The sequence below is a fragment of the Mus musculus genome, chromosome 10 (genome assembly GCF_000001635.26).
Source record: "Mus musculus strain C57BL/6J chromosome 10, GRCm38.p6 C57BL/6J".
Lineage (NCBI taxonomy): Eukaryota > Metazoa > Chordata > Mammalia > Rodentia > Muridae > Mus > Mus musculus.
This window is the reverse complement of record NC_000076.6, coordinates 51,784,364-51,856,452: the sequence shown is the minus strand read 5'-3', so window position 1 is coordinate 51,856,452 and position 72,089 is coordinate 51,784,364.

Sequence of the window (72,089 nt, the reverse complement as noted above, 5' to 3'; positions counted from 1 at the left end):
TGAGAATTCAGTGAAGTTTCTGGAGTTCAATGTGGAACTCTAAAACCATAGTCCTCAGGTCTTTAATGCTCATAGTAGTCCACACCTCACTCCCAGAAGCTTATCAAAGTTATCATTTAAGTACTAATGTTGGTACCATCAGCTGTGGTTTCAGGTTAGCTGACCTTGCTTGCTTTTCTCTATTCAGTAGTTAGTCTACATTCAGGGACAGTGATTTTCCTTGTGACCCCATCTTTCTTATAATTACAAGCAAAATAACTGGCATTTGTTTTCCTTTAGCTTTTTTAGTTAGTTTTCATTGTTGTAAAGTAGAGAGAGAGAGAGAGAGAGAGAGAGAGAGAGAGAGAGAGAACCTCAAGTTCTTTATTATGTCAAAGCCTGATTATAATTGATCCTTTAATCTTTCAAGGTGACATTTATTAGCATGGATGAGAATACAAGTTAGAAAAGAGCACAGGGTGTCAACTCCATCTCCACACATGCTTGGTTTGTGTCTCAGGGTTTTACTGTGAACAGACACCACTGAATTGCTGAGAAAGAAGATTGAGTTCATCTTCACAGAACTATTGCTGTACAGGGCCACTTCCCCCACACCCTAATAACCTTTCTCTTCCTCTACCTCTGCTGGGTGGTGGTCCAGAGAAGAGGTTGAACCCTTATTAAAAGTGGTTGCAAAAAGTGTTTGCCTACATACTATGACCTAGGCAACTCTTATAAGGTCAGCATTTAATTGGGCTGTCTTACATGTTCAGAGGTTCAGTCTATTATCCTCAAGGTGAGAGCATGCCAGCATGCAGGCAGACAAGAGCCTTGAGGAGCTGAAAGTTCTACCTTTTGTTCTGAAGGCAGCTAAGAGAAGACTGGCTTCCTGGCAGCTAGGATGAGGGTATTGAGGCCCATTTCCACAGTGATACACCGACTCCAACAAGGCCACACCTCTTAATAGTGCCACTCCTTGGGTGAAACATATTCAAAGCATCACAGTTTGCAACTTCTTTCTTAGGGCTGCCACACATGTCTTTTTCTGAGCATTTTCTGAGGGTTTGCTGAATGTTCAATCTGTGAGTTCTAGACAATATGGGGACACACAGTAATACTTTACCTCAAGTAAAAAATCCAAGTAGTAGAAAACTCCAAATGACAACATATTCTATAAACTGCTCTGTCTCTTGTTTTTTTTAATTAACACATTAAAAGGAAAATAATTATTTGATTCACATTCTGTTAAAAGTTTTCTGATATTCTATCACAGCTCTGTGTTAAGCATATTTAGCTTTTGTAAATATTTGCTATTCCAAAACATACTTCAGTGACTAGTCCTGTCCTTTTTATCTTTGTGTGATACAGGAGTTTATATGAAGTGTACTCTGAAGTGCAGAGGTTCTGGGTAATATAATGCAGTTTTGTATATGAATTACACACACACACACACACACACACACACACACACACACACACACAAATCTGAATCTGATAGAAGAAGAGAAAGTGAGGAACAGTCTTGAACCTATTAGCACAGTAAAAGTCTTTCTGAATAGTATATTGATATCAAAAGCAGTAAGATCAAAAATTAATAAATGGGACCACATGATATTGAGCATTTTTTTTTTTTGCAGAGGAAACCATAATTTAGACAAAGTTGCATGCTACAGAATGAGAAATGATCTCTCTCAACCAATCCAATAGGGTATTATTACTCTAAAATAGATAAAGACCACCACCACCAAAAGCCCTGGATATCAGGAAAACAAATAACCCAATCAAAAATGGGGTACAGCATGGAACATGTTCTTCTAGCTGGGATTCCTTGCCTGTCCTCAGTGAGAAAAGAACCGTCTAGCCTCCCAGAGATCTGAAGTGTCAGGGTGGGGAAATACCCAAGGGGTCTCACCTGCTCAGAGGAGAAGGAAATGGGCAGAAGGGAAAGGGTTGTGGGAGGGGTGACAGGGAGAGGGGCAGTGGGCAGGATGTAAAGTGAGTAAGTAGAAAAAAATTAAATATATGAAAAATTGGGGTACAGAACTAAAAATTGAGTTCTCAAATAATGAAACACAAATGGCTGAGGAACACAGAAATATTGAAAGAAAAGTTCAACATTCTCAGTTGTTGGTATAATCTTTTTGCACACTGTTTATCTCTGTCTTTCCTCTCCTGCCTAAAGCATTCTCTGGTGGGCTTTAATAAAAATCCGACTGCCTATAGCTAGGTAGGAAAAGGAAGGCAAAACTTCTAGGCAGAGACAGGATCTCTGGGGAAGAATCAGGTGAGAGGCATTCGCCAGTCAGACCAGGAGGAAATCAGATGTATTGGGATTGAATTAGAGGTAATAGGTCACATGGCAAGAATGGATTAATATAAATAGGTTACTAAGTTGTATGAGCAAATTGGGAACCGACCTAAGCTATAAGGCCTAACTAAGTATTAATTAATAATAAAAGATCCCTGTGTCATTATTGGGAGATGGCCAGTCAAGACAGTCTAGTGATACTTAGTCATCAGGGAAATGTACTACAAGACTACTTAAGATTTCATCTTACCTCTGTCAGAATAGCTAAGATCAACAAAACAAATGACAGCTCATGCTGGTGAGGATGTGAGAAAGGGGAACACTTAGCACAAACATATACAGCCACTATGGAAATCAGTGTGGAAGTTCCTCAGAAAGCAGACTAGATCTGCTTAAGGTCCAGCTATAGGCAGGTGACAGGGGAGGGCAGGACTGAAGTCCTGATGGCCAGCAGAAAGGGTGGGAACAGGTAGGAGGTGGGGGGGACTCTCTAGAACGTACCTGAGACCTGGGAGGTGAGAGACTTAAATGAAATGCCCTACAGTGTGGAGAGGGAACTTGTAGAGTCCACCTCCAGTAAAAGGATAGGGAGTTAAGTGGAGGAGTGGGGTTGCCATCCCACAGTCAAAAAACTCTGACCCAGAACTGTTCCTGTCTGAAATAACTCAAGGAACAAAAATGGAGAAGAGCCTGAGGAAAAGGAGCTCCAGTGACAGGCCCAAAGTGGGATCTAGCTCAGGGGGAGGCCCCAAGGTCTGTCAGTATTATTGATGCTATGGTGTGCTTACAAACAAAGCAGTTGAAAGAGTCAAATGCAGATATTTACAACCAACCAGTGGACAGAAGCTGGTTACCCATGTGGTTGAATTAGGCAAAAGCTGGAAGAAGCTGAGGAGGAGGGTGACCCTATAGGAAGACCAGCAGTCTCAACTAACATGGACCTCCAGGATCTCTCAGACACTGAGCCACCAACTAGGCAGCATATACCAGCTGATATGAGGCCCCCTACACATATATAGTAGATGACTTCCAGGTCTGGGCATAGCCAGAGAAGATACACCTAAACCCTGGAGAGTCTAGAGGCCCCAGGGAGTGGGAAGGCCTGATGGGGTGGAAGTGGGGTGGAGACATCCTCTTGGGACCAGGGGATGGGGAGAAGGAGAAGGAGGTGGGGGTGTGGAGTGTGGAACAGTTGGAAGTGGACCAGGAGGGGAATAAAGAGTGGACTAAAGAATTGAAAAAAATTCCAGCTATACTATTCTTGGTTTCAAGCCCAAAGGTCTCTACATGGTACTATAGAGACACTTGCTCACCAATGTTCATTGCTGTTTAATCCATAATAGCCAGAAATTAGTGATGCTGGGAGCCTGCCTGGCCTGTATGGGATGTAGTGTCAGATGTTGCTTTAAAGACAGAAGTTGGAAAGAACCCAGATGCCCCTCAACAGAGGAATGGATACAGAAAATGTGGTACATTTACACAATGGAGTACTACTCAGCTATTAAAAACAATGAATTTATGAAATTCTTGGACAAATGGATATATCTGGAGGATAGCATCCTTAGTGAGGTAACCCAATCACAAAAGAAGTCGTTAGATATTCACTCACTGATAAGTGGATATTAGCCCAGAAACTTAGAACACCCAAGATACAATTTGCAAAACACAAGAAAATCAAGAAGAGAGAAGACCAACATGTGGATACTTCATTCCTCCTTATAATGGGGAACAAAATACCCATGGAAGGAGTTACAGAGACGAAGTTTGGAGCTAAGACGAAAGGATGGACTATCCAGAGACTACCCCACCTGGGGATCCATCCCATAATCAGCCACCAAACCCAGACACTATTGCATATGCCAGCAAGATTTTGCTGAAGGGACTCTGATATAGCTGTCTTGTATGAGTTTGTGCCAGTGCCTGGCAAATACAGAAGTGGATGCTCACAGTCATTTATAGGATGGAACACAGGGGCCCCAATGGAGAAGCTAGAGAAAGCACCCAAGGAAGTGAATGGGTCTGCAACCCTATATGTGGAACAACAATATGAACTAACCAGTACTCCCAGAGCTCGTGAATCTAGCTTCATATGTAGCAGAAGATGGCCTAGTCGGCCATCATTGGGAAAAGAGGCCCCTTGGTCTTGCAAACTCTATATGCCCCAGTATAGGGGAACGCCAGGGCCAAGAAGTGGGAGTGGGTGGGTAGGGGAGCAGGGTGTGGGGAGGGTATAGGGAACTTTCAGGATAGCATTAGAAATGTAAATAAAGAAAATATCTAATAAAAAATGAAAAATTAAAGTTAAAAATTAAAAAAAAAAAAGACTGATGGTCTCCAGATGTAGGTTTAAAGATTGATGGTCTCTGGCCTTCTAGCTCTCTAACTATACTGAATGCCTGCTGATAATGTCTAAAAGATTCTAAAAACTTTCTTGCCTATTTTATGATTTAAAAACACTGGCTTCTTTTCTCTCTAACTCTGTGCTTTATTAAGTATTATAACTCTCTATGATTTACTCTACTCTTTATAGTTAAATAAGCACTAGGAAAACGTACTGTTTGCTTCATTGAGTGCTACAGACTAAATTCTTTATTTCCTGTGCTTTAATAAGCACTAATGTCTGGCAATTAGCACATACTCTTTAGCATCAGGGAACTAAGTGAAAGAATTTATTGCTAGTACTCCTTTTTCTGGCCAGGCTGTCAGAAGCCCTTTCCTGGCCTGGCTGATTATCTCTTTGTAAACCAGCGAGGAAGGAAAGGAAATACATGATGCTGTATTCAGGTCAATTTGCACAGACACATGTACATTCAATCCTTCATACACCCACACTCTGGTCGGACCCAACCGTCTGTCACAATCAACCCCACAAGTATTCATACATGCTTACACATATACACAAGTACTTGATACAGAAACATATAGACAAACAAACATACACATTGGGATAGATGGGTAGATGGATGGATGGATGGATGGATGGATGGATGGATGGATGGATGGATGGATGAGTCAATAGATGGATGCAGGGGGCAAAGCCCCTCAAGCCAAACCATTCCACAAACCACTTTATTTCCCTTTTCTGGTCTTTTTATACCTTCTTAGACAAAAGTTCTTTAGAAAATTATCTCAGATAAAAGTGTTGCATAAAACTGGAGTTAGAGAAGGATGTTGATATTAAGTTCAAAGTGGTGTTTCATTATAATATACTCATTAAAAGTTCAAAGCAACAGTTTTTATATGGCCTTGCCTGATATAGCACACACCTGCGACTTTATCCTGGGACCTATTTTTCCTTGAACACAAAATTTTCCCAAGTCTATTTCTCTTTTAGTGTGGTTATGATAGCTCATTGTATTTCTTATTATGTGGCTTTTACTTACTTTTCTGAGGAGTGGACACATTCTATTCTTGATTCTAACTTTGTTACAACTTTCTAGCAACTAAGACCATCTCTAAAAACTTTCTTCCTAAAGTTATTTGGAGCAAATCAGGAATTCTATATAATTATTATCTATTTGTCTATATAGCATCACTACAAGATAGTACAACTTTATAGGTCTTCAGAGATCTTCTCAAAAGGATGGGTTAATACCTAGTGATTGTTATATACATTTAATAATAACAAGAAAATCGTACTAATAGCAAGAATCTTTCTTAAAACGGATTTCTCTTTGGCCTTGCCTACCAGAGCTGAACTAATCTCAAGAAGATCACTTGCTAGTTATTAGCTTCTCCTATGATGGCTCCTGACAAATTAGAAATGTCCTACTTGTCCAATAACAGATGAGTGCATAAGGAAAACATAATATGTCTATAAAACAGAATATTATTCAGCTTTTGAAAACATGAAATAATAAAACTTGCAGGTAAATGGATAATTCTTGAAAAAAATCATTCTGAGTGAGGTAATCTCGATGCTAAAAGACAAATGTATATATTCTCTGATATATGGATGATAGCTTTTAAGACTGTAATAGGCATGTTACAATGTATATAATTATCAAGGTTTGGTATAAACCAAGGACTATAGGGAATGGAACTATCTCCCAAGGAAGGTGAAATAAAATAGATATTATGGAGAAGTGGGTGGATGGGGAGAATGGAGCAGGAGAACATCACTGGAGAAGAGAGACATAAAGGCAGGAATATGGGGAAGGGTAACTAATATTAAGACCATTTGAGGGATCATATGGAAACCTACTGTAGAAATTTCTTAAAGTATATACAGATATGAAAGACATCTAAATGAAGTCATCAAATAACTGGGGAGAAAATGCCCCCACTGGACATCTCTATTCCCCAAATGAGGCTTTCAGTACTTGTAAGGCTTTACATCTAATCAAGTTGTTGACCAAAGGGTTCCATGGAAACCTCCAAGCATCTCAGGATAATTACAAGACCAGTGGTTGATCTCCCCAAAAACTGATGGCAAGGCCCTATTGCTGATAATAACACTTTTATATATCTCATTGAGCAGACCAAAGTCAAACCAATGCCAAACTAGAGCCTCTCACTCTCCCCCCCCCCGCCCCAACATTTTCTAGGGTTTATAGAACAAGAAGGTATTATGCATGCTCTCAGGGGCTAAAGGTAACTACCAACTCAGCTAGAAACCATACAATCAGTAATGGTGACCTGCATACATAAGCCAGTACAATTGTGACACAAATGCGGAAGTAACCCACCACTATCTGAGTGATTTCAGGCTTTTTCCACAAGCTGGAACCCATGTCTGACACTGCTTTTGTGGCCAAGAACCTGAGACTAGGTAGGCCATGAGACTAGGGGAAAGTCAAATAGTAATGATCTGCTAAGGGAAGATAAGTGAGTTCTAATGACATTCTAATTTACCCATAGATCAATGTCTCATCCATCATCAGAGAAGCTTCCTTTTTTAGTAAATGGGTAATGATAAAGAGACCCACAAGTGGACAATATATAACCATGAGACTTCAGGGCATTCAGTCCTAAATGGCATATTTTCATCAAATCCCTCCTCACAGAGCTCAGAAAATTATGTAGAAAGGGAGGCAGAAAGATTTTAACAGCCAGAGTAAATGAATGACTCCAAGGAAATAGTATCTCCCAGACTCAACAGATAGACACATATATGAATTCACAAAGGTGGTGGCAGCATACACAGGGCCTGTACAAATGCAATCCAGGCAGCGTCCAAGCACTGAGATGAAGAAGCAGAAAGGAACTCCTTTCCCTAACAAAGATGCTATCTTCCATTAACAACCACTAACAAATGAGAAATTTGTTTTGAGTGTATAAATCACATTATAGGTAGGCCCCATGACCAAGAGAATATTGTCAACACAAATCAATGATATTGTTGTAGATTATTTTGGTCTCATATTGCTTTGTTTGAGTATTTAAAAACATATTACTGGTTATTTGCTTGAATATTATAGTTTCTGAGTTTATGCTTTTATGGGATTTGTTTTGTGTGTGTCTGAATTTGTATGCATATTTCTTACAGTTTTTAGTTTTTTATTCTGTTTTAACTTTTATTATTTGTCTCTGTTCTCTAAAGAGTTAGAGAAAGAAATCACGGACTAAGGTGAGTGAAGAGGTGGGGGTGTATTTGGGAGGAGATAGGAAAGGGAAAATGGTGATTGGAACATACTGTACAAATTCTCCAAAAATAATTATTATCTAGACTATATGAAGAACACATTAAATGTGTAGCTGGACATGGTTGCACACATCTATAATTCCAGCACTCAGGAAGCTCAGGGCCAGAAAAATTGTAAGTTTAGGTTTAGCTTTAGCTAAGTAGTGGGAACATATCTCAAGATTATACTTGATAGATAATTTTTTATTAAACCCAGCATTATGGAAGATAAAAACATACAGAGGAGGGAATGGAGAGAGAGAGAGAGAGAGAGAGAGAGAGAGAGAGAGAGAGAGGAGTAGTTTTGATCAAGTAAAATGTTTATTATTTTAGATAAGAATAAAAGGAAATTTAAGATCATTGTATACTAATCACTACTGGAAAATATATGTATTGCTTTTGATATATTTCTCTCTCTTTCTCTCTCTCTCTCTATATATATATATGTACATATCTACCTATATCTATATTTATATCTATATATAAATATATGAGAATTGGTTTGCTGTCAATTGGAGGAGCAAGAACACTATCTTTTTTTTTTTAAATAGAAACTGCTGCAGAGAGTGGATTTGGAGGCACCTGTTAAAAATTAAAGTCCTGTGTTCTTCCCCTAGGTCCACTGCTCTTCCATTTTCCTTCAGAAAAAAAGAGCAGGCTTTAAGGCTTGCCAACCCATCTGTTCTGAAGTCCACAGCTCCTACCTAGTACTCATCTCTTGTCTCAGCAGCACAGCAGCTATCCCATCAAACACTTGGGTTTACACTTGCTTGGAGCTTTATGGTTTTTTTACTGATTTTTGTCCATTGTGCTTTGTCTTCACCTTGCCCATTCCTTTGCCAATAATCATTTTGTTAATGTCTCATCACACAACTTGAAAATGCCATTTATTCCTTCCCTGTCTGAAAACCAAGTGGCTTATTAGCCAAGATCAAGTGCAGTAAAATAGCAAGTGATCATCTACTACTTGATGACCCACAGGTTCAAATTCCAACTTGTACATTCATACATACACACACATGCACAAAACCCCACATACATATGCATGTGCACACACATGGACATACACATCCAAACACATGCACAAAGCCCCACATACACACGCATGTGCACACATATGGATACACACATGCACATACACACATTCACAAAAACCCACATACATATGCACACAAACACACACAGGCACATGTGTGCACACACATGCACATACACACATGTACAAAATCCTACAAACACACACATACACACATGTGTATATGCATATATACACACTCACAAGCGCGCACACACACACATACACACACAAAACATTGGCCATGCATATCTGGAAAAGACATGGATTATTTTCAGTGTGGAAATGAAGCATCAAGTCTCACTCAATTCCTTCAGCTAAGAAGAGTTTCCCAAACTTTCTTTTATCTGCCCAGCCTACAGGATTTGAATTCCCCAAGTGCTTTGAACTGAAAAGAAACATCTGCAAGGCTAAACCCAAAGGTCTGCCTTCAGTGGGCAGGCTCTTCCCAAGGTAGAGTAGGGGTCACTCTCACAGCTGATGCTGACACAGATGCTGCCAGAGGCTTATTTTTGATTTAAAAAAAAATGCATACTAGTGGCTAAACTCTAAAACTGCAATTTAAAAACTCTCAAGGCATAGCTACCATTATATAATAAACACATGTAGGTAATCTTCAAAAACGAGTAATATTTAACAGTGAAAATTGTGTAATTTCTCTAGAACCTTCTAGAAAATTCTTTTCTTTCTTAACTTGAAGTTGTAAGTATAAACACCCAATCTTCTCATGAGGCTCATCTGCAAAAGCAAGATGTTTTAATGTTTTAAAGAACAGTCCGTATATTCACTAAATATAGACTCAGGGGCTTTGCCATTTGTAATATCCATATGTGATAAATGTGGCAAACCATAAATAGAAAAAATTAGTATCAATGACACACACAATAACTTCTTGATGTCAAGGTTGTCCTAAGTTTCATGGTAACACCATGGCAAGCTTTACACGCTTTGTCAAACCATGTGTCCTTGTAATTCATTAACTATTTCAGCAATGCTACGTAGTTAAAGTAGGAAATTCATTAACTACTTCAGCAATGCTACGTAGTTAAAGCAGGAACCATGTAAAGACAACACATGTAAAGCAGTAAGAAAAACAACTGGAAGCCTTTCCCAGTAAATAAATCTCTGCTAAAACACAGTATTAGTAGTTTTCTAAATCTGAGAAAAAGTCAGCGATTTCTCTTCCTGGCAGATCCCGATGTGGAAGAGAAATGCAAACCCACTTGTCCCACTTGCTTTGAGTGATTCTCCTATTTAGAAAGCTGGTACTTAGTGGGGCCTCTCCCTTTCATACTGCTGCTCGGTTTAATAGCCTGCATCCTTTATAGCTTGAAAACAACATTCAAAAGAAAAGGCTGCTTTGAACTTCATGTTTTCTCAAATGGAAAAAAAAATTTTTTTAAAGAAAGCAAATGTTACCGGGTTTGAGTTTTGTTGCATGGCGCAACAGGACACTTACAAACAGAAACAGGATTATCACAGCCAGTCACTTACAGCTAACATTTTACTTTTTTGTGTGACAATGATCAGTAAAGTTGGTTTTGTAACAAATAAAAGTCACTAATGTGATCTTACTGATTTTATTTCTCGTGTTTTATGCCAGAGCTAAAATGCTCATTATACACATGTACTACTTGCTATTCTTCACTTGAATCCTCCCTCTTCCCCCATGGTTTTCCTAATCCCCATGGCCCTCATTACCTACCCAGACCACTGTAACCATTTTCATTATTAAAATTTATGTGAAAAAAAGTCTCTTAATCCCACATTAAGGCATATCATGCAATACTTTCTTTTTGAATCTGGGTTATTTTACTGACCATAATGTCTTCTGGCAGATTCCTCTTTCAAAACACCAACTATTATTCCCCTGTCTTTGTGTATGTTGTGTTTTCTTGTGCATTTGTCCATTAACACTTAAGTTGCTTTCATATGTGGACAATTGTGAATAATGCTGCAATAGACATGGGAATGCAGTATTTTTTACCAGTGTTCAGTTCATTGCCTTTGGGTAAATATCCAGGTTAGTGTTTGGTAGAGTGTGTTGTAGTTCTATGTGTGTGTGTATGTATGTATGTATGTATGTATGTATGTATGTATTTTTATTTTAATATATTGTACTGGAGAAAACGGATTTTAACTCTCCCAGCAGATATAAACGCCAATTCAGTTGTTAACCTTTATGCTAGTGGATAGATTTTTCATTCATTCATTCACTCATTCACTCACTCATTCATTCACTTTAGAAAATATAACAAAATAAAATATAAGATAAAACAAAAAACGAACACATTCACATTAAAGTTGGCCAAGACAAACCAACAGAAGCAAAAGAACTGACCATAAGACACCAAAATAGAATTCTAATAGTTAGCACTCTCAGGAATCCCATAAAAACATTAAACTGGAAGCTATTATACATGCACAGAGGACCTGGTGCAGATCTGTGCAGTCCCTGTGCACACTGCTACAGTCTCGGTGAGTTTGTATGAGATCAGCTCATGTCACTCCCTTGATGCCCACCATCTCATCTGGCTTTTACACTCTATTCGTTTCCTCTTCCTCAGAGTTCCCTGATCTCTTAGGGGAGAAATTTGATGGAGACATCCCTTTTAGGGCAGAGTTTTCTAAGGTCTCTCATTCTCTGTGTAATGTCTGGCTGTACATCTCTCCATTTGTTCCCATCTGCTGCAGGAGAATGCCTCTCTGTTGGTAGCTGAACAAGGCAGAACATCATTAGGAGATTTTGTTGTTGTTTGTTTGTTTGTTTTTACCACTACATATTTTTCTCCAGTAAAGCAACACTGGGACTATCAACCACTCCAGGACAGGTCTCATGTCTGGGAATAGTTGACCATCATATAACTACAATTCACATTTTTGTTTTTGTTTTGGGTGCGTGTGTGTGTGTGTGTGTGTGTGTGTGTGTGTGTGTGTGTGTGTGTGTAACAGAAACAGACAGACAGACACACACACACAGAGGGGGAGGGAAGGAGGAAGGGAGGTAAGGAAAGAGAGAGAGAGAGAGAGAGAGAGAGAGAGAGAGAGAGAGAGAGAAGAGAGAGATTAATTTGTTTTCAGCTTAGTGAATTTTTAAAGTATGATTTTATTTAGTTTCTGTGGTTTTATTTCGTTTCCTTGGTTTTGGAGTAGGTGTTGCACTGGATTTCTGTTTTTGTTTTTGAGAATTTAAAGTTGTATGGGTAGGGAAGGGAAGAGAATCAAGATGGACTTGAGGAAAGGGAAGAATATGGTCAAAGTATATTTGATTTTGAAAATGGTTTTAAATAATGAAAATATAATAATAATAATAATAATTACTTATAGAAATATGGGTAGGGAGCTACTTAGAGGAGCAGAAATGACTCAAAGACAACTGCATCACCAAAGCCAACCCGAAAACTCTGACAGCTCACAAAAGCTTGGAACCTGGAAAACACTGCACAGCCTACAGATTGGAGAGTGTCCCTTCAAGTGACTCAGTCTAAACTGCTTTCAGGCAGCTCATCTGTTTTCTGCTTCTTCCAGGCAAGCCCTTCTGGTCTGAGTCTACTTTGCAAATTTGCTTATCTGAGAATGACACGCAGTAGCTTAGCCTGTAGGAAAGTCTTCATTGCAGCTTGGTTTATTTACTCTTAGAAAGGAGGACCCTAGTGAATTTGGTCAGTTTCAGGGACTTCCTGAAGGTATTTTGAGTCATTTACCTTCCAGCTTAAGGAGTTTATTCGTAGGATGGCATACTTCTATCTTTGGAGGAAACTGCAACACAATCTGGAGATATCTTTTTTCTACATTAACCTGAATAAACATAATTGTTCTTTGACCTGGACCATCAGGTTGTCCTTCAGTGACAAGGTCCTCTGAGACAGCAGGGAGAGGGATCAGGAGATCAGAAGGTAAATGTTGTGGGTCTCCAATCATTCAGATTCAACAGTTGGACTCAAGTTTTGATTTTAGTAAATTAGGGGCTTTATGTCCTGTCTGGGTTCGTGCAAGGGTTGATTTTGCAACAATGTCCAGATAAGAGTTTCATACAAAAGCAGAATTTAGCAGGTATCCCATTTAATCTTGTGACCCATTACCCCATAAGAATTGCTGAGGCAGTTAATTATATTGCAATAATCAGCAATCTTAAAAGAACAGACCAACTGAACCAGGAAGTGGTCCTTCTTGGGCCAGCTGATAGGCTATATTCAAGATAGGAACAACTTCCTCATGGCTTAGACAAGATAAATATAATGTTGGTTTTACAAACCTAGCATACTAAATTTATCCTCCAAACATGATGTTTGCAATCAGAGTAAAGGATATAAAATCACAGAAAAAGAAGAAAGATAAAATCAAAATTTGCTGTTTTCAGCTTTAAAATTATATTTGAGAAAATAAAAAACAAACAAACAAACAAGCAAACAAAAAAACCCTGCTTCATGCCATGGGCTAGGCAAGGACAAATAGTTTTCTGAATCTCCTTTGAAGTTCATCTACTTCGAAACATTCATTTTATTTTAAGCCAAGAGCAGATAGCAAGGGTGTTTGTCTATTTGAGCTGCTTTAACAAAATGCTGTGTAGACAAGGTGGGTTATAGGTATTAGAAATTCATTACCCACAGTTCTCAGAGCAGGGAAATTCAAGATAGAGGTTCTAGTAGGCTTATATGTCCAGAGATTTAGTTTTCCAGTTCACTCTGACTTCCTATAATGAAAAGAGTAATGGGTCGTATTACAGCTTTATCATCTCTCAAGGCTCCACCTTCAAATACTATGATTTTATCGGTTAGATTTCAACATATGATATTTGAAGGGAGATACAAACATTCAAATTGGATCATCAATTTCACACATAGAAACCTCGCGATGCAGCATGGGCCAGCCCAGCCTCAAATACCTCAGATTCCACATACATTTGACTGTTGGTTAATTTTTGATCAGTATGTGTTTAGAAATATTTAACTGTTGTTAATCTTTTTTTTAAAAATGTGCACGTTCAGTTACATGGCACCATATGTTTGTAACCCACAATTTAAGAAGCTGGTAATTAGATTATCAGAAATTTTCATATAGAATATTTTTCAGTGCATTAACATTTGATTTCACTTGAAAACCATTTATTTATAAAAAAATCTTTAAAGTGATTATTAGATAAAAGGAGGCATTTTGGGAAAAGATCACTTGACTTCCTTAAGTGAGTTCTTTGGTGTCCTTGTACCATGTCTTTAGGTATGGCTTGAAGTTTTCCTTGGCCTGACAGTTTTTCTGAAAGATATTGCTATTTGAACAAAATAAAGGCCATCAGTGTTCATAGTGCCCCGGGTGAACAGTGTATCTGCAAAATTCTCTGCGTTTCTCTTATTCATAGAGCTATACAAATTCTTTGAAAGGAGTAAGGAGACAATTGTAATCCTATGCTCATAGAAACTCATATCACACATGGGGAAGCAAGATGAGTATTTACAACAAAGCATTCACAAGGATTCACACAATTCAGAACCAAGGTAAAAGGGTCTTGTGTCAGAAACAGCATTATTAGAAGCCAGATCATTACAGCCGTTGTTTAATTAATTCTTTACTGTGAGGAGAAATACCATTGACACTTCATTATTTTGATACTGAAACCACAATTGGGAGCTTTCAAAACTGTGTCTCTGAAACCACAAATAGATCCCCTCAATTCATTGTGAAGGGGGCTTCTATTCCTCTATTGAAAAGCCCTGTCCACAGGGGATGTCCTTGTAGCTCTCGCCTGATAGAGTTCCACACTTTATTCCTGCAGGTCTATGCTAGTGTGAACTGTGGCTCTCCAGTTTTAGAATTAACAAGCCAAATCTTTATAATAAGATAGGAAGTGCTCTGAAAAGTGGGTTACTGAAAATTGATTGAAATCATTTTATTCAGACAAAAATTTGGCATTTACCACTGGGATAAAAAAGATACATAAACTGTAATTTTATAGAAAACAAGCCCTAAATCAAAGCTCTTGTTGTATTTAAGCTTTCTTCTTAGCCTGACTTTAAGTATTTGATATAGCACATGCTTAGAGGACTCTGAGCTTTTGCTACAATCTTTCCATAAAAGAAGTCTCTTGAAGGTCAAGAAAGTGATTTTAAAAGGATACATTTTCTTTCTTATCGTCTCTTTCTTTGTCACACATGCTTTAAAAGGTTAAATAGTTGGCTTTTCTTCTTTTATGCTTCAGCCTTTAGGTCTATTTTTGGAACTGCCACATAGGAAAACAAATCAAGGGATAAAGTATTGTTTTTTTCTCTGTATTTATATCTTTTTTTTTCACTTTCTGATACTGTTCTTAAGTGAATATTTGTTTAGTAACTGCTAGAAATAAACGATACAAGCAGTCATGGTTATTTTGCACCCCAGAACCTGAGGTAGGCAAGCTCAGCTGTGTGTCTGTGCTACACACCTTGTCTCAATAAACTAATAAATGAATAAACATAAAATATTGTCTTATGAAAGATGTGGACATTGTATTAAATGAAAATAATGAAATAAACATAATTGATATTATGGTAGTTACTTTATTTTGGTAATGTTATTAAATAAATGTAATAAAAGTATACAGATATTGGAATATGATGTTAGTAATTCAAGCCAGAAACATAGTTTAATTTTTATTTCATATTCATTGTCTGAAAACTGGACATAGTAGCCCCATAGTACAATGGTTTTATCAAAAACTGAATTAAGAAAATTAAGTTAATTAGCCTTTTTTTTTTTAAACAGTGGGTGAATGGGGGGACTGGAACAGGAGGCTCAAGTGGAGGGGAGGAGAAAAGATGGAGATTAAAGAGGGAATATGGAGAGACTGCTAAACCTAAGAGTCATTTGAAAGACGGTAAGGAAATCTAGTATAGTTAAAGCTTTCTAAAATATATAGATATCTCAAGGTGTTCTAAATGAAATAGCCAAATAGTGGGAGAAACAGAACTCACTGGAAATTTCTTGTCATAAGAATGAAGCTTTTAGTACGAGGACTGGGTTGCATCCAACTGAGTTATTGTCCAAAGGGACCCCATGGGAATCCCCAAACAATTCAGGTTATTGCCAAGACTATAGGTTGTTCTCACCAAATTGACAGCAAGGCTTCATTGTTAAAGACAACACCTACACAGCTCATGGGAACATGGAGAAGTCGAGCTGCTACCTACACAGAGCCTTCAAACCTACAGGATAATGTTATTGATACTTGAAGGTACTGTGCATGCTACCACAAGAGAAATGTAAACACCAACTTAGTGAGAAACCCTTCAATCTCTAATAGTATCCTGTCTGCAAGATACGCTAGTGCAATGTGGTACAAAGTTTGTGGGAGGAACCAACCAATATCTGGTTGAACTTAAAGCTCACACCACCACCCGGAAGCCATGCCTGACACTGCTTTTGTGACTAACAATCAGAGACTAGATAGCCCAGCGCCTCAGGGAAAAACCAAATATTACTGTTAAGAAAAAGACTTTCAATGGTGGTGTTTACATCTATGCCTCCTGATCTGTTTTCTAGGTTTTCTCTCTCCAGGATTGTCTTCCTTTTTGTTTCTATTTCTATTTTTATGTCCTGGATAGTTTTATTCAATTCCTTCACCTGTTTGTTGTGTTTTCCTGCAATTCTTTAAGAGAATTTTGTGTTTCCTCTTTAACGGCTTCTACCTGTTTACTTGTGTTCTCCTGTATTTCTTTAAGAGATTTATTATGTCCTTCTTAAAGTTGTCTATTATCATCATGAGATGTGACTGTAAGTCAGTCTTGCTTTTCTGGTGTGTTGAGGTATCCAGAGCTCCCTGTGATGGGAAGACTGGGCTCTGATGATGCCAAGTAGCCTTGGTTTCTGCTGCTTATGTTCTTGCCCTTGCCTTTTGCTTTCTGATTATCTGTGGTATTAGCTGGTTTTGCTGTCTCTGATTGTGGCTTGTCCCTCCTGCAAGCCTATGTGTTAGTACTCCTGGGAGACCAGTTCTCTTTGGGAGGAATTTGGGTATGGAGAGCTGTGGCACAGGATCAGCTCCAGGTGCAGATAGAAACTGGAAGGATCCCTGTCTAAACAAATTATTCTCAAGGGTAATTTGCATGCCCAGCAGTTGATGACCAACAGAAAACAAGCTCAAGGACACTTTAGGGGGTTCTTTGTCTCATAATCTCATGTCAGGCTTCTTTCTTTTTCTTTTAAATTGTATCGTATTATTTTAAATTTGTTTCCTTTATTATATATATTTTCTTCTTCTTCTTCTTTTTTTTTTTTTTTACCATACAAGTTTTTTGCACATATATTATTTAGTACTTCATGGGATTCTTGAGTGGGGAAATGGGTGGGTCTCCAATTCTTGCAACTTGTCTTGTTCTCTTTTCCTTCTTTTACTTTAGTTTTTCCTATTCTGTATTAGTTTTTGTTTTTTCTTATTTTATCATGATAGACACATGGAGTAGACACAGATGGGAACGAGCTGGGAGGAATAGAGGAGAGAGAAACCATAACCAGTATATACTAGGTAAGAAGAAAAAAAAACTATTTCTAGTAAAAGGAAAAAAAATCACAAAATTTTATGTTTAAAGCCTGTATCTAAAACAGTGATAGGCAAGAAAGGAAAATCCTTGTGCTGAAAGGATCTTCCTTTCCTCAGTGCCAACTCTTCTTAGGATTTCAGCAAGCAAAACTAATGTCTTTTACAAATCTGACAAATCTAATCGAAGCCCATCTTCAAGGTTCTCTTTGTGTCTGTCTGTGAGTATAGGCTGCTGAATAGTGTCTGGATGCTGAGCATCACATTGTTTTCCAATGAGGAAGAATATTTTAAACAAGATGGACTATTTCAATTTAGAAGGTGGAAAGCCTTTCCCTGTGCATGTCAGTTTCAATCCATACCTTTGGAAATGACAACTCCTTATGTTTGAGAGTGGTGAAGTACAGATGTGCAATGGCCTTATCCTCGTCTTGTCAGCAGCTGTTCTTGACCAACACAACCCCCTGGGAGCTTATGCTTCACCTTGTTTATTGTGCATTCTCTATACGTACAAACGCAAACACTCAGATTAGGGAAATAGCCAGTCACCCCTTTTAGCAAGTCCGTAAGTACCACACAAATTGATCCCCACATGCCTTCAGGTGTGGAGAGAAGACATCACCCTTTGTGTGACTGGGAGGCCAATAATCAGCTTGCAGCTAGAGGGATACCAGCTAGACTTCCTCTTCTGATCAGACAGAGATAAGGGTGAAACCTTACCTGTCAGCCTTTGCCCTTGGTTCTCAGACAAAATGACAACCTTAATGGACTGTGGTCAGCTCAGATAACTTAGAGGTGAAGGTAAGCTTAACAATGGAACTCTTCCCAAACAACCTTAAAGAAAATGCCAAAGTCTGTATTCATTGATGAAAACATATTGGTCATTCGACAGAAAGACAGACACACAAACACACATACACAGAGCGATTGAGCAAGAGAGAGAGAGAGAGAGAGAGAGAGAGAGAGAGAGAGAGAGAGAGAGAGAGAGAGAGAGAGAGAGATTTTTAAACTTAGGTCTGAAGACAGTCCACAGGAGGAAGGATGTGGAGCATGTACTAATGTTTGTAAGAAATGGCTCACTTCATTAGGATATGTCTGCAGCAGTACCTGGAGCTCACAAGTAAGAGAGGAGGTCTTGAAGCTGGTGTCAGATTGCTGAGCGAGTCAAATGGCCATTGCATGGGCTGTACTGAAGAGCATTGTCTCCTCAAAAGTTTTCTTGGTCTAACACTCACAAACCCACATTGGAAATGGAAATCCTTCTGTGCTTTCACAGAGGAGCACATAAAAGGGGCAGAAAAGATGACAGAGCTTTGTGATCCTTTAAAACAAGCTCCTAAGTACTTTTCTCTCTTTGAAAGCTCTGAGCGGTTTCCTTCCAGCACTCGCAGCCAAGCGGCACTCTGTGGTACATTAACTTAGCTCTTGTTGTGCATTTCACCTGCTGCCTGGTTGAGATGCCCACAGTCATGGACACTTCCTTTCCAGCAATCCTGCTTTCCAGCTCAGCAATAGTTTATGTAACAACAGAAGCAAGCACTCAGTGTAGACAGACAATAGACCCATAGGCTGCTTCCTTCTAGGCACTGCTTTTCTATAGCATTTGTGTTTCAAGTAAGTTGGTTTACATCTCTTGCCCTTGAAGTATTGTCAATTAATAGTCTGGACCATTTGTTTTTTTCATGGCACTCATTGGTAGTGTTCAAATTCTGTTTTGGCAAAGCAGTTCCAATAGGATTACACATATTTGTAATCCTCTACTTTGCCATTTGACTGACTCTACATTCTTTAATGGATGAAGACTTCTATGGTATATATATATATATATATATATATATATATATATATATATATATATATACATATATATATATATATATATGTGTGTGTGTGTGTGTGTGTGTGTGTGTGTGTGTGTGTGTGTGTGTATGTGTATATATGTGTATATATGTGTGTGTGTGTGTATGTGTGTGTGTGTGTGTGTGTATGTGTATATATATGATGTGTGTGTGTGTGTGTGTGTGTGTGTTAGCAAGCATATAGTCTGGCTGTCAGGTATGCCCAATAGCATAGTCTTAGTTTCTTAGTGTAGCTTCATCCAGCTCACATTTTACAATTTGCTTGGCAGAGTTAGTTACAATGGCCAAAGTATTTTGATAAAAAGGTTGTGGTAGTTTTGAATGAAGATGTAAAATGCTCAAAGTGGCATCCCTGCCTTCGTTACTCATATAAAGGGCAACCACAGCTGAAGAGTGTTCAGGCCACCAATGTTCCGACCTGTTTCTCTGCAAATGACAATTACTGTTTAGTCAGCGTTTCCAAAACTAGGTCTAGAAAGGGAGGGTAAGTAGTGAAGCTCAGTATCGAGGTTAGCCAGCAGCAGAGTGGAGAGAGTTTATTTTAAAAAGTGATTTAAAAGAGGGTTACTATCTGTAGCATGACCAAGGCAACTTATAGGAGAAAGGGTTTATTACGGCTTATAATTCTAGAGGGTTAGTATCCATAACAGTGAGATCACATGGAAGTAAATGGCAGGCATAGCTGCAGGAATAGAAAACTGAGAGTTCACATCTTGAAACATAAGAACAAAACAGATGGAGTGTGAACTGAGGTGAGTAAAATAATAGGTACGCCACGCCTGATGTAGCGATACACTTCTTCCTAAAAGACCACACCTCCTAAACCTTCTCAAGCTGCACCACCAGCTGGAGATAGAATGTCCAAATGTCTGAGACCGTGGGGAACATTTCTCATTTAGACTACTCTACTGTTCATAGGAACAAGTTCTTTGCTGGGTTTTAATCTTATTTCATTAACAACTTTTATTAATCTTATGTATGGCCAGTTTAATGACAAATCACTCAGGAAGGCTTATTACATTATCAGCACAGCAGTTTTGCTCCCAGATCTACTCCCTCACATTTCACCGTGGTGACTCTACATGACTGTCTGGTAATACTCATCTTGAGCCACCTATACTGACATGAGAATCCTGTGGCCTCCTCTAGAATCATTATCTTGCCTGGCTAACAGTATCTAGGCTGCCCCTGACAAAGGGCTCCCAGTCTTTTGATCCATGCAAATTTTCATGCCTTTAAATCTTTGATTTAATTACTAGGATCCGAATGTAGTTAGTTTTTAGAAAGAAATATAGATTGACTGAATAATCTACTACCTATTGCTGCTTTCCTAGGCCAGCCTAATTGCTAACTATATTGTAAAACTTATTCTTATACTAACAGGTAAGTGTAGCATCAAAGAAACTTTTCTCTACCGCAAATGGAGACCATTACAGAAATCCACAATGGTGTAAACCAATTGAGCTTGTAGCCTAGCCCTGTGGAATGTTTTTACAACACAACTCCTGCACCTAAGACTCAGGGAATATTGTGGAAGGTGGGGAGGAAATATTGTAAGACTCAGAGGATCAGAAGGTTTCTGGGAGATTATGTCTGCTAGACATGACAGGGGAGCTTCACTTACGATACCACAACAATACAGCTGCCTGAATGAGACCTGAACATCAATAGGCCTATGAACATGGAAGAGAGAAATCTTAGGGTGTCCTATCCCTAAATGAAAAAACTACAATCAACCAATGACTACTGAGGGAGAATTATTCTCTTCCTTGAATGAACCTCCAAAATTGATTATCCAATACAATGTGGTCAGCCCTGAAATAATGTACCAAAAAGCAGAACCAAATAAGATTGTATTTATATACTTATGCATGAATATTTGCATATTTATAACAATCATAATCAAAGAAAAGAGGCTGTTAATTTGACAGGGAATTGAGGGGAATATGAGTGGTATTGGAGGGGAGAAGTGGTGTAATTATATTTTAATTAAGATAACATAGGCAAACATTTAAAAGTTTTAACACACATACACAAAGGAAGTATGCCCATGTTGCCTTTGCCATATTTTAAATAGCTTTGAATAAATATTTAGTTTAAACGGGGTTACATACTCCATCATCCAGGGTGCCATTCTGGGGTCCTCACAACATATGGTTAGTCTAAAATAAACTTAGTAAAATTATTTGTTTTCTGATATTCTTTAACTGAGTGCCACAATTATTCCCATTAGTTTCTTTCCCTAAACCCACCTTCTCCTACCCCCCACATCTCTGTTGAGATGCCTTCCTCTCTCCATGAAAACTCCTTCCACTCTCCATGGTCAGAAGTGCAGTTTCACCTTCTGTCTCACGTTCCTGTTCTCGCTGCAGCCACTGGCTGAGCTTACTGGCAACCCAGTGCTGTCCTTCCTCCTGTAATACAAAATCTAGGCTGGATATATGCCCAGGAGAGGTATTGCTGGATCCTCCGGTAGTACTATGTCCAATTTTCTGAGGAACTGCCAGACTGATTTCCAGAGTGGTTGTACAAGCCTGCAATCCCACCAACAATGGAGGAGTGTTCCTCTTTCTCCACATCCACGCCAGCATCTGCTGTCACCTGAATTTTTGATCTTAGCCATTCTGACTGGTGTGAGGTGGAATCTCAGGGTTGTTTTGATTTGCATTTCCCTGATGATTAAGGATGTTGAACATTTTTTCAGGTGCTTCTCTGCCATTCGGTATTCCTCAGGTGAGAATTCTTTGTTCAGTTCTGAGCCCCATTTTTTAATGGGGTTCAGAAGATGCCCCAACTGGTAAGAAGGACACATGCTCCACTATGTTCATAGCAGCCTTATTTATAATAGCCAGAAGCTGGAAAGAACCCAGATGCCCCTCAACAGAGGAATGGATACAGAAAATGTGGTACATCTACACAATGGAGTACTACTCAGCTATTAAAAAGAATGAATTTATGAAATTCCTAGCCAAATGGATGGACCTGGAGGGCATCATCCTGAGTGAGGTAACACATTCACAAAGGAACTCACACAATATGTACTCACTGATAAGTGGATATTAGCCCCAAACCTAGGATTCCCAAGATATAAGATACAATTTGCTAAACACATGAAACTCAAGAAGAATGAAGACTGAAGTGTGGACACTATGCCCCTCCTTAGAATTGGGAACAAAACACCCATGGAAGGAGTTACAGAGACAAAGTTTGGAGCTGAGATGAAAGGATGGACCATGTAGAGACTGTCATATCCAGGGATCCACCCCATAATCACCATCCAAACGCTGACACCATTGCATACACTAGCAAGATTTTATCGAAAGGACCCAGATGTAGCTGTCTCTTGTGAGACTATGCCGAGGCCTAGCAAACACAGAAGTGGATGCTCACAGTCAGCTAATGGATGGATCACAGGGCTCCCAATGGAGGAGCTAGAGAAAGTAGCCAAGGAGCTAAAGGGATCTGCAACCCTATAGGTGGAACAACATTATGAACTAACCAGTACCCCGGAGCCCTTGACTCTAGCTGCATATGTATCAAAAGATGGCCTAGTCGGCCATCACTGGAAAGAGAGGCCCATTGGACACACAAACTTTATATGCCCCAGTACAGGGGAATGCCAGGGCCAAAAAGGGGGAGTGGGTGGGTAGGGGAGTAGGGGTGGGTGGGTATGGGGGACTTTTGGTATAGCATTGGAAATGTAAATGAGCTAAATACCTAATAAAAAAATGGAAAAAAAATCTAGGCTGGCTGTAACTGCAAGCACTGGTTGGTGGGCTGGGTGTGACATTATCTTCCCAGCTTGTATCTTCCTAGTCAAGATGTCCCTGGCTCAGTTGGTTGCTGGGCTAGCTGGCAGCTAGATGATGTCATCTATAAGTAGCACAGGCCAATAAACCTGATGATGTCATCTTCAAGGAGCACAGGCCAATTTTCTTCCTATCATTCTCAGTGTATTGGTAAACTCTCTCTTGTCATAAAAAGGCTTTTCAGGTCCAAGCATAAATTCTTCCTAGTCTCTTTGTCCTAGCTGACTGACACCCCTTCAGTGTTAAGAGTACTAACTCGTTCTTCTCCCACTATGCTTGAGTAGAGACATCTACTTCACGGAATCATGAGTTTCCCGAGGGCAGCCATTTGCACAGTACACACAGACACCCCTGCTGCCTTTGTATCAGATGTCCAATAAACGAACGTTGTCAAATATCTTAAATCGTTTAACTCAAAGTGCTTCAAAAATAACTCTGAAATTCCTTCATCTTTCAAAGTTTCCCAATGAACTTAACTCTCAGGAAAACGAGGTAATCTCATTCTTAGGGTGTGGATTTTCTCTTCAGTAGTAGGTCCATCGCTGCTGGGTTGGAATGCAGCTTACAGATCTGGAATTCCAGGAAGTTCAAAGTAAACAGAGCACAACAATTGAAGCAATTTAAAACAAACAATATTATAGGCATGCTCTCATTCACAACCAAGTCAAGGGCTGGAGGAACACTTAAGGAAGGTGTTGATTTCCTTCCATTCTTTTCATTCTTGGAAGCTTTAAAAGCTGAAACTAAGGCTTGTTCTCACGTGTCCCTTTTAAGCCATTCAGTTAATTTGTTCACATTCAAAGGATACTGAGCACGCACAAAGCAAAAACAACTTATGATTTCCAATATAGCGGTAGGCAGGCAGGCGTACTAATGCCGTAAGTGTAGCTATAGCTGTAGTCTAAGTTCATTTCTGCAGCTACTTGAGTAGAGTGGTTGTAAGAGGAAAGGGATGAAAGCCAGCCACTGAGCAGGGGGCTTTTGTGCCCAAGCAAGATCTCAGCTTCCTCCTGTGCTGCCTCTGTGCAGACAGATCTTCCTACAAGAAAAATAAAACCACTGGCATCTACACAAATTACGGAGTTAGGTCTTTTTGCTGTTGTTTGCTTGATTGTCTTGTTCGAACCGTTTCCCCCGCCTGCCGTTTTCATTTTGTTTTTCTTGGTTTCTGCAGACCTTTTTATGGAACTGTCACAAGATTCTCCTGCCTGACCATTACTGACTATACTCAGGACTAGCTACTTAAGATGCAGCCCTGTCTGCAAGATGATAACTTCTGTCTTTATTCTCTATTGATCATTTGCAATGCTTTCTGGTTCATTATAATCAAACAGGGAGGCTGTTTTAAATCTGTCAAGAGACATTTCTTTTAAAACTCTTGATTTTTTCTGTCCAATAAACTCTTGGTTTTCTCCCATGTAAACTGGTTTGCCAAGGATACTGATTATGACAAGGAGAGATTATGACAAGAAACATTTAGAATACTTCTCTGTAGACCGAAAGGCTCCACAACTGCTGGCTAGTGTTTGTGGATTTAAATTCATATCAAATGTTCCTTTGGCTCATATGTCTATGTGACTACAACATCATAGCAAGGCTTCTCTGAAATAGCACTGACTAGGTTTTGGTTTCTGTCTCATCTGAAAATTTAGAATGCCCTTAAATAAGAATTAGAAAGTGGATTTTTCCAAGGCTTTATCTTTGTAGTTTCAAGATCCTTATGGCTTATAGTAATTATGTTATTGTTGTATTTCTAAAGCAATCATAATGATTCATTTTGAAACTTCCTAGTGCGATATTATAAAATCTTGTGTCAATTTACACCTGTGCTACCACAAAAATGGCTATTCTGCTACCTTGGTTCATCCAAGTCATTATGTCTTTCAAAAAGAATGCTAAGCTTGGCTTCTAAAACTGTTAAGGATGCATTTGTTTGACACCAAGTGTTTTATTTTATTCATAGCAGGTGGACTGTCTTAATCCATGAAATACTGTAGTTTGGAATTTTTGTATCATTAGAGATTAATAATTAATATCAGCACTGTAAGAAGCCTAAGATTTTATGTTTCTACCCTAATTGTACCTCTTTCTACAAACTTTCTGATGGGATCAGCCCTCAGCAGTTACTAAGCACCATCACTACACTAACAGCCTCTTCCTGTTTTGGAGACCATGGATATATTATGAGAGATAACAGGAAAAAAGCAGACAGAGGCTCCACTACGCTTGACCACATTGGTATGGACTGTGGCTCAGGAGACCAGTATTTCTAATGTAACAAGAGCAACATATCCAAGGTGCATCTGTTTACATGCTGTCCAGTTAGGTAGTGAAATGGAAATCTGTGATCCCCTGCATGAGGTTGTTTGATGAATGGGCAAGCTGCCCACCGTGTTTCTCAGTTCTATGATCCCTTAACTATGGGTAGTTAATGGATTTGCCTTTGAAAATATATAGATTATTAATTTTAACTTTCAGTAGCTGCACTTTAGTTTTTTTCCTTTTGTATATTAATGAAATTTTTTTTTTCAGAAATTGGAAGACTCCTATCTAAATGTCATTGAAATTGTAAATGGAACTGTGAATCATTTTTATTTTTTTTGTTTGGTTTTTTTTTTAGTTTTTCGAGACAGGGTTTCTCTGTATAGCCCTGGCTGTCCTGGAACTCACTCTATAGACCAGGCTGGCCTCAAACTCAGAAATTTGCCTGCCTCTGCCTCCCAAGAGCTGGGATTAAAGGTGTGGGCCACCATGCCTGGCGGAACTGTGAATCTTAAGTTTCTCTTTTACTACCTATCAAACAACCTTGAAAAACAGATGAGAAAAAAACCTTGTAAAAATAAGTGTCAAGTCTAGAAAATGATCTACAGTAGCAAGGTATCTCTTTGAGAAGCTCACATTTTTAGTGTGCGTTGTGTGCATTTGTATGTCAGTGAATGTGTGTCTTTAAGAGTGTGTGTGTAAGCATGTGTATATGACTTTGTGTGTGTGTGTGTACATGTGTATATGTCAGTGTATTTGTGTCTGTGTGTATGTATGTATGTGTGTGTATATATATATATATATATATATATATATATATATATGCATGTGTTTGAGCATGTAAGTATGGGTGTGTGCATGTGTGTATGGGTATGTGGGTGTATGCATGTCAGTTCGTGTGTGTGTGTGTGTGTGTGTGTGTGTGAGTATGTGAATATGGATGTGTGCATGTGTGTAAGTGTGCTCACTGAGCAGTCTTTATTGTCACACTTGTTTTCCTGTGTGGAGAGATGTACAGTCATGCATCTACATGTTTTTCAGGAAGCTGCCAAGCACCCCATTCTCTCAGATCCATTACCAAGCACACGGCATCACAAAAAAACCAACAAACCTCATGTTTCTTTTGCAAAACGTGATGGGAGGAGAGGCCCTTGGTCCTGTGAAGGCTCAATGTTCCAGTGTAGGGGATGTCAGAACGGGGAGGTGGAAGTGGGTGGGTGGGAGGGAGAACACCCGCATAGAAGCAGGGGGAGGGGATAGGAGGTTTGTGGAGGGAAAATCAGGAAAGGGGATAACATTGAAATGTACATAAATAAAATATTCAATAAAAAAGTGACTATGATACAAGAATGCATATAGCTGAGAAAGATGAATCCTTTCTCTATTGCAAGTAGGCAAAATTCAGCCAGAAATTTTACTTTTAAAAAAGAAAATTCTAAGGGACAGCATCCATATTTTTCTCCAAACAAAAATTACCAAAATTAAAAAAAAAATCTTTTATTGTGAAACTTTTGCTGTGAGCAAAATCTTAAATGAAGAGAACATGTAAATGCAATTATAATAGAAATATCAAATCTGTGAGCTTCTTGCAGCACAAATATCTATTAACCCCTAATATTACAAAAATTACAAACTATAGAATTTTAGCAGTAAAGATAGTCTGACTGCTATGAGTCAAATTAAACAGTTGGTGCCAAACAAATACATTGTATCCTTAACCTTTTCTAGCAACTGAGATTAGCGTTCTTGTGAAAGACATAATTAATTGGATGAACCAAGTTAGCTGAAATAAACATCTTTGTGATAGTACACATGAAAACTGTCATAAGACCTTATAACACTCTACCAGGGGTTTTCAAAATGAAGCACTGTTCGTGCTTTGGAGATAGGACTTTCAACATGTTCAATACTGACAGCCCCTTTTTATGGAGGCTGACATTAATTGTTAAATGAGGAATATCCAGAGTTTTGGAGAGTGATAGAGCATTGGCTTGACCCTATTAACTGTGAACTCAGAAAGCATTGTTGGGGTGGAGGCTGAAGAAGTCCTAAGAAAAGCTGAGGTTCCCCTTCAGCAGCAGAAAGCAGAACGCATTGGTTCACTTGTGACACCTAAACTGCCCATCCCAGTGTACCAAGAACATGACTGAGGGCAAGTGATATGTGCAGGATGTTATGCTGAAGGTTTGCAAACAGCTCATTATTGAAAGAAAATTATTTACTAAATTACAATTTGGTGATATGTTATACCTGTCTATTTAAAACCTCACATTTTAAGTAAAATGGGTCACACAGTTTGAATATACTAATTGTTTCCAATGAAACAATCAGTAAATGTACACACACAATTTTAAGTATGTAATAAAAGTCAATATATATTCAAAGAGTTGTATGCTGTGATCTTCTCCTCCTCCTCCTCCTCCTCCTCCTCCTCCTCCTCCTCCTCCTCCTCCAGCTCTTCCTCCTCCTTCAAGATGGGTCTTTCTGTGTATTCCTGGCAGTCCTGAAACTCACACTCTAGACATTCTTCTGTCTCTGCCTCTGCCTCCTGAGTGCTGGGATTTAAGGAGTGCACTGCTATCTCCTGGTTAGTATTTCTTTTGATGTTTCACATATTTAGTACAATAAATATGATTCTATTGTCACCATTGAATCATGTGCATTTTAAAGTGCTGCAGTACTAGTCATTGCCATGATGCTCTTTATTTTTATCCTTTTCCAGGCTTGTAAAGCCGTCTGCCTAATGATCATAGACAGCCTTAATCAGAGAAGCCTTTTCTTCACAGTGAATTCAGAGATGCATAGCTTTTGAGGGACTGAGAATAAGTGACATGTGAGTGCTCAAACTGAAAATGAGCATTTATCCCACTCCCTGTAAGGCTCAGGGACCACTTTGGAAAATGGAACAGAAAGATCAGAAGAACCAGAACATGGGGAGAAGAACTCTCCAATGCTGTCATTGCTCTGAGGACAAAACTGCAAATAGAATGATAATTTCCTTCACAGCAGCTTGAGCTGCCTGGGGTAGGCCTACATAAGACTAGGCCCATCAACAGTTAATCATGGATTAGGGATGAGCTCAGGATGCCTTCATTCTCCAAACCCTCAGCATTAGTGCTTCTGATGGAGCCTGGGGGAGGGGCAGCCATTGTTTTCAGTTGTGTGCCCACTGAGGGTCCAGTGTATAGTTCCAAACTCATGCTCACATAGATAAAATAAATGTGAGAAAGGGACCTGAAAGGAGGAGGGGATCACAGTGGTAGAAGATTAGAGAAGGGAGGAGAGTCACAGCAATCAGAATAGTCTGCACATGTGTACCATGCTGTCAAAGAACACGTTCAGTAAGCTATTAAAATGATCAGGGTTGCCAGAGCCTCTGAGCAGAGCACTGACTGTGGGCTGGAGCCTGGGTGTGATTTCCAGTACTGGGAACAACATCAGACATGACACTGTTGCTGCTTTCTGAGATATGAGCAACAGAGTGCTTCAATCTGGAGTTTAGAGCTTGGCATACACTGATCGGTGCCAGATTAGCCTAATAACTTGAAGATAGCATAAGATTAAAGATATTTATAGTTTGATGATGGATTGGAAGGGGACTTTTCTTGAAATAACAGGATATCATCCAGTTCTTGAGCAAATGGTAGCCTCAACTGAATGTAACGGGTGAAAGTGAGAGAGGAATATCATGGTATACACATATAATACACACACACACACACACACACACACACACGTGCACACACACATATACACACAGTGGTAGCTCAATGTGTAACTAAAGGAACCATTATAGTATACAACATATGAATTTAGCAAACACATTTGACAGCTAATAATAAACTCCAGCAGCTCCAAAGAAAGTTCACAATTAGCTACTCCTGAACTGCTTCTGCAGTCACTCACTGCTTTATTTCTAAATATTTTATTTGTGCTGGAAATTTCATCCTAAAAAGATGTCTTTTTTTTGTGTTTTCTGCATTTGTACATAATAACACCAATGGAAGGCATGCTTAATGCTTCACACTTCAAAAAAACCGACCTTTAAGCCACACTTAGGGAAAGTAAGCTAAAAATCTGAGGGGCATTCCAGTTACCAAGGACACTTATAATCATTTCCTTAATTGTCCTTGACAATCTTATCATTAAAGATGTGGGACATTAATTAATGATGGAACATCTATTCCTGGAAAAATAGGCCTTGCAGTCACAATAGAGAGCTTATTCTTCACACATTCTTTGTGAGCACTGTTTCTACAGTGCGGGTCATCCATGTTTCACGCGTTGCCTAGATGGCATGTAAACATTTGGAGCACTCGATTGTATGAGAATTGGATTGAATAAAATCAATGCTGATAATGCCGAAAATATGTTCAAAACCAATGTTCCCTAAAGAAGCTTTTATGCCTAGATTAGTATCAGTGTTTAATTGACAGCCTCTTCACTTGGTTAATTACTTGATCTATTGTGGCAGAGAGAGGGGGAGAAGGACAAAAGCATTTGTGTTATGAATAGCTGCCAATAAGGGAATCAAATAAGAGAAAGCTGAACACCCAGCTACAGAATGCCAGCTTATGTGAGTCTTCCTGTGTATCGTGCTTTTCTTGAATGGCTGTCCTTAGGAAAATGGAAAGGGTTGAAATGGAGCCTTAATTTCAAAATACAAGTTTGAACCTTTGTACTTCTAAGATACTGCAGAGGATAAGCTCTGGGGTAGAACCCTTGCTTTTCTGCAGCTTTTGCTTCAAATACAAAGAAACTGATATAGGAAATAAAAACATATATTGAAGATTTATTCTTTGTGCTTTAAACTTCAGTATAAATTAAACTCTTTATGAAAGTCAACAAATTGCAATACCAAAAAACATATGTACATATTTCTTCTTTATGCTTTTGATTCATAAGACAACATACCAGCTATTTTCTAGCGTTCTAGAAGCGTGAATATTAACATAATCGGTACTCATCCTTTCCATAGCACAAATAATGTCTGAAGATCTTAAATATATAAATGGACCCAGAATGGGAAGTTAATCTTTATTAATCTCTTTTTGTGTCAGACTCACCACTAAGACTTCTAAATGTTGTTCGTAAGGGTCAGTCCAAGTTCCAGTGCCCATCTTTGGGGAACTCACTTGGTTACTTGCTTTATGTGTTGTCTATATGCTAACAAGTCTCACATTTGCATTTCTGTACATGTTTCCTGAGTCACTGTGATGTCTAGTGGCCAGTTTACTCTTAACACGTTAGAACATGATTCTGGTTGCCTTAAGACCCATTTCTCTTACAGCCCTCTCTTATTTTCTCTTTAGCAGACTGTCAGTCCTTCATCTGAAAGATTCCAGAAGCCCTGTGAGTTTATTCAATCTGTCACTGCTGTTGTTACTCATGCTTTTATATTTTTTTGTTTTTTATTGTATATTATTTAAAGTGCCTGATTGGGTCCTCTCTTACATTTCCCTCTCTTAATTTGTGCTCAGTTGCTTTTTGTTTGTTTATTTGTTTTTTGTCTAAGCATATTAGATTAACTCTTTCATTTTCATCTTTTAAAAAATATTCCGCACTGGCATGAAAACACTCATTTTATTTCTATAAATTACTATATCCATAAACAACCTGAGAATAAGAGAAATTATGGCTTAAGTAAGGAGAAAAACTAGATTTGAAACTCAAACACTCAGGTTATTAGGCCTGTTTTTCCTATTAAGCCTCAATATATAGCACATTGAGGACCTTAAGTACTTATTAATTAAATGAAAACATCAAGTTTTCTGTCAGCAAAAGGAGAGGTGGGTTTTGTGCTTCAACGGTAACAACTGGCTTTGTAAAAATAGAATTTAAGTGTAGATGATGTCTTTGCTAGAGAAATCTTTAGTCCAGTCTCCAGCTACATTTGAACTGGAAGCCAAATATCCTGTTTCCTTTGTAGGGAGATCAACAGGAGCCCCAAAGAGTGATCCAAAGAAAGCCAGAAGGGAAGAGTTTGACTTCATCCTAGCAGCCGCAATTCTGTCTGTTACACAAATACCCATTTGAGTGAGCTTATGAGTTTTTAAGAACAAGACCACCAGCAAACCTGTCAAGGAACTGTGATGTTGACTGTTTCACAGTCCAGTCCAGGGTTCAATGACCAAGTGATATTGTTTTTACCTAACTTATATCTCATATTTACTTGTTTAAATTAGATATTTATCTACTTGAAAGAGTGCAAAACTAAGTAGCTAATAGAAGAAGAGAAAAGTCTAGGGGAATAAAAGGATGTAAAACTTTCGTGAGAAGCAAATCATATGCCAATACTATAATTATTTAAAATAATGGCTCAAATAGCATAACTCTATATTAATTGATTGAATCATGATCTTTGCCTACTGTATGAATTTTGAATCCTTGTTCTCAACAGCTACCTACATTCATGCTTGAACACACACTCATACCAATCAAATATATAATATTTAAAATTCAAACTTGAAGTCTAGAATTCTCATCCCTTACCCATTCGTCAACCCTCCCAAATTAGCTCTTTTTTAAAGAACTGAAAATGATTTACTTCAGATACAGCAATGGTTTCCACTTATTAAATCTATCTGGTGTTTCTTGTCTTTTTCTACTTGACATCCTTGTAATATCAGTCCATTTGACTAGTTCTTTTCTCAAAAATCTGTCTTTTGTAATTTCTAGAAAACAACATGCACTTTTGATTTTAGAAGTACTGTATGACTAGGCAGTTTGTTACCTGTCTTTGTTTAAGCTAGCATTAAAATACATGAGTGTGTGTGACTTTCAAAGAGCAGAGAACTGTTTTACAGTTTTGTAGGCAAAGAACTTAAAGGAGTCAAAAGGTTTATTGTCTGGTGTGGGCTCAGTCTCTGACAAGATCCTGCTTCTGAAGACTGCACACAGCTTGGATGAAAGAGAAAGAGAAACTAAGTGGGGACTGAGCTGGAAGCTTCTTCCTCATGGCCAGCTTAGACAGTGCTAGGTAGCATGATTCAGACTTCTAGGGAAATGAAGTAGTCAGTGGATTTACTAGTTTAGAATCCTGCAGGTGGCAATACAAACTTTCCAGGAAAGATATGCCCATTGGTACAATAGTGGTATGATCGTTATGGAGGTAAGCAACTACTCGATGGTGGGTTTTAAAGAATACTGCATAAGAGAAATCCACTTCTAATACCATATATGTGGTTTAAAAAGCTGAAACCAAAACAAATCACCACCAACAACAAAAAACAATTATAAAAAACCAAGACGGTCTTATATCCCAATGATAAACTGATTCTTAAATAAATGGGTATGCATCAAACTGCCTTCTAAATATCTGTTTATAGCTACAGACAAAAAGCTTCCCTCAGTTTTTAAAAAGAAAAGCCTATTTTTCCAGAAGATGAAGGTGGAATTTTGTCAAAGGCCTTTTCTGTGTTTATTGAGATAATCATGCAATTTTTGTCTTTATGACCATTTATGTAAGTTTTTAACATTTGATGACTTATATGTGTAAAACTATCCCTGCATCTCCAAGGCAAATGAAACTTGAATGTAGTGAATGACCTTTATGTAACATACTTGTATTTCATTTACAAGTAGTTAGTTGGGAATTTTTACATTTATGTTAATCAGGGATATTGGCCTGTAGTTTTCTTTCTTGTTGTTTTTGTTGCTGTGTAGTGATATTTGCTTCATAAAAGTTCAGAAGTACTTTTTTGCTTCTATTCTTTAAAAACTGAAGTATTTGGCAAAATTCACATTGCTAAAAGGAACTTCCTACCAAAAGAAATTTATAGAATCAATGCGACTCCAATCAACACCCCCATGATATTCCTCCAGGTATATGAACTCCATCCTAAAATTCATATGGATGTGCAAAACATTCTGAATAGTCAAAGCAATTCTGAGAAAAAAAAATAATTTACTAGTTTAGAAAACTAGTTTACTAGTTTAGAAAAAAAATTTAAGTCGGGCGTGGTGGCGCACACCTTTAATCCTAGCACTTGGGAGGCAGAGGCAGGCGGATTTCTGAGTTCAAAGCCATCCTGGTCTACAAAGTGAGTTCCAGTACAGCCAGGGCTACACAGAGAAACCCTGTCTCGAAAAACAAAACAAAACAAAACAAAAATTACGGAAGGGATTACCATACCAGATTTCAAGCCATAGTATAGTAATCAAATCAGCATTGTATTGTCACAGAAAGAGATATTTGGATAAACAGCAACAATGATGACTCAAGCACGAGTGTATGTGTAAGCACTGAGGCTTATTTACTGGGCCAAGGTCACCTGATGTAGCTACAAGGAATTAAATCAGCCTTGTTGGAAGGGACACGGCAAAACAGGATAGGCTGTGACAATTTTATTGAGAGCAATCATACTTTTTTATACATTTAACAGAAACAGGATATAATGGAAATTGCCAGGATCTATACAGTAGTTATTGCCAGGATACAATGAAGTTTGCAAGTTATACAATGTCTAAGACCAATAGTCCTGTCAAGCTCCCATGTTTTCTTTACTAGTAAGGGAACATACAGAGAAACACAACATTGGCTGGATACTTCAGTGCATCAGTTTCTCAGGAACTGGAAGGCACATTGTGTTCCAGTTGCCATGGGCTCTCACTTGAAAGCCTATAACATATTGCTCTCAAGGCAGCTAGACTAAGCCAACTTTATGGCTCCCTATATGCATGTAATTGCAACTACCTGATATTTGACAAGAATGTTAAAGGCACACAATAGAGGAGATATGGAGCATCAACTAATGGTATTGGAAAAACTGGGGGTACCCATATTGAAGATGAAATTAGATTCATATTTATCACCTTTCACAAAAAATTCTAAATGCATTAAAAAAAAACCTTAATGTAAAGCCTGAAACAGCTTCTTGATAAAAGCGGGTAGTATCCTACAAGACATAGGTGTAGGAAAAGCTTTTCTTAATAGGGCTTTATTTGCCAAAAATTAAGGCCAACAATTATCAGTTAAATCTCATGAAACAAAAATGCTCCTGCACAGCAAATGAAAGAATCAGCTGAGCCAAGAAGAAGTCCACAGAGGGAAAGGATATTTGGCAGCTACATATCTGTTAGAGGATTAATAACCAGAATACAGAAATAGCAAAAAACAAAAAACAAAGAAACAAAAACAAAAAACAGAACAAAACAAAACAACAACAACGACAACAACAACAACAACAACAACAACAAAAAACACAAAGAATGAAAAAAGAGTTGAAAACCGAACACAGAGTTCTCAAAAGAAAAAAAAATAGGGGAATAAAATCGTCACTGGAGGTGGAAGGGGGGAGGTAGAGGGTGGGAGAGGGAGTAAGGAGGGGAACTGGGATGGGAAATCAGGTGAAGGGAGAGCTGGGAAGAGAGAACATAAAAAGGGGTGGGGGTGGTCATCTGTAGGACATGCCAGAGACCTGGGATTGGGAATGCTCTAGGGAGTTTGTGAGGGTGACTCTAGCTGAGACTTCTAGCAGTGGTGGATAAGGAGCCTGAAGTAGCCACTTCCAGTAGCCTGGCAGAACCCCTATTGGAGTATAAGAACACCAATCCACCCACAAAGCTTTCATTCTCAAAGTTGTCTGGCCTGCAAGAAGGCAGGGACAAAGATTGAACAGAAACTGAGGGAATGGCCAACCAATGACGGGTCCAACTTGAGGATCATCCTGTGGGTGATAAACAGTCACTGGCACTGTTAATGGTACTCTGTGATGCTTGGAGACAGAAGCCTAACATAACTGTCCTGTCAGAGGCTCCACCCAGCATCTCACCAAAACAGATGCAAAGACCCACAGCCAAACATTAGACAGAGCTCAAGAAGTCTTGTGGAGGAATTGGGAGAATAAAGACCCAGGGGGGCGGGGGGGGTAGGGACTCCACAAGAAGACCAACGGAATCAACTAACCTGGACCCTTGATGCTCCCAGAGACTGAACCATCAACCAAAGAGCATATAAGGGCTGGATTACCTAGTCCCCTGTACTCCAGCACATATGTATCAGATGCACAGCTTCATGCAGGTCCCCAACAACTGGAGAGAGGGCTGTCCCTGACTCTGTTGTCTGCCTGCAGATCCTGTTCCCCTAACTGGGCTGTCTGCCTGGCTTCAGTGGAAGAGGATGTGCCTAGTCCCGCAGTGACTTAAAGTGCCAGGGTGGGCTGATTCCCAGAAGGGAACTCCCTCTTTTCAGAGGTGAAGGAGAAGGGGCTACGGGGAGGGACCATGTGAGCATGGAGAGATTGGGAGCAGAGGGAGAGATTGCGATCAGGATATATATAAAGTGAATAAATAAGTGAATTAATGGAATCTTCTGAGCCAAACCAGTGGAGGGTGCCAAGGTCCCCAGAGGACTCTCCACACCACAGGCCCCCTAGCATACCCAGGACCTCAGGATCACTGGTGAGTAGAATGCAACATCAGTTCCAAAGGATCCAGGAGAGTCTTGTGCCAGCAGGAACAGGGACAAAGGAACCTCGCCTGACCAGAGGCTGGGATTCCTTCCAGGCAGGGCCAGACCTGCACCATCTTCCCTGCAACCTGGCAGAGGGTGCTAAGATCCCCAGAGGACTCTCCATGCCACAGGCCCCCTAGTACAGCCAGGACCTCGGGATCACAGCCAGGAGGCAGAGCTGAGACCTAGACCCCTTGCTACCTTCCTTGCCAGAAAGGAGTTGGCCTCCAGGGAGGGCCTCTGACCCCAATACTCAGGAAATGGAATGGAGCTCCAGACTTCTGGACACCTTCCCTGCAAGAGAAGAGCTTACCTGCAGAGAGTGCTCTGACCACTGAGACTCAGGAGAGAAATGGACTCCCAGGAATGCTGACAGAGGCTAACAGAATCACAGGAGGAAAAAGCTCCAGCCAGAGACAGCTAGAACATCTAACACCAGAGATTACCAGATGATGAAAGGCAAATGTAAGAATCTTACTAACAGAAATCAAGACCACTGGCATCATCAGAACCCAATATGCCCACCACAGCGAGTCCTGGATACCACAACACACCAGAAAAGCAACACTCCGATTTAAAATAATATCTCATGATGCTGGTAGAGGATTTTAAGAAGGGCATTAATAACTTACTTAAAGAAATACAGGAGAACAGTGCTAAACAGGCAGAAGTCTTTAAACAATTACAGGAAAACACTGCTGAACAGGTAGAAGTCCTTAAAGAGGAAACACAAAAATCTCTTAAAGAATTACAGGGAAACACAACAAAACAGGTAATGGAATTGAACAAAACCATCCAAGATCTAAAAATGGAAGTAGAAACAATAAAGAAAACCAAAAGGGAGCCAACTCTGGAGACAGAAATGCTAGGAAAGAAATCAGGAACCATAGATGCAAGCATCAGCAACAACTCAAAACTCAAAACATCCAGGAAATCCAGGACACAATGAGAAGACTAAACCTACAGATAATAGGAGTAGATGAGAATGAAGGTTTTTCAACTTAAAGAACCAGTAAATATATTCAACAAAATTTCCCTACCCTAAAGAAAAAGATGCCCATGATCATACAAGAAGCCTACAAAACTCCAAATAGACTGAACCAAAAAAGAAATTCCTCCCAACACATAATAATCAGAACAATAAATGCATTAAATAAAGACAGAATATTAAAAGCAGTAAGGGAAAAAGGTCAAGTACCATATAAAGGCAGACCTATTAGTATTACACCAGACTTTTTACCAGAGACTATGAGAGCCAGAAGATCCTGGACAGAGGTTATACAGACCCTAAGAGAACAATGCCAGCCCAGGCTACTATACCCAGCAAAACCCTCAATTAACATAGTTGAAAAACCCAAAGTATTCCATGACAAAACCAAATTCACACAATATCTTTCCACAAACCCAGCCCTTCACAGGATAATAAAGGGAAAACTTCAACACAAGGAGGTAAATTATGCCTTAGAAAAAGCAAGAAAGTAATCCTTCAACAAGCCTAAAAGAAGACAGCCACAAGAATAGAACTCCAAATCTAACAACAAAAATAACAGGAAGCAATAATTACTTTTCCTTAATATCTCTTAATATTAATGGACTTAATTCCCCAATAAAAAGACATAGACTAACAGACTGGCTACGTAAACAGGACCCAACATTTTGCTGCATACAGGAAATCCACCTCAGGGACAAAGAAAGACACTACTTCAGAGAAAAAGGCTAGAAGACAATTTGCCAAGCAAATGGTCCGAAGAAACAAACTGGAGTAGCCAATCTAATATCGAATAAAATCAACTTCCAACCCAAAGTTATCAAAAAATACAAGGAGGAGCAGGCAGTTCATACTCATCAAAGGTAAAATCTTCCAAGATGAACTTTCAATTCTGAATATCTATGCTCCAAATGCAAGGGCAGCCACATTCATTCAAAGGAAACTTTAGTAAAACTCAAAGCACACATTGTACCTCACACAATAATAGTGGGAGACTTCAACACCCCACTCTCATCAATGGACAGATCCTGGAAACAGAAAGTAAACAGAGACACAGTGAAACTAACAGAAGTTATGAGCAAATGGATTTAACAGATATCTATGGAACATTTTATCCTAAAAGAAAAGGATATACCTTCTTCTCAGCACCTTGTGGTACCTTCTCCAAAATTGACCATATAATTGGTCACAAAACAGGCCTCAACAGATACAAAAATATTGAAATTATCCCATGCATCCTATCAGGTCACCATGGAATAAGGCTGATCTTCAATAACAACATAAAGAATAGAAAGCCAATGTTGATGTGAAAGCTGAACAACACTGTACTCAATGATACCTTGGTCAAGGAAGAAATAAAGGAGGAGATTAAAGACTTTTCAGAGTTTAATGAAAATGAAGCCACAACATACCTAAACTTATGGGACAGAATGAAAGCAGTCCTAAGAGGAAAACTCATAGCTCTTAGAACTGCCAAAAAGAAACTAGACAGAGCATATACTAACAGCTTTCCATTACACCTAAAGGCTCTAGAACAAAAGGAAGCAAATTCACCCAAGAGGAGTAGAGTACAGGAAATAATCAAACTCAGGGCTGAAATCAACCAAGTGGAAACAAAAAGAACTATTCAAAGAATCAACCAAACTAGGAGCTGGTTCTTTAAGAAAATCAACAAGATAGATAAACCCTTAGCCAGACTAACCAGAGGGCACAGGGACAGTATCTTAATTAACAAAATCAGAAATGAAAAGGGAGACATAAAAACAGAAAATGAGGTAATCCAAAACATAATCAGATCCTACCACAAAAGGCTATTTATTGAGGCAATAATAAAATTCTTCAAACTAAGAAAGCACACACCCAGCTGATACTCTTCCAGACCTTTAAACAAAATCTATGAACATGTTTCTCAAATTATTCCATAAAATAGGAAGAAGGAACTTTGCAAATTCTTTTTATAAAGCAACTTCTACTTTGTGTCATAACCAGATAAAGATAACCAAGGAAAATGGTCTACTTGTCCATGTCATTACAAAAACAAACACAACATAAAAGGCAAAGACACAACATATGTTTCATCAAGCCTAGAAATGTTGCATAGAAATGTGTTCTAAGAACTATCCAGGAGAACCTCAGGAAATACAATTTAAAAGAAATGTTTTAAACTGACTCAAACAATTCAAGCAATTTGAACAAGGCATGGAAATTTAGGAGGATACCAACACACACTTGAGTAACATCCAGAAAAATTCAAATTTGTGGCTGCCTTTTCTCCAGTATATACATTTTGGGCATCTTTGTTAAAGATTTGTGAGTTTAGTTCTGGTTCTTCCATTTTATTTCATTGGTCTTTGTGTCTGTTTTTGTTATTATGGTTCTATCAACTAATTTAAAATCTGGTGTTGCAATGCCTGAAGCTTTGATAATATGCTTGAGATTGCTGTGGATATTCTGGATTTTTCATATCTACAAATAAATTTCGAGTATTCTTTCTATTTCTTTGGCAAGCACTGTGGCTGCCTGTGGCCACACAAACCGGGTCCCTCCTGAAAGGCAGGTTTAGGCTAAAAAAAAATAGAGGGTGGTGGGATGAGGCCAAGGCAAAATTCTGATTAAAGCCCCATGTTTACTAAAAGTCTGAGCTTATAAAGGAGGAAAGCCCATCTCCTGCTGATCCACTCTTGATGCCTGTTGCCAGCCTGTAATCAATTTGGCAGTAAGGTGTCAATGGCTGGGTTGCCTGCTGTTTCAGGAATTTCTCAGGAAGGCAGGTTCAGCCTCTCAGCAGGTAGCAAAGTCTTGGAAGAGAACAGCACTGGTGACAGAACAATAGAACAATCTAGGTGGGAAGGCTCCCACTCTTTCGCAGTGGCAACAAGGTCTGAATCAGCCAGGTCAAGGCTTGGGGAGGCTACAAAGCATTACTAGAATGTTGGTGATTATTGCATTGTCTCTGTGAAGCACTTCAGTATTATACCTATTTCTACAATATTAGTTGTATTCATTCATGAACACAGATTGCCTTCTTAATTTCTAGTGTCTTTTTCATTTTTTCAGTGTTTTAATATTTTGACTGTAGAGGTCTCTCACTTCTTTGGTTGAGTCCATTTCTGGGTTTGTTGTCATTATTTGTTTCATTTTTGAGACCATTGTGAATGGGATATTTTTTTTAAAAGGAATTTCTTTCTTAAAGACATTTTCCTCAGATGTTTAAAAACATCATAAATATTTACGGAAAAAAATGTGAATGAGGTATCCTATAAATGTATATAAGAAAGTAAAATACATATCAAAAGCACAACAATGTTGGAAAGGAGGAATTAAAATCACACTACCATAAGGGAAAAGACACTAAACTAGAGGAAAAATGAGGCAATGGTTAAAAGCATATAATGTTCTTGTAGAGAACCCAAGTTGAATTCCTAGCATCCATGTTAGACAGATCACAAGCACCCGTCATGAAAGAACATAGTGGGGAAATCCCCATTCAACTCCCGATTCGGCCTGCACCCAAGAATCACAAACAGAACACAACACCTTGATGTAACAACACGAGGTAGTTTAATGGCAGAGCTCTGGGTCGAAACATATCTCACACAGGAGACAGTGGATTCGACCACGAGGCTTGGAAGCTAGGGGTTTTTATAGAAAAGGAGTGGGGCTGGGGGAGGAATTGGTGCGGTTTCATGTGATTGCTCCATTTAAACATCAGCAGCCTGTTAACATTTAACTTAGGTCAGAAGGGTGAGAGATAGGGAGGTGCCGGGCCAGTCCGGGCATGTCCTGGCCTGTTCTGCTATGTTCTCAGCCCCAGGTTTCAAAGCTCACAAACAACTCTTTGGGCTATTTGACATACATTACATGAATCACAGGTCTCAAGTTTTATTTCCTTTCAGTCACCTCAGCTCCAGTAGGATCTGATGTTTTTTACATAGGATGGCACCTTGCTGTGCACATAGTCTATATAGATGCACAGGTGTACACATAATTTAAGATATAAAAACTTTTTAGAAATCTTTTAAGAAAAAAATTTAATTATTTGAAGAAAGATTATAATGATTTCTATGGTCTGGGCATCCTAAATAACCACTAAAATATCACAAGAGTTATATATACTGACAAGTCATAAAGGAGATAAAATGGAATTATAAAAATGATTAATATAGAACACATTTAAAAAAAACAGAAAACAAACACTGCACACATAGAAAACAGCCCCTGAAGACTATCAATGGAACTCATGGTATGACCCTGATCACATCAAATGTAAACTGTGTCCGGATTTCTATTAAAAGACAGAGGTTTCCATGTTGTATTAAAAAGCTATTTCACCAATATAATGCCTATAATAAACATATTCAACAACTCAAGGGAAAAAAGAGATTAAATTAAAAGGATGGAAAAAGACCTACTATTATGAAATTGAAAAGTAAGTGTGGTTGTATAGACAAAACACCCTGCAAAAAACTCAACAATAGATGGGTCAAAGACCTCAAACAAAACCAGATACAGAACCTGAAAGAAGAGAAAGTGGAGGATATATTTGAACTGATTGGCACAGGAAAAGACTTTTGGAACAGAATGGCATTAATTAAGACACTAAGATCAATGATTAATAATAAATGGAACTTCATGAAACTGAAAAGTTTCTGCATCACAGACACCATTACTTGAACAAACAGCCACCTATACAATGAGAAAAGTTTTTTTTTTTAGCCAACTATACATCACATAGAAAATATCCTAATAAAAATATACAAGTAACTCAAAAAATCAATATCAAGAAAAAAAAGCCTATTGAAACAGAGGGTACAGATCTAAACAGAGAACTCTCAAAAAAGAGAATGAGGTGACTGAGAAACACTTAATGTAATGTTTAACTCCCTTAGTCATCAGTGAAATGAAATTAAAAGTGCTTTGATATTTCATGTTACACCCACGAGAATGGCTAAGGTCAAGATTGGCAGCTCACGCTGAAGAGGACATGGGGTAAGGAAACAGTCATTTATTATTGGTGGGAGTCCAAATTTGTACAGATTCTATAGAACATAGCGTGGTGGCTCCTCCAAAAGATAAGTGTAAATCTACTTGAAGATCCAGCTTTACCATTCTTGGACATATATCCAAGGATGCTTCATCCTATCACAGAGACACACCCTCAACTATATCCATTGCTGCTCTGTAATAATAACCAGAAATTGGAAACAACATAGATATCTCTGAACAGATGAATAAGTAAAAAATGTGGTATGTTCACACAATGGAATACTGTAATGAAAAATGAAATCATGACATTTATTAACTAGATGGGTGAAACTAAAATAAATCATCTCAAGTGAGGCAATCATAGAGACTGAGGCAATATCCACAGGCTCTGCATAGGTCTGCACAAGATGTGGTCCTAGAGTTGAAAGATGTGGAAAAATGCCCCCATTCATAATCCCAAAGTTATTGCCAACTGAATGGGAAAATGTAGAGTATGCCAAGAAAGTTGCACTGGGGAAACAAACTACTAGGGTAGGCATCAAAGTATATCATATGCGTTCCAGTTCCATGTTCTTATGGGGTTCCTGAGTGTGTTAGCATGTAGGTCTCTGTATCTATATCTGTTGCTTGTGCCTTTTCTTGGACTCTTTGTCTTTTGTTTTGCTCTACTCTGTTTATTGTTTGTTTGTATATCTTTTTTGTTTTTGTTTTTTTGAGACAGAATTTCTTTATGTAATAGCCCTGGCAGTCCTGAAACTTACTTTGCAGGCTAGGCTGGCCTAGACTTCAATATCTACCTACTTCTGAGTGCTGAGATTAATAGTATGTGTCACCACGACCCCGAGATATCTTTTTTAATTGGTTATTTTATTTATTTACATTTCAGATGTTGTCCCTTTTCCCAGTTTCCCCTTTGCAAAGCCTCATCCCATCCCCCCTCCACCTTGTCTCTATGCTCCCCCACCCACTCACCCATTCCTACCTCCTTGCCCTCACATTTCCCTTACACTGAGGCATCGAGCCTCTACAGGACAAATGATGTCAGATAAGGCAATCATCTGTTACATATGTAGCTGGAGCCATGGGCCCTTCTATGTGTACTCTTTGGTTGGTGGTTTAGCCCCTGGGAGCTCGGGGGTGTGGGTTCCGGTTAGCTGACACTGTTGTTCATCCTATGGGGTTGTAATCTCCTGAAGCTCCTTTGGTCCTTCTTCTAACTCTTTCATTGGGGTCCTCGTGCTCAGTCTGATGGTTGGCTGTATCTTCATCTGTATTGGTCAGGTGCTGGCAGAGCCTCTAAGGGGACAGCTATACCAGGTTCCTGTCACCAAGCACATCTTGACATCAATAACAGTGTCTGGGTTTGGGGTCTGCAGACAGGATGGATCTCTAGATGGGGAGGTCTCTGCATGGTCTTTCCTAAAGTCTCTGCTCTTTTTTTTTTTTTTTTTTTTTTGGTCTGTGCATTTCCTTTAGATAGGTACAATTCATGATTAAAATTTTTGAGATGGGTGGGTGCTCACGTCCCTCCATTGGGGGCCATGGCTCTCTACTAGATATGGACTCTACAGGTTCTATCTGCCTTTGTTGGGTATTTCAGCTAATGTTATGACTGTTGGCTTCTGGGAACCTCTTGCTTCCCTGGCATCTGGGACTTTCTAGTGGCTACTCCCAGTTTCCCATCCCCTGACACACCCACTCCAGTGGAATCTGCGTGACAAATCCAAAAGCTTGGCTGCAGTCCTGAGGCAAAAAGTTTCATAGAAACTGGTCTCCTGGAAGTTCTTTGGTATCCCATAACACAGATGTGTTTCAGGTTTGTTCCTGAGAGTTTTCTGCGCTTTCCTTCAGTATTGTTTTATTATAGGTGCCCCCAAGGAATGATTGGACTAATAGCTAGTTAGATTGAACTTTGCTTCCTGGCCTTTACCAATGTTCCAATGTCCTAGGCATCCTTGGGCTGACCCTGGGCTTGGAATTTTGTAAGAATGTTACTTATTCAGATGAATTGTCTCCAGTATTGAAAGAGAGATAGTGAAAGAAATCAGGTGTTAAAATCTACCAAATAGAATTAGAAATTTCAGGGCAAGCTTAACAAAGTAGGTTTAGAATTCTTATTATAGTTATGTATGGTAGACTACATTACTTAATAGAAGAAAATTTGGTGGGCTCCTCTGGTAAATGGGAGGTCCCCCCAAAAATCACTTAAAATAACAGCTGAGTCACTCCCATATACAGGAATTTACCATGGTTTAAGAAGAAGATTGGGCTGTTGTTTAAGGAGGAACTAAAGTATTGCATTATTCATGAAAAGGTTAGCAAGAAGGAATTCCATAGTTCATACTTTTACTAGCCCAAAAGAATAGTATAGTTAGGTGTTTACTAAGAGCTGGCTGGTGCTGGGTTAAAAAATAAATTAGAATTAGAACTATGGCTTGGGCATAAAAGCCCTTGCCCCTGGAGTGTAAAAACCTCACACCTGGCTTCTAAGAATGAGCTGACCTTAGATAAGGCTGACTTTGTCTCAGTTGTTACATTGCCTGGTTCCTTCCAGTCTTTATGTATGCATTCTTCTGTTTTGTGTAAAGAGCATACATTTAGCATTTAGCATCCGGAAACTCAATGTACCTTGGCTGATGTGTCACCTAATTTCCTTATTTTCTTTTGTAATATAAGTCTGATGCTCACTTTGCGAAATTACATTCTGATCCAGCACTCCCTTGTGTCAGTGTCTGTTTGTCATTTTCATGGACTCCTTGACTAACTGAGTACCGGGACCCTGAATTCTCCTGCAGGTTGAGGGACCAACTGAGTCCAGTCTGTGGCAATCCCCCACTGCTACACATTTCTGCTCAATTTCCTGACTCTCTGTACTTCTTCTCTCCTTTCTCTTCCCATACTTGATGCTGAATCTGCTTTTATTCCTTCCCTTCCTTTCTCCCTCCCAGGTCCCTCCCTTCCTCTACATCCTCCAATTATTTTGTCTCCCCTTCTAAGTAGTACTGAAGCATTCACACTTTAGTCTTCCTTCTTCTTAAGCTTCATATGGTCTGTGAGTTGTATTATGGGTATTCTGAGTTTTGGGCTAATATCCACTTATCAGTGAATATGTACCGTGTGTGTTCTTTTGGGACTGGGTTACCTCACTCAGGATGGTACTTTCTAGTTCCATCCATTTGCCTTCGAATTTCATGAAGTCATTGTTTTTAATAGCTGAGTAATACCCCATTGTGTAAATGTACCACTTTTCTGTATCCATTCTTCTGTTGAAGGACATCAGTTTGTTTCCAGCTTCTGGCTATTATAAATAAAGCTTCTATGAACATAGTGGAGCATGTGCCCTTGTTATACGTTGGAGCACCTTCTGGGTACATAAATAGGAGTGGTATAGCTCAATCCTCAGGTAGTAGGTACTATGTCCAACTTTTTTAGGAAGCACCAGATTGAGTTCCAGAGTGGTTGTACCAGTTTTCAACCCCACCAGTAATGGAGGAGTGTTCCTCTTTTTCCACATCCTCACCAGCATCTACTGTCCCCTGAGTTAATAATTTTAGCCATTCTGATTGGTGTGAAGTGGAATCTCAGGGTCATTGATTTTCATTTCTCTGATGACTTAGGATGTCAAAAAATTCTTTAGGTACTTCTCAGACATTCAAGATTCCTCAGTTGAAGGCTTGATAGCATAGTATAGAAGAATGCTAGGGTGGTGAGGCAGGGATGGGTGGTTGGGTCGGGGAGCACCCTTATAGAAGTAGGGTAAGGGGAGGATGGAATAGGAGGTTTGCAGGGGTGAAGCTGGGAAAGGGGATAACATTTGAAATGTAAATAAATAAAATGTACTTCTCAGACATTCAAGATTCCTCAGTTGAAGGCTTGATACCTCAGTATAGAAGAATGCTAGGGTGGTGAGGCAGGGATGGGTGGTTGGGTCGGGGAGCACCCTTATAGAAGTAGGGTAAGGGGAGGATGGAATAGGAGGTTTGCAGGGGTGAAGCTGGGAAAGGGGATAACATTTGAAATGTAAATAAATAAAATATCCAATTAAAAAAAGAAAAAATTCCTCAGTTGAGAATTCTTTGTTCATCTCTGTACCCCATTTTAAAATAGGGTTATTTGGTTCTCTGGAGTCTAACTTCTTGAGTTCCTTGGATACTAGGACTCTATAGAATGTAGGGTTGGTAAAGTTCTTTTTACAATCTGTAGGTTGCCATTTTGTCTTATCTTTGTTGCTGAGTATTTGAACCCAGGGCCTCACACTTTCCAGACAAGTGCTGTACCAGTGAAACCACACCAGCAGGAATCTATTCTGATATGTAAACTTTTGTTTTAACTCATATATGCCAATGCAAAAACACAATTATTAATACCTGAATTGCAGCTTTCTGGACTCCTCTGTGCGCCTGTGTCCTTATGTATGGGAGAATGAGCTTACACATGTCAGCCCCCATCCCACTTGCTTAACAAGGAACTCATCATCTTCTGACAAAATCTAAGTGCAATCCTGTTCTTGTTTTAACTGGTTGTGCTGGCAAGGGTCTTTTCCAGGCCTGAAATTTCTCATGTTGGCAATATAGCGAAGCAAAACAAACCTAGTATGGTTGCTAGGCCTAACCAGAGCCTAGCAACCATACTATCTACAGTAGGTCCTGATAAATGCAATAAAGCTGAACTACAAGATATGAACTTCCAAATAGTTATTATGAGTCTGCTCAAGGACCATAGAAAGGATCAGAACATATTTGGTAATGAAATCTGTGAAAAGATAAAGAGTAGAGTGAAATTATGAAAACTGTTAAATAAATAAAAATAGAAATAAAATTAATAAAGAAAATTCAAATGGGAGTAACACTAGAAACCAAAGATATAGTAGTTCCAACCAAAATCTGAGCAGTGAGCATCACCAACAGAGTACAAAAGATGGAAGAAAAAATCTCAGGCACTGAAGACAAGATAGAAGGAATAGATACTCTTGTTAAAGAGAATGTTAAATTAAACAAACAAACAAAATTAGGCAGAAAATATCTAGGAAATCTGGACACCATGAAAAGACCAAATCTATGAATAATAGAAGAAAGAGAAAAAAACCCAGGTGAAAGGCAGAGAAACCATCTTCAACAACCTTTCTTTTGTGAAAAGAAAACATTTTCATAGAATAAATTTTCTTTAGTCTAATGAAGTAGATGCCTATCAAGGTACAAGAAGAATGTGGAACATGAAACAGACTGGACCAGAAAAGAATACTAAATTTAGAGTATAGAGAAAAAATTTTAAAAGCTGCAAGGGAAAAGAACCAAACCATACAAGAATGTACACTAGAACAACAAATGAGTTTTCAATGGTGACACTAAAAGCCAGAAGGGCCTGGACAGATGTTCTACAAGCTTTAAGAGATCACAGGTTCCAGTCATGACTACTATATCTAATGAAATTTTCTATCATGATAGGCGAAGAAAGACTTTCCTTGATAATACCAAATTTCAAATGGACTCAAGAAGCAAGCTAGTATATCCATTTACATATTCAACAAAATAAACTTTAAACCAAATTAATCTGAAGAGATAGGGAAAGACACTACATATTCATCAAAGAAAAAATCTACCAAGAGGATATTACAATCCTTAAAATTTATGCATCAAACACAAGGACACTCAAGTTCATGAAAGAAACATTACTACAATCAAAAATCACATGTTGACTTCACACAGTGATTGTCAGATACATCAGTACCCAACTCTTGCCAATATATAGGTCATCCAGACAAAAACTAAGCAGAAATGGTGGAGCTAAATAATGTCACAAATCATCAGCATTAGACAATATCTACAAAACATTTCACCCAAATACAAGAGAATATACATTTTTCTTTGCACATCATAGAACTTTCTCCAAAACTGCTCACATCCATGAACATAAACCAAATATCAATAAATACAAGAAAGGTAAAATAACTCCCTGCATTCTATCTGACCCCCATGAATTAAAGATGGATTTCAACAGCAACTGAAATAACAGGTTTAGTTATAAGTTTACAGAAACTGAACATCTTACTACTGAATCAAAACTGAGGTCAAAACTAAAATTAAGAAAGATTTTTTTTTAAAAGAAATTTAAATCTTTTTGGAATTGAGTGAAAACATGAGAACACAAAGAACACAACATACCCACAAACAAGGCAGTAATAGAAGGCAAATTCATAAAAATAAATGCCTACAGAATGCAGAGAGATCTCATATTAGTAACTTAACCTAATACCTGAAAGATCTAGAACAAAAGGAAGTAGCAGCCAAAAGAAGACTCCAAGAAGTAATTAAATCCAGGGCTGAAATCAATAAGATAGAAACAACAAAAACTGTAACAAAATAGAAAAAAAAATAAATGAAACAAAGAACTGGTTCTTTGATAAAACCAATAAGATTGATAAACTCTTAGTCAAATTAACTAAAAGATAGAAATAGAAATTCCCAATTAATAACATTCAAGATGAAAAGGGGAAATAAAAACAGGCATGGAGTAACCCTAAAGAATCATAAGGACAAACTTTAAAAATCTGTGTTCCACAAAACTAGAAAACTTTTAAAAAATGAACAAATCTCTTGATATATGCCACCTACCAAAGTTAAATCAAGATCAGATAAGCAATTTGAACAGGGTTACAACCCCTACTTGAAATCTGCCAGCCAAAAAAGTTCATGACTAGATGGTTTTAGCACAGAATTTTACCAGAGTTTCAAAGAATTAAGGTCAATATTACTCAAATTATTTGACAAAATTAAAGCAGAAGGAACATTGCTTAATTATCTTGTACCAGGCCATAATTGCCCTGATACCTAAATCACATAAATGTCCAACAAATAAAAAGAATTACAGATCAATTTCCCTTATGAATATAGATGCAAAAAATCAATAAAATACTTGAAAACCAAACACAGTAGCACATCAAAATGATCAATAACCATACTCAAATAGGCTTTATCCCAGTGTTGCATGGATTGTTCAAGATATGTAAATCGAAAAATTTAGTATACTATATAAACAGACTGAAAGACAAAAAACACAGTCATCTCACTGGATGCAGAAAAGGCACTCCATAATATTTAATAACTTAATTATAAAGGTCTTGGAAAATTTAGAGATATAAGGGAAATACCTCAACATCATAAAGGCAAGCAAACAGCCAATATCAAGCTAAATGGAGAGAAAATTAAAGAAGTTTTACTAAAATTAGGAACAAAAACAGTTGTTTACTTTCTCCATAGCTATTCAAAACTTGAAGTTTTAGCTAGACCAGTAAGACAAGTGAAGGAGAACAAGGGGATATAAGTGGGAAAAGAAACAATCAAAACATCTTTATTTGCAGATGACAAGATCATATATATATATATCTATTAAGCCTTAAAATTCCAAAAGGTAACTTCTATAGCTGATAAATTATCATCAAAGTAGCAGGATACAAAATAAACACACAAAAATCAATAACCTTCCTATAAACAAATGATAAACATTGCAAAAGTAATCAGGGAAATAATATATTAAACAATAGCCTCAAAAATTATCTGGCGATAACTCTAACCAAGTGAAAGACTTGCGTGATATAACATTAAGACATTGAAGTAAAATAGGTGGACCAACAATATGAACTAACCAGTACCCCCCGGAGCTTGTGTCTCTAGCTGCATATGCATCAGAAGATGGCCTAGTCGGCCATCACTGGAAAGAGAGGCCCATTGGACTTGCAAACTTTATATGCCTCAGTACAGGGGAATGCCAGGGCCAAGAAGTGGGAGTGGGTGGGTGGGGAAGCGTGTGGGGGACTTTTGGGATAGCATTGGAAATGTAAATGAAATAAATACCTAAAAAAAAAGACATTGAAGTAAAAAATTGAAGAGGAAATAAAAGATTGAAAAATCTTCTATGCTCATTGTTCAATAGGATTATTATAGTAAAAAATGGTCATCCTTTAAAAGCAATCTACAAATCCAGTGGAATCCCTATCAAAATTCCAACATGGTTCTTCAAAGAATTTGAAAGGACACATTTCAGCTTGGTGGAAACACACACACACACACACACACACACACACACACACACACACACGATAGCTAAAACAATTCTATATAGCAAAAAAATAACTGCTAGAAGTATCACCATCCTGATCTAAAATTCTACTAAGAAGCTATTGTAATAAAAATAGCATGGTACTGGCACAAAAACAGGCATATTGATCAGTGGAATAGAATTGAAGACTCAGACAGAGCAGCAGGGTACAGAATTGGAAAAAATCTTTATCAATTTGATATCTAATAACAGGATAGTATCTAAAATATATAAATAACTCAAAATACTGGGCATCAAAAAACCCCCAAACAGCTCAGTGGACGGTTCCAAGGTCCCCAGAGGGCTCTCCAAGCAGCAGGTACCCTAGCACACCCAGGATCTTGGGATCGCTGGTGAGTGGAATGCAACATCTGTTCCAAAACAACCCAGAGGGGCTTGGGCCAGCTGGAACAGGAACACAGGAAACCCAACCGACCAGTGACTGGGGTTGATTCTGGTCAGTGTGCCCAACTTGGGGGCAAGCTCTGCAGACGGTCCCATGGTCCCCAGAGACTCTCCACACAGGATGCAGGCACCTTATCACATGCAGGATCTTAAGATCACTGAGGAGAGTCAGCCTCCTGAGAGGGCTCTGACGCTGGGACTCATTGACACATGGACAGATTGGTGCACCAAACACAGACAATACAGAGAAGGTAGAAAACTTGATGTAACCAGAACTAAGAGTGTTTCCTGTTACTATTTTATTTTATTTTATTTTATTTTATTATTTTATTTAGCCCTACTCCTCTCACCTGATGCACTTCTTGACTGCGCACAAATACCTGTTTAAAATTTTTCTTTTTCATGCCCATTTTCCACTGTCAACCCCTAGCTGATGTCAGCACTGGGCCAATGCAGACTCAGTCTAGCCTGTATCTTTTCACACCTACAGTAACAACTTCAAAATGATGAAGTTTAAAGCCAGTGCTAGCATGACTACAAAATGTTGCTTACTGTGCCGGATACATCTTCTTCATAATCTTCTCGTAGAGCTCTACCAAGACAGTGCTCTCTCAGTTGGTCCTCCCGTACTCAGGTCCCTGTTTGGACGCCACCTGTAACCGCCTGTGGCCACAGGAACTGGTTTCCTGACTGGGAGGCTGGATGTGTAAGGGAGGAACCGTGAGAGAACAAATGAGACCAAGACAGATTTCTGATCAAGGTCCAATGTTTACTAAGACTCTGTGCTTATAAAGTGGGAAGGCCCATCACCTGCCATGCCAGGCTTTTTGATGCTTTGTTGCCAAGTTGTTAGCACTAGTCTGCCAATGCTTGTTAGCAGTAAATTGTCAGTTGCCAGGTTGTTAGCTATCTCAGGAATATCTCAGGAAGGCAGGTTCAACCTCTCAGCAGGTAGCTGCATCTTGGAGAAGAGCAGTGCAGGTGACAGAATAGACCCATCTAGGTCGGAAGACTCCACCGTAGGTAATTTCATTCACAGTGGCAAAATAGGTTTGAGCCAGCCTGCTCAAGGCTGAGGGAGGCTACAACCTAGGACAGCAAAAACTATTCTCAACAATAAAAGAACCTCTGGTGATATCACCATGCCTGACCTCAAGCTGTACTACAGAGCAATTGTGATAAAAACTGCATGGTACTGGTACAGCAACAGACAGATAGATCAATGGAATAGAATTGAAGACCCAGAAATGAACCCACACAGCTATGGTCACTTGATCTTTGACAAAGGAGCTAAAACCATCCAGTGGAAAAAAGGCAGCATTTTCAACAAATGGTGCTGGCACAAGTGGTGGCTATCATGTAGAAAAATGAGAATTGATCCATTCCTATCTTCTTGTACAGAGCTCAAGTCTAAGTGGATCAAGGAACTCCACATAAAACCAAAGACACTGAAACTTATAGAGGAAAAAGTGGGGAAAAGCCTAGAGGATATGGGCATAGGGGGAAAATTCCTGAACAGAACAGCAATGGCTTGTGCTGTAAGATCGAGAATTGACAAATGGGACCTCATAAAATTGCAAAGCTTCTTCTGTAAGGCAAAAGACACTGTCAATAAGACAAAAAGGCCACCAACAGATTGGGAAAGGATCATTACTAATCTGAAATCAGATAGGGGACTAATATCCAATATATACAAAGAACTCAAGAAGCTAGACTCCAGAAAAGCAAATAACCCTATTAAAAAATGGTCTACAGAGCTGAACAAAGAATTGTTGACTGAGGAACACTGAATGGCTGAGAAGCACCTGAAAAAAATGTTCACCATCCTTAATCATCAGGGAAATGCAAATCAAAACAACCCTGAGATTCCACCTCACACTAGTCAGCATGGCTAAGATCAAAAATTCAGGTGACAGCGGGTGTTGGTGAGGATGTGGAGAAAGAGGAACACTCCTCCATTGTTGGTGGGATTGCAAGCTGGTACAATCACTCTGGAAATCAGTCTGGCGGTTCCTCAGAAAATTGGACACAGTACTACCGGAGGATCCAGCAACACTTCTCCTAGGCATATACCCAGAAGATGTTCCAACTTGTAATAAGGACACACTCCACTATGTTCATAGCAGCCTTATTTATAATAGTCAGAAGCTGGAAAGAACCCAGATGCCCCTCAACAGAGGAATGGATACAGAAAATGTGGTACATTTACACAATGGACTGCTACTCAGCTATTAAAAATAATGAATTTAGGAAATCCTAAGGCAAATGAATGGGTCTGGAGTATATCATCCTGAGTGAGGTAACCCAGTCACAAAAGAACACACTTGATATGTACTCACTGATAAGTGGATATTAACCCAGAAACTTAGACTACCCAAGATACAATTTGCAAAACACATGAAACTCAAGAAGAAGGATGACCAAAGTGTGGATACTTCATTCCTTCTTAGGATGGAGGACAAAATACCCATGGAGGAAGTTACAGAGACAAAGGTTGGAGCTGAGACAGATGGAAGGACCATCCAGAAACTGCCCCACCTAGGAATTCATCCCATAAACAGACACCAAACTCAGACAGTATTGCATATGCCAGCAAGATTTTGCTGATAGGACTCTGATATAGCTTTCTTTTGTGAGGCTATGCCAGTGCCTGGCAAATACAGAAGTGGATGCTCACAGTTATCTATTGGATAGAACACAGGGCCCCCAATGGAGGAGCTAGATAAAGTACCCAAGGATCCGAAAGTGTCTGAAGCCTTAGAGGAGAAACAACAATATGAACTAACTGGTACCTCCAGAGCTCATGTCTCTAGCTACAGATGTAGCAGAAGATGACCTAGTCAGCCATCATTAGGAGGAGAGGCCCTTGGTCTTGCGAATATTATATGTCCCAGTATAGGGGAATGCCAGGGCCAGGAAGCAGGAGTGGGTGGGTTGGGGAGCAGGGCGGGGGAGGGTATAGAGGACTTCTGGGATAGCATTTGAAATGTAAATGAAGAAAATGTCTAATAAAAAACCCCAAATAACCCAATTAAAAATGGGGTACAGAACTAAACAAAATCCACATAGGATGAAACAGGAATGTCTGAGAAACACATAAATAAATGTTCAATGCCTTAGTCATCAAAGAGATGCAAATATAAAATACTTTGAAATTTTATCATACAGTAGTCAGTGTGGTCAAGTCAATAAAATAAATGACAGCTCATGCTGAAGAGTATATCCATTAAGAGGAACACTCATCTACTGCTGGTGGGAGTGCAAATTTGTACAGTCATTGTAGAAAATCAGTGTGGTGGTTTCCTAGGAAGCTAGTAATAGATCCACCTCACGATCCATCTATACCACTCTTGAGAGTGGTATATACCCAAAGAACTCTACATCCTACTATATAGACACTTGCTCAGTAGATGGGTGTTAGCTGTTAAGTCTTTGATTAAACAGGCTTTATTCCATATAACCACAAAAGTTAGTTATAGAATAATGTGCTAGAAAGGGGAAGTAAAATGGATAGCTATTGATGGACAAGTAGAGACTGGAAATGGGTGGATAAAATGGAGAGGGAAGGGAAGGGATGAGGTAAAGAGGGCATATAAGATGGAAGAGCTAAAACCAAGGGCCATTGGAGTGGCTATATGGAATAAATATAGTATACACTTCTTAAAATACAAAAATGTATGAAAAATTCTAAATGGAATCACCAAATAATGGGGACACAAGACCCCAACAAGTAGGCATATCTCCCCACCAAATGAAATCTCTAGCTCTAAGAATGGGCTACATTAAATCAAGTTGTTTTCCAAAGGGTCCCAGTGGCAACCCAAACCATCACAAGCTATTGCCAAGGCTATTGGCTACTCTTCACAAACTGATAGTAAGGTCCCACTGCTGCAGAAAACACCTACAAAACCCACAGAACACCTGCCTTAAGACTTTATTGATCAGGGTTCATGGTACTAGAAGGTATTTTGCAGTCTACCAGAGGCGAAAGGTAAACACCAACTCAGCTACAAAGCCTTCAATCTACATTGGTATAGTGTGTCAGTACAGTAGTGGCACAAAGCTTATGGTAGCAACCAACAACTATTTTATAGAATTTGAGGCCCATTCTATGAGATAGAACCCATCCCTAACACTGCTCATGTGTCCAAGCACTTGAGACTAAATAGGTTTAACACAAAACAAAATACTACTACTCTGCTAAAGGAATGTAGGAATAAAATAACTCCTAACAATATTCTGTTATGCTCACAGATCATTGTCTATCATCAGAGATGCCTCTTTCTGCAGTATCTGGGAGCAAACAGGGACCCACAACTAGGCAATGTGCAGACAGTGAGAGACCTTGGAATACTCAGTCCCAAATGTGATGTCTCCATAAAATCTTTTACCTTAGAGCTCAAGAAAACCTGAGGAAGACGAGGCAGAGATTGTAAAAGTCAGTGAAGGATGGAAGACACCAAGGAAATACACCTTCTAAATCAGCAGGACCAGTGTACATAGGAACTCACAGAGACTGTGGCAGCATGCACAAGCCTGTACAGGTCTAAGGCAGATGTGGCCCCAGCACTGAGTATGGAGGCAAACACAAGCTCCCATCCTTAAGCCAGAAGCTATTTTCAATTTAGGAAATAGCTCACTTGGGAAAATTTACCTTTTTTAAATTGGATATTTTCTTTATTTACATTTCAAATGTTTCAAATGTTCCACATTCTAGGTCTCCCCTCCTGAAACCCCAATCCATCTCTTCTCCCCCATCTCTATGAGGGTGCTCCCCCACCCACTCACCCACTCTTGCCTTTCCACCCTGGCATTCTCCTACACTGGGGCATTGAACACCCTCAGGCCCAAGGACCCCTCCCCTCACTGATGGCTGGAGATATGTGTCCCTCCATGTATATTCTTTGGTTAATGGTCCAGTCCCCTGGAGCTCCAGGGGAGGGTCTGGTCTGTTGACATTGTTGCTCCGTTCCATGAGGATGCAAACTCCTTCAGTTTCTACAGTCCCTTCACCAACTCCTCTACTGGGAACCCTGAGATCAGGCTGCAAGCCTGAATTTGTCAGGCTCTGGCAGAGACTCTCAGGAGACAGCCATGTCAGGCTCCAGTGAGCAGGTGCTTCTGGGCATCCACAATAGCATCATTTTGGTGACTGAATATGGGATAGATCCCCAGGTGGGGCAGTCTCTGAATGGCTTTCCTTCAGTCTCTGCTCCACTCTTTGTCTCCATATTTCCTCCTGTGGGTATTTTGTTCCACCTTCTAAGAAGCACTAAAGCATTCACACTTTGGTCTTCCTTCTTCTTGGGCTTTATTTAGTCTATGAATTGAATCTTGAGTATTCCAAACGTTTGGGCTAATATCCACTGGTAGGTGTGGGGAGCCGCACTCACATTTGCCATTATAAGATGGCGCTGACAGCTGTGTTCTAAGTAGTAAATAATCTGCACACATGCAGGGGCAGTTTTCCTGCCACATGTTCTGCCTTTCTCGTGATGACAACTGGGCCAATGGGCTGCAGCCAATCAGGGAGCGACACGTCCTAGGCGGAGGATAATTCTCCTTAAAAGGGACGGGGTTTCGCCATTCTCTCTCTTGCTCCTGAAGATGTAAGCAATAAAGCTTTTGCCGCAGAAGATTCCGGTTTGTTGCGTCTTTCCTGGCCGGTTGCGAACGCCCGTAAGAGGTAGGCATGTAGAAGAATGCAAATTGACCCATTCTTATCTCCTTGTACAAAGCTCAAACCCAAGTGAATCAATATCCACTTATCAGTGAGTACATACCATGTGCATTCTTTTGTGACTAAGTTAGCTCACTCAGGATGATATTTTCAAGTTCCATCTGTGGGGCAATGGGCTATGCACAGACAGGCTGGTCTCCAGTAGAGTTGAGGTCTGAACCCCAGTAAAACCCAATGGTGATAATTCACCTACATGGGACGAATGAAGTTCCCTCGTGTCTCCTGTATTCAAGGTTCCTGTCGAAGTTACTGCCCCCACAACCCCCCCCCCCACAGGAGAAGCATGGCTAGTAGTCATGTAGACAATGTCCCAAGCTTCTGACCTTCAGGCTAGACTCCTCCCAGTTACCTAGCAATGACAAGATAACAGCCCACCATAAGAGGGGCTTCTTGGCCCCACCTCACTCTCTCTTCTCCTCACTCTCTTACTCTCCTCTCACTCTCTTATTCTCTCTCCCTCTTGCTCTTTCTCTCTTACTCTAGCCTTTCTTCTGACTCTCTCTTTCTCCCTTCTCTCCTTTTGGCCATAGCCAGTCTCCCTGTCTCTCTCTTTTCTACCATCTCTCCTTCATCCCTGCCTTTCTACAATAAAGCTCTAAAACCATAGACTGCTCTGTTCATCAAGGCCCACTGAGCTTGGATGATGGGATAGGCTTTCTTTCTTTCTTTCTTTCTTTCTTTCTTTCTTTCTTTCTTTCTTTCTAATTTTTTTATTGCTATAATATTTTTCTTTGTTTATTAGAAATTTTCTTTATTTACATTTCAATAATCAGCCATGGAACCTAGGCTTTCTTCTAATGAGAAGTTTCTAATCTCCCGATGGAAGGTCTTCCTGAGCTCCAGTCAAGGCCCGGACTAAGGATTCTCACCTGTGTGGGAACCTCTCTCCCTCAGCCCTCTTTCCTGTAACCCCAAGGCCTAGGTTCTGTATCTGTTCCTCAATTGAGAGACATCTGAGTTGTTTCCAGCTTCTGGCTATTATAAATAAGGCCACTATGAACATAGTGATCTTATTACATGTTAGAGCATCTTCTGGGTATATGCCCAGAAGTGGTATAGCTGAGTCTTCAAATAGTACTATGCCCAATTTCCTGAGGAACCACTAGACTGAATTCCAGAGTGGTTGTATCAACTTGTAATTCCACCAGCAAAAAAAGCCCAGGACCAGATGGGTTTAGTGCAGAATTCTATCAGACCTTCAAAGGAGACCCAATATCAATACTCTTCAAATTATTCCACAAAATAGAAACAGAAAGAACTCCAATTAATTCATTCTATGAAGCCACAGTTATGCTGATACCAAAACCACACAAAGACCCAACAAAGAAAGAGAACTTCAGACCAATTTCTCTTATGAATATTGATGGAAAAATAGTCAATAAAATTCTTGCAAACTGAATCCAAGAACACATCTTACTCTATATAGTCAATATAGTACTTGAAGGCATAGCCAGAGCAATTAGACAATAACAGGAGGTCAATGGAATACAAGTTAGAAAGGAAGAAGTCAAAATGCCAGTATTTTTGGATGATATGATAGTATATTTATGTGATCCCCAAAATTCTACCAGAGAACTCCTTCAGCTGACAAACAACTTCAGCAAAGTGGCTGGATATAAAATTAACTCAAACAAATCAGTAACGTTCCTCTACTCAAAGGATAAACAGGCTAAGAAAAAAATTAGAGAATAGAACCCTTCACAGTAGTCACAAATAATATAAAATATCTTGGTGTGACACTTACCAAGCAAGTGAAATATCCATAAGAAAAGAACTTCAAGTCTCTGAAGAAAGAAAGGGAAGAAGACCTCAGAATCTGGAAAGATCTCCCATGTTCCTGGATCTGCAGGATTAACATAGTAAAAATGGCCATCTTACCAAAAATAATCTACAAATTCAATGCCATCACCATCAAAATTCCAAATCAATTTCTCACAGACATAGAAAGAACAACTCACAACTGAATAGAACACCAATGGCAGAGGTTCTAAGATCAACTATTGACAAATGGAATCTCATAAAATGTAAAAACTTCTGTAAGGCATAACACTGTCATCAGGACAAAATGGCAACTTTCAGTTTGGGAAACTATCTTTATCAGTCCTACATTTGATAGAGGGTTAATATTTAATATATACAAAGAACTCAAGAAGTTAGACTCCAGAGAACCAAATAAACCTATTAAAAATGGGGTACAGAGATAAACAAAGAATTCTCAACTGAGGAATCTCAAATGGCTTAGAACCATCTAAAGAAATGTTCAATATTTTCAGTCATCAGGGAAATGCAAATCAAACCGACCTTCAGATTCTACCTTATACCAGTCAGAATGGTTAAGATAAAAAACTCAAGTGACAGCAGATGCTGGCAAGAATGTGCAGAAAGAGGAACACTCCTCCATTGCTGGTGGGATTGCAAGCTGGTACAACCACTCTGGAAATCAGTCAGGCAGTTCCTCAGAAAACTGGACATAGTACTACCTGAGGACACTCCTATACCACTTCTGGGCATATACCCAAAAGATGATCCAACATTTAATAAGGACACATGCTCCACAGTATTCATAGCAGCCATATTTATAATAGCTAGAGCTGGAAACCACCCAGATGTCCCTCAGCAGAAGAATGGATACAGAAAATGTGGTATATTTACACAATGGAATACTAGTCAGCTATTAAAAACAGTAACTTCATGAAATTCACAGGAAAATGAATGGGTCTAGAAAATATCATCCTTACTGAAGTAACCCAGTCACAAAAGAACACACATGGTATATACTCACTGATAAGTGGAGATTAGGAAAAAAGCTCAGAAAACCATGATACAAGTCACAGACCACATGAAGCTCAAGAAGGAAGACCAAAGTATGGATGCTTCAGTACTACTTAGAAGGGGTAATAAAACAGTTACAGAAGGTAGAGGGTAGGAGGGACTTGAAAGGAAAAGAGGGAAGAAAGAGGGCAGGATCAGGTATGGGAGGAGATGGGGGAGACATACAGAGGGTCAGGAAATTAAACAGAGGTGTGTAACAATGGGTGATGGGGAACTGGGATAGCCACCATAACGTCCCAGATGCCAGGAAAGCAAGAGGCTCTCAGGTCTCAACAAGGATGACATTAACTGAAATACCCAACAAAGGGGAGAGAGAATCTGTAGAGACCTTTTCCAGAGGTTAGGCACAGCCCCTGGTTGAAGGACTTACCCAACCACCCATCTCAAAAATTTTAACTCAAAACTCCTCTTGTCTAAAGGAAATACAAGGACAAAGAGTGGACCAGAGACTGAAAGAAAGGCCATCCAGAGACTGCCCCACCACCAAACCCAGGCACTATTGTTGATTTCAAGATGTGCTTGATGACAGGAGCCTGATATAGCTATCTCCTGAGAGGCTCTACCAGACCTGACAAATACAGATGCGGATGCTTGCAGCCAATCATAGCACCAAGCCAGTGTAGGGGAATGCTAAGGTGGTAATTCAGGAGGAGGGGTGGGTGTGTGTGGGAGCACTCACATAGCAGCAAGGAGGATGGGATAGGTGATTTGAAGAGAAGAAACTGGCAAGGGGGATAATATTTGCAATATAAATAATTAAAATAACCAATTAAAAATTTTTTAAAATGTCACACCTCCTGCAATAAGACCATACCTCCTCACAGTGCCACTTCCTATGGCCAAGCATTCAAATTCATAAATCTTTGAGGATCATTCCTACTTATACCAACATATTAGGTATTTAGATATTAAAGTCTTATGGCCAAATCTTAGTATTTTCATCCATAAACCATCACACTAAACCCCTTTCTCTTACTTTTCCCTGTGCTCTCTTATACACAAAGTTCAGACTTGGGAAAGGAAAGATGCATAAGATATGCACAGAGTTCATTCAAAGACAAATCCCACCATAGACTACAGTACTCCAGTCTCGCCATCAGCTGTCAATCTTTTTAAGGTCTCTTCTACTGTGATGAATTCAAATTGTACTTCATTCATCCTTGGGCAGTGTCTTAATTCATTTTAGGATCTTATAATACAATACCCCGAGCAATGTGGTTTTAAATGACAAACATTTGCTGCTTGGTTCTAGAAGCTGAGAAGTTCAATTCACCCAGAGAAGTTGGTTGAGGATTGTCAGAATATAGTCCAAGAATGGAGTCATGGGAGGGGAATTCTGGAGTGCTTGTGAGAAAACGCCAAGAAAACAAGACAAGAGTCTCAGGAGCAGTTTTTTCAAATAGCACAGAATTGTTCTTGGAATATGTTTTCCTGCTTCTCCCGGGTGCCTTTACTTCAGCTGTTGTTATTCAAATGCCTCTATGGGAAAAACACAATTTTGCCACATGTGGATTGTCCTTCTGATTGTATACTTCACTCAGATGACTCTTCTTCCGTCAGAGTATCAACTGTCTGATTCTCTGAATAAAGTTGGTGATTTCATGAGACTTTAGTCTGCCTCATTTATCAGTTCTGCTCTCCCAGGTTAATGTTTACCACTAGAGTGGTAAACAGAAGGCAGCACTTCCTGGTTCGTAGACCGTGTTACATCTTTGTAATATTGCATTGTAGAAGGGAGAAGAGACTTCTTTTGGTGTCTCTTTGATAAATGTACTAATGCTACCCACGCTCCTATGTGGCTCATGTCAGATGGTTTATGGCTTGTTGTAGTCCTTTGGAAAAATTACGAACTCCATTTCCTATATAGCATCTAACTACTAGTATTCATTTAATCTTGAATATGATGGTGGTGTCATACATATGTTACTCTTTTAAAGGAGAGTATAATTTTACATATTTCATTTAGTGTTAGTCTCAGTTAAGAAATCACTGCTTGGTCATGCATAGTGCTGCGTGACTTTAATGCCAGCACCTGGGAAGCAGAGGAATGTCGATCTCTGTGAGTTTGAGGCCAGCCAGGGCTACATAGAGAGACCCAAACCATGTCTCAAAAACAACAGCAAATAACAGCAGTAAACCGACCAAAGAAAGAAAGGAAGGGAGGAAAGAGAAGAGAAGGGAAGAGGAGAGGAGAGGAGAGGAGAGGAGAGGAGAGGAGAGGAGAGGAGAGGAGAGGAGAGGAGAGGAGAGGAGAGGAGAGGAGAGGAGAAAGGAGAAATTATTACTATTATTATTTTTCTGTCTAGAATTTTGTAGGAGACTTAGAAGTGATAAAATCTGGTCTTTGTATACAAGTCTTTGTATATAAACATGTGATTTGGTAGTGAGAGCTCACTCAGACAATATCTGCTGGCTTTGTTAGGCTTGATTCCTAAATGGTTTGGTTTTCAACTCTAGATGTCAAAATGTGGAATGATCCTCAGTCAAAGAGAGAAGGATACACAACTTGGCTGCCAAGCATGGAGAGCTAGCTCTCTGGTGGAAAGATGAGACACGACAGAGACCAGGAAACAAGCTCAATTTCTACCCTGTGATGCTGAGGAATCTGGGGGAAAACATGTTCTGACTCTCAAGAGGGAGATGACAAACTTAAAGGGGTACTGAGGGTCCAAAGTACAAAGGTCTGGCTGAAGGTTCTGCGAAATGACTCTTGGGCATCCCATAAACAAATAAGCCATCACACCGGAAGCCTCCGTGCCATTCAGCTTTGCTAATGATAACTAGGGATCACACGAGCTGCCACTGTAGTCAATGATTTCCAAATCAAATATTGCAATCTCTGGAAACTGATGAGACATATGTAGCACTGAAGCTAACAGGACGACAGGTGTAGTCTCCATTTTCTCAGGTCATATTAAAGGAGAAAGTTGTGACTACATATATAGCCAGCATCCAGTCACAGAAAAGGCAGATTTACTGTCATTGCGTGCCACAGGGACATCAAGACTGGAGTCATATTTTGGAGAATGTCACCCTTTGTCTATGAAGACACAAAGATCAGTATTTCTTAATCAGAATTTTCCAAGGTACATATGGGGGCAGCAAATATATGGAATATCTCTGTACTTTCCTCCCAGTTTTATTGTGAACCCAAAAGTGTTCTGGGAGAATAAGTAAGTAAGTTTAGTAATGACTTAAAGAAAACAAACAGTGTAAAGACATATTCAAAAATTACAAACCCAGTTGGTAAATGTGATTGGAACTTTGGCAAGTTTGTGAAAACACATTGTTTGTTTGTTTGTTTGTTTTGTTTTGCAAGAGACTCTTGGAAGAAATAGTGGCATCGTCCCATTTGAGCAGGCACAATGCCCCTTTCAACAGATGGTTGACAGAGAAGCTAGCCAAAAGTCCATGCATGAACAACAAATGCGCGGCTCAGGGCAGGAGTCCAGGTGGCCAGTGTTGAAATTGTTTTCCATCCTACGCTTGCCGGCCTATGGCGAAGCAACTAGGCTGTCACTTGACTCTTACACATTAAAGTGAAATGACCAAATAGTTCCCATGACTATAGGAAAGAAGTCCAGAAGGCTTGGGCAACAGTGTTCCCAAAGTGGCATTAGGAATCCTCGTTTTTCTTGTATCCTTATAAGGAAGACTCCCGAGCGTTCGATTAACTCTGAATTGTATCTCGCTAATGCATGAGTGCCATGTGTACACAGACATCTTGGCATCATTAGCAGTGAGAAGCATTCCCCCATAGAGATCCAGTACCAAGTCATTTTGGCCAAGAGTAAAAATTATTCCTAAGAGGGGGAATGCTGTCTTTGCTGTCTGCTTTTATATGCTTTAGGCAACTCGCTACTAAATAAATGTGGGTACAAAGCTGTTTGTCTAGTCCAAGGGTTGTCTTGTCTCTTGTGTGACTTCAATCAAAACATTATGATGTATATGAGCTGGACTTAGGTTGTCCGTGTTCTCTGTGGCTGGCACTGAACTTTTAGGTCAGCAAGAGATGTTGCTCAGGGCTTACCCAGAAGAGACAAGGCCCAGAGTTTGATCCTTAGCAGGAAAGGAAGACAACTTTAATGAAGGCATTATTTTATCAGAATCAAATGTTAGTGGCCATAGGATGTACACATGTGATTGGGGGTGGTTTCTGTCTACAAAATGGTCAATACATGTATATGAGTAAGATAAGTGTTTTCATTTTTTGTTTTCTGCTGTGTTCACCTTTCAGGCTATGAGATTTACTCAGAACTCAAACTTACAGAAAGATACAGAAAAAAATTATTTCAAAGAGGGGAACGCTAAGAGGGGAAAAAAATCATTGGTCTCAGCACAGTGAGACCCTTTTACACTCCTGTTTTGGGAATTTTTCAGTTTTTAGAGGATATTCCACTTTCAACATCATATTTTCACACAATGTATTTTGATAGATACATTTTATAACATTCTCAACAAATTAGTAAAAATATTATTAAACATTATCTATCCACAGCAAACGCGGTAAGCGGGAAGGACAATCCATTTGTTGGCATAAATTCAATAAAAACCATCTCAAACTCTTCTGTCCAGTTGCAGCCTCTTTTCTAAGAATCACAGCTACTTTAGATCTAATCTAATCTTTTTCAGGAGAACTAAACTCTTTTTATTTTAGGGATCCTACTCATATCAATGAAGTCAGGCTTTTTAAAATATGCATTTTCTGTATGTTTCAAATACATGAGAAGGTTTGGATCAAGAATCTTCCATCTACTGAATCTGATTAATAAGTAACCATTTGTTTTCTGTTCACACTCCAGGTACAGGACTATGAAACATCTTGATATATTCTTTCTTGACTTACTAGGTTTTGTTCTTTGAGCTCCCGGGATAGCACACGAGTCACGCTAATAGCTCACAAAATTTCTTAAATTATAATATGCAATTTTCCAAATTAGAAATTTTTTAACCTGAAATTCTAGCACTTGGGAAGGTGAAGAAAGATTATAAGGAGTTTAAGTCCAGTCTGGCTACATGGAGGCTTTGTGGCCAGCCTGGGTTTCTTTCATGAAAGCTAGTTTCAAAATTTTATTAAAAAAAAAAAATCTTACAATTTCTATATTATAACCAGAATCTATAATAAAAAGCTTTGTTACTTAAAAATTTATAAAACTATAACATAACTGTAAAGCTTATATTACTCTGGAACAAAATCAAAGTTTTATCAAAGTTGGAAAATGGATTTTAAATGCTGAAAAATAAATGAATTTTAGGGTCGTGCTGCCCTCTAGTGACAAGGTCAGAGAATTTCTTTCATCTGATTATCCTCACCTTAATTGAGGCTCCTGTTTGAAATACTGCCTACATATTAGAATCACTCCAAAAGCCCATTTAAAAACCCTAGTTCACAGAATGCAGAGATATTGGTGTATTTATACTGAGTCTTTTGTCAACAGTTTTGATACAGTATACAGGAGATTCAGAGAGCATCATGTTAAGAAATGCTGGTACAAACCACTCTGGAAATCAGTCTGGCGGTTCCTCAGAAAACTGGACATAGTACTACCGGAGGATCCAGCAATACCTCTCCTGGGCATATATCCAGAAGATGTCCCAACAGGTAAGAAGGACACATGCTCCACTATGTTCATAGCAGCCTTATTTATAATAGCCAGAAGCTGGAAAGAACCTAGATGCCCCTCAACAGAGGAATGGATACAGAAAATGTGGTACATCTACACAATGGAGTACTACTCAGCTATTAAAAAGAATGAATTTATGAAATTCCTAGCCAAATGGATGGACCTGGAGGGCATCATCCTGAGTGAGGTAACACATTCACAAAGAAACTCACACAATATGTATTCACTGATAAGTGGATATTAGCCCCAAACCTAGGATACCCAAGATATAAGATATAATTTGCTAAACACATGAAACTCAAGGAGAATGAAGACTGAAGTGTGGACACTATGCCCCTCCTTAGATTTGGGAACAAAACACCCATGGAAGGAGTTACAGAGACGGAGTTTGGAGCTGAGATGAAAGGATGGACCATGTAGAGACTGCCATAGCCAGGGATCCACCCCATAATCAGCATCCAAACGCTGACACCATTGCATACACTAGCAAGATTTTATTGAAAGGACGCAGATGTAGCTGTCTCTTGTGAGACTATGCCGGGGCCCAGCAAACACAGAAGTGGATGCTCACAGTCAGCTAATGGATGGATCATAGGGCTCCCAATGGAGGAGCTAGAGAAAGTAGCCAAGGAGCTAAAGGGATCTGCAACCCTATAGGTGGAACAACATTATGAGCTAACCAGTACCCCGGAGCTCTTGTCTCTAGCTGCATATATATCAAAAGATGGCCTAGTTGGCCATCACTGGAAAGAGAGGCCCATTGGACTTGCAAACTTTATATGCCCCAGTACAGGGGAATACCAGGGCCAAAAAGGGGGAGTGGGTGGGCAGGGGAGTGGGGGTGGGTGGATATGGGGGACTTTTGGTATAGCATTGGAAATGTAAATGAGTTAAATACCTAATAAAAAATGGAAAAAAAAAAGAAAATAAAAAAAAAAAAAAAAAAAAAGAAATGCTGGTACAGCCAGAGAAACTAAGTATTAATAAAAGTTGGAGTTGGTTGTCAGCTCCAAAGCATTCAGCGCACGGTCTCTGTTGCTTCTTCACGTCAGGTATGTGCAGAAATGTGTACATACTACACACACAACTGCAGAGGACAGTTCTTTCTCCACCTCCTGCATTTTAGCTTCCAGCCAACTTCCAATCAAAACACAAGTTCACTGTTAAAATTCAGAGATTCCCAAACTGATGTGCCCACCCTGTAGAGGAGAAAGGGACTTGAAGATGAGAAGATGACATTGAAACTCCCTCTCGTGATTTTTTTTTTATAGTCTTGAGTAGAATGCCCTCGTAAGACTAAAGGAGGGTTTTGTTGTTGTTGTTGTTGTTGTTTTTGTTTTGTTTTGTTTTGTTTCGTTTTGTTTAAGTTTAAGTTTAAGGCAGCACCTGGCTGCTGGCTGGCACTTTAACAGGTATTGTTTAGTGAATGAACAAATCACTAAGTGGAAATATGAAAAATAGGTTAACCTCTGAGACAAGCTAAGAGAGAATCAAATATACATAGATGGGTAAGTTCTTCAATAAAGAACAGGAACCCTTGAGATGAAGGAAGGAAGGAAGAAACCTATTCAATGAAAGCTTGGAAAGTAAACACGCATGAGCTTCCCGTGTAATGCAAATATGACAAGGCAAGGGCAATTTGTAGAGCCTGTGATTTGTCCCAAACCTCGGATGCTGTAAGACTGACCTGAGGGTTATTTTAATGAGATGTGACAACAGAACTAATCGATCGTCTGTGGAATACTCTAGGGACACAATTCATTATTTTGATAGCTAGCAAATAAAGGTTAAGACTTGGCTGTTTTGTTTTGTTTTCTACACAGATAGTATTACTGGGTAACCACATATTTCTCCTTATGGAGGAGTATTACAGTTGACAAATAAGTAAGGAATTATCAGCCATCCCAGGGAACTAATTGTTTAGGTATTCAGATCAGGTCCAACGGCAACTAATGGCAACAAGTAACTAACTGGATTTAGAATCAGAGGCTTCTGATGAAAACTCATGGTACCTCTTACAAATACACTTGTTGAAAACAGTGAACATAAGCCCAACAAGCAAGCAACCAGCAAGCCCCTAAGCCCAAGTACCAGTGTATGATATCATATACAAATATCAATACACAGAGGACCACAATATTCTTAAAATATATTACAGAGATACAATCAGCAAAATATAGAATTCCACAGGGCAATAAACTGAAAGGGAAGCAGGAATCTTTATACCAAACTGTATTAAAAGACATGGCAATCCCTGGTAGTACAGATAAGGGAGAGCCATTGGGCAGACCAGCTCAGCTGCTACCCCAGGTTCAGATTCAGGGTTTTGAGTTGACCAATCCTGAAATCTATATCATCTGTGAACTGTTCAGGCATGTGAAAGTTTGGCTAGGACACAGGGCAACAGCAGGATAACTGGGAGGAGTCTTGGTGAGGGTCCAATATTGATGGTGTCACAGAAGCCAGAGACCTTAATGACTCATTGCAATGAACATTTGCAAGTGAAGATTTGTGGGCAGAGGGGGATACTGTACACTGTGACACACTACAGTTTCCATTATAAGATGTTTTCTAGGCTTTGTTTTGGTCTATATGTTTGTGTGTTTTTTATTTGGGGCTGGGGAAGGGTGGGGTGGGGGGATGTTGCAAGGATATGAGGGGTGGATATGAGGAGACAGGGAGATGAGTGAGAATGGGGCGCACAAAGAATCAATAAAAAGTTTACGAAAAGACATAGCAATCAAACATAATTGGATCTTTTAAAAATATTTTTATTGGATATTTTGTATATTTACATTTCAAATGTTATCCCCTGTCTTAGTCGGGGTTTCTATTCCCGCAGAAACATCATGACTAAGAAGCAAGTTGGGGAGGAAAGGGTTTATTCAGCTTACACTTCCATACTGCTGTTCATCACCAAGGAAGTCAGGACTAGAACTCAAGCAGGTCAGGAAGCAGGAGCTGATGCAGAGGCCATGGAGGGATGTTCCTTACTGGCTTGCTTCTCCTGGCTTGCTCAGCCTGCTCTCTTATAGAACCAAGACTACCAGCCCAGATATGGTACTACCCACAAGGGGCCTTTCCCCCTTGATCACTAATTGAAAAAATGCCTTACAGCTGAATCTCATGGAGGCATTTCCTCAACTGAAGCTCCTTTCTCTGTGATAACTCCAGCTGTGTTAAGTTGACACAAAACTAGCCAGTACAATTGACCCCTTGTCAACTTGACACACAAACACATCACTAGTAAGCCTCAACCCTTACATTCTTATTCATCCCCAAGGTCTAAATAACTTTAAACATCCCACAGTCTTTACATATTCTTAAAATTTCAATCTCTTTAAAACATCCATCTCTTTTAAAATCCAAAGTCTTTTTACAAATAAAGTCTCTTAACTGTGGGCTCCACTAAAATAGGTTCTTTCTTCAAGAGGGAAAATATCACGGCACAGTCAAAATCAAAAGCAAAAATCAATCTCCAACCTTTCAATGTCTGGGATCCAACTCACAATCTTCTGGGCTCCTCCAAGGGCTTGGGTCACTTCTCCAGCCATGCCCTTTGTAGCACACGTGTCGTCCTCTAGGCTCCAGATGCCTGTACTCTACTGCTGCTGCTGCTCTTGGTGGTCATCTCATGGTACTGGCATCTCCAAAACACTGCATGACCCCTTCAGTCCTGGGCCTTCAATTGCAACTGAGGCTGCACCTTCACCAATGGCCTTCCGTGGCCTCTCACAGTGCCGAGCCTCAGCTGCTCTTCGTGACCCCTTCATGCCTTTAAAACCAGTACCACCTGTGTGACCCTTACATATTACCAAGTCCCGCTGCAGCAGAAGTACAACCTTGGCTATCTCTGGAACACAGCCTCTTTGTGCTTTCAGAAAACACTTCCCAGAAGATGTCACCTCAATGATGCTGGTCTCTTCTTAATCACCGCTAATTTCTTAGCTCTAGCTAACCAGCATCAATAGTCCCAGTAATGCCAAGTTTTTGCTTTAGTAGTTCTGGTATCTTGTTAATCACAGCTGATTCTTCAGCCCCAGCTAACCAGAACCACAGAATCTTCACAATCAAAATAGCAATGGCCCTGAAAAGTCTTTAATTTTCCCTCTGAAATTTCACAAACCAGACCTCCGTCTTCTGCACTGTTCTCAACATTATCTTCCAAGCTCCTACACAACATCTGACAGAGCTCTTAACAACGAATGGATCTTCAAGCCCAAAGTTCCAAAGTCCTTCCACAGTCCTCCCCCAAACATGGTCAGGTTGTCACAGGAATACCCCACTATGCTGGTACCAATTTCTCTTAGTCAGGGTTTCTATTCCTGCACAAACATCATGACCAAGAAGCACTTGGGGAGGAAAGGGTTTATTCAGCTTACACTTCCATGCTGCTGTTCATCACCAAAGGAAATCAGGACTGGAACTCAAACAGGTCAGGGAGCAGGAGCTGATGCAGAGGCCATGGAGGGATGTTCCTTACTGGCTTGCCTCTCCTTGCTTGCTCAGCCTGCTCTCTTATAGAACCAAGACTACCAGCCCAGAGATGGTCCCACCCATAAGGGGCCTTTCCCCCTTGATCACTAATTGAGTAATGCCTTACAGTTGGATCTCATGGAAGCATTTCCTCAACTGAAGCTCCTTTCTCTGTGACAACTCCAGCTGTGTCAAGTTGACACAAAACTAGCCAGTACATCCTTCTTTCCCAGTTTCCCCTCTGGAAACACTCTATTCTACTATACCCCCTTCCCCTGCTTCTATGAGGGTGCTCACCCACCCACCCACTCACTCACTCCTGGCTCCCCACCCTGGCATTCCCCTACACTGGGGCATCTAGCCTTCCCAGAACCAAGGTCCCCTCCCCCAATTGTTGTCCAACAAGGCCATCCTCTATGACGTATGTGGCTGGAGCCATGGGTTCCTCCATGTGTACTCCTTGGTTGGTGGTTTAGCTCCTGGGAGCTCTTTGGAGGAGAGGGCATCTGATTGGTTGAAAATGTTGTTCTTTCTATGGGCTGCAACCCCCTTCAGCTCCTTCAGTCCTTTCTCTAATTCTTCTATTGAGGACCCCGTGTTTACCCCAATGGGTGGCTGAGGGCATCTACCTCTGTATTTGTCAGGATCTGGCAGATCCTCTCAGGAGACAGCTCTATCAAGATTCCTGACAGTAAGCACTTCTTGGTATCGCAATAGTGTCTGGGTTTGGTGACTATCTATGGGATAGATTCCCAGGTGGGGCAGGCTCTGGATGGCCCTTCCTTCAGTCTCTGTTCCACTCTTTGTCTCCATATTTTCTTCCTTGATTATTTTGTCCCTCCTTCTATGAAGGACTGAAGCATCCACACTTGGGTATTTATTCTTCTTGGGCTTCATGTGGTTTGTGAGTTGTATTTTGGGTGTTCTGAGCTTTTGGGCTAATATCCACTTATAAGTGGGTGCATACTGTGTGTGTTCTTCTGTGACTGGGTTACCTCACATAGGAAGATATTTTCTAGTTCCATCAATTTGCCAAAGAATTTCATGAAGCTATTGTTTTTAATAGCTGAATAGTACTCCATTGTGAAAACGAACCACAATTTTTGTATCCATTCCTCTGTTGAAGGACATCTTGGGTATTTCCAGATTCTAGCTATTATAACTAAGGCTGTTATGAACATAGTGGAGCATGTGTCCTACTTATATGTTGGAGCATCTTCTGGGTATATGCCCAGGAGCGGTAGTGCTGGGTCCTCAGGTAGTACTATGTCCAATTTTCTGAGGAACTGCCAGACTGATTTCCAGAGTGGTTATACAAGCTTGCAATCCCACCAACAATGGAGGAGTGTTCCCCTTTCTCCACATCCTTGCCAGCATCTGCTGTCTCCTGAGTTTTTGATCTTAACCATTCTAACTGGTTTGGGGTGGAATCTCAGGGTTGTTTTGATTTCCATTTCCCTGATGACTAAGGATGGTGAACATTCCTTTAGGTGGTTCTCAGCAATTCAGTATTCCTCAGTTGAGACTTCTTTGTTCAGCTCTGTAACACAATTTTGACAGGGTTATTTGATTCTCTGGAATCTAACTTCTTGAGTTCTTTGTATATATGGGATACTAGCCCTCTATCTGATGTAGGGTTGGTAAAGATCTTTTCCCAATTTGTTGGTTGCCATTTTGTCCTATTGATAGTGTCCTTTGCCTTATAGAAGCTTTGCGATTTTATGAGGTCCCATTTGTCAATTCTTGATCTTAGAACATAAGTTATTGGTATTCTGTTCAGGAACTTTTCCACTGTGCTCATGTGTTCGAGGCTCTTCCCCGCTTTCTCTTCTATTAGTTTCAGTGTGTCTGGTTTCATATGGAGGTCTTTGTTCCACTAGGGTTTGAACTTTTAACATGGACATAAGCATGGATGGATTTGCATTCTTCTACATGCTGACCTCCAGTTGAACTAGCACTATTTGTTAAAAATACTATCTTTTTTTCACTGGATGGTTTTAGCTTCTTTGTCAATGATCAAGAAACCATAGATGTGTGGATTCATTTCTGGGTCTTCAGTTCTGTTCCATTGATCTGTTGCTGTACCAGTACCATGCAATTTTAAATCAATATTTCTCTGTAATACAGCTAGAGGTCAGGGATGCTGAGTCCACGAGAAGTTCTTTTATTGTTGAAAAAAGTTTGTGCTATCCTGGGTATTTCATTATTCCAGATGAATTTGAGAATTGCTCTCTCTAACTCTATGAAGAATTGAGTTGGAATGTAAATGGAGATTGCATTGAATCTGTAGATTGCTTTCGGCAAAATGACCAGTTTAACTATATTAATCCTGCCAATCCACAAGCATGGGCAATTTTTCCATTTTCTGAGATCTTCGATTTCTTTCTTCCAAGATTTGAAATTCTTCTCATACAGATCTTTCACTTGCTTAGTTAGAGTCAACCAAGGTATTTTGTATTATTTGTGACTATTATGAAGGGTATTATTTCCCTAATTTCTTTTCTGCCTGTTTATCCTTTGAGTATAGGTAGGCTACTGATTTGTTTGACTTAATTTTATATCCAGTCACTTTGTGAAGTAAATTATCAGGTTTAGGGAATCTCTGGTGGAATTGTAGGCTGTGAGTTTTCCTCTTAGCACCGCTTTCACTGTGTCCCATAAGTTTGAGTATGTTGTGCCTTCATTTTCATTAAACTCTAAAAAGTCTCTAATTTCTTCCTTTCTTCCTTCCTTCCTTCCTTCCTTCCTTCCTTCCTTCCTTCCTTCCTTCCTTCCTTCCTTTCTTTTTCTTTCTTTCTTTCTTTCTTTCTTTCTTTCTTTCTTTCTTTCTTTCTTTCTTTCTTTCTTTCTTTCTCTCTCTCTTTCTTCCTTCCTTCCTTTCTTTTTTCTTTCTTTCTTCCTTCCTTTCTTTCTTTCTTTCTTTCTTTCTTTCTTTCTTTCTTTCTTTCTTTCTTTCTTTCTTCACCAAGTTATCATTGAGTAGAGTTGTTCAGCTTCTATGTGTATACGGCTTTCTGTTGTTTTTGTTGCTACTGAAGACCAGCCTTAATCTGTGGTGATCTGATAGGAT